Source organism: Hevea brasiliensis, chromosome 12, assembly GCF_030052815.1.
Source record: "Hevea brasiliensis isolate MT/VB/25A 57/8 chromosome 12, ASM3005281v1, whole genome shotgun sequence".
Classification (NCBI taxonomy): domain Eukaryota; kingdom Viridiplantae; phylum Streptophyta; class Magnoliopsida; order Malpighiales; family Euphorbiaceae; genus Hevea; species Hevea brasiliensis.
In genome coordinates, this window is record NC_079504.1 from 90,269,778 (window position 1) to 90,341,866 (window position 72,089).

Genomic DNA, 72,089 nt, shown 5'->3' on the forward strand with positions numbered 1-72,089 from the left:
CATTATGATGTCATTTGAAGTTTCCACCAATCATATGTAAACAACCATTTAATTAACTAATAAAAGAGACAAAAAAACACCAAAGAAATTAAAAAGCAAATAGCCATCTCCTTCCCCATTCCAGCCGCACCATAGCCAAGGAAAAACCCTCCATTTTTCTTCTTCATTCAAGCTTGCTAACCTCTCAAACCTCATCCCAAAACCCTAAGTCACCTTCACTAAAACTTATCTACACACCCTAAGGAAGCTTTAGGCAGCCACAAAGAGGAGAAATTTTAGAGTTTTCACAAGTTCAATAAGTTGAGCAAAGAGGTTAGTGCTTACTTATGCAAATATTTCTTTATTTCCATGTTAGGGACTTGAATTTAGTATGAAATTGTAAATTAAATGGACTAAAACTCATGTGTATGTATACCATGAATTTCGGCAGCCCTAAGGAAGGAATGAATTTGATTGTTTTAATGGACTTAGAATGAATTAGAGATTATGTTTAAAGTATATATATATGTATGTATATATATATATATATATATATATATATATATATATATAAGGAATGAAAGAGTTAACTAAGGTGTGTGGTGTGAACCTTGAATTTGAGCTAGGGTTTGGGAGTGAAATTTAGATTTGGCTTATAAAGTGGTAAGTGAACATTATAATGGTCAATTAGTGACCATTTGAGGTAAGTTGACCATAATTTGAAGAGATTTAGAGTAATACAAACTGAATTGGTGGGCTGCCTAATGAGTGCAGTAGGGAGGCTGGGAGTCCAGCCTGTTTGGACTGCCATATCTTTGGCTATGTAGGTTCAATTGGTATTTGGCTAATTGGACATGAAATTAGACATATAATGGCACAATTTTTCTGAAGAAACCATGCCCAAAAGACCAAAGCAAGTGGACCAAAAGTTGGCCCCAATCCGGATACCCTGCAAGCAGATTCTGCAGAATGACCAAATGAACAGTAACTGTTCATTTGGCCATAACTCACTGTAAAATGATCTATTTGACCTGAAATTTTTACAGCAACAAGATAAGATATAGAAAAACAACTTTCATGAAGAAACCTACCCCAAATTATGACCAGAACCTGTCCAACAAGGCACTTACAGTTACTGTTCATTATACTATAGATTTGGTAAATTCTGCAGTTTTCCAATCCGGCCAGCTGTGGTTTTTGGATCATATCTGGAGCTACAAAACTCCAAATGGAGTGATTCAAAAACCGAAATTCAACTAGACAAAATAAGGAACAACTTTCATGTTTACCATTTCCTCAAATTTCCAATGTAACAGTCCCTAATGAAACAGTAAACTTATGGTACAAAAAACTAAAAATTCTGCCCCTTAGTGCTAAGTTTGGAAATGGATTTGGTGATTAATTCCAACAAGTTTTAAATGCAAAATGTGGTACATTGGGAGTGTTAAAACCAATACACCTATTTTCTATCCAAAAGTTAACATTTTTGTTGACTAATGATGTGAATAGTGACATCAAAACTTGAAATTCACAAATTGAAGAATTTTAAAGTATCAAATGCCCTAGTATACCTAACAAGATTGGTTTGGATAGTTTGGCATGCCAATAGGGTTCGATTAGCGAGATCGCACATGACATTATGCTATTCTGTGATTTTATGGCTTTTAGCCATTTTGATATTGTGTTGAGACTTGGCCTTGTGCCTAATATTATTTACAGCTTGTTAGCTGTTCTGTTGCACACCGGGAGATACATATGTGACCGATGGTGTGACGGCCCGAGGTACTTGATACCCAGTGCCAGTTTACCCGTTTATCCAGTCCAGTCGTCCAGTATAGGTTACTTGGGCAACTAAAAGAATGAAAGTGGACAAAGTTAACGAAATAAATGAATATAACAAACACAAACAAATAAGACGTATACATTCAATACATATTTATTTTCTGCTATTTCCTGTTATTTTATCATTGCACCACTAAGCATTATTGCTTAGCGCATTGCTTTTGCCACGCGTAGGTTCTGGAGATACTGATCGTGAGCCCAGTAAACCGCAGACTGGGTGAGTCCATCCTGCAGCTCTGCATAGTGTCCGTGTCACCTCACCATCTTCAGTGCATTGGTAGGACACTAGGTTTCATTTTGATATTTTGTAACTAATTTTTATTTTCTCCTATGTAATTGAACTTATGAAATGTATTTTGATGTTCATGTAAATAATGAGAATTGTGTTTATGAATGGAAAAGTGAATGTTTATCTGTGATTTATACATGATTATCACATGAGATGAATGATGGAGAAATGAAATTGAAAAATGTTGAGATTTTGATATTGGAGTTTGTGATGATTGAATATGATTATTGGAAGTGTTTTTCACAGGTTCCGAAGAACTGTTTTCTCCATTTTTAGCCGGTACTCTGCCGGATTTTCTATAAAATTTTCGGAACCTCAAATAAATTAAAATTTCAACAAATGACTTAAATAGATTATATTTCACAAATTATGTTCAAAATTATGATGAAAATTAATTAAGATAAAATAGAGTGTTCCGGTATACCGTGTGACATAGCTTACTCAGATATACTGTAGACGGGTAAGGGGTGTCACAGTACCCGGCATTACCTCAATAGCAAACTCGACTTCCCTTTCTGGTGTTAGTAGTATGCCCTAGAGCATATCATTTAGTATGTATCTTGTACACGTTTTTATTAATAAAAGGCATTTTCACTTTTCCATTTACATAAGATATTTATGTGTAATAGAAAATGTCCATTGATATTTTGTTAGAAATTCTATTCTTAAGTTGTTAAGAATATGAGTGACAGTATTTCTAGTACAAAGTATCATAAATAGGTTCACAATCGAGGATACTTCATAATAAGGACATGACTTATCCAGAAAGATTGCATTCATGTTTGTTCCCAAGTTATTTATATGAGATATAAATAAGATGGAATGGTGAGTCTCATGCCATATAACAAACATGATAGGCACTTATAAATGATAAGTAGGCCGAACCAGTGACACTTATGACAAGCACATGGAGTTTACTCTTGTCAATGTTTTGTCATAAATCATATCAGTGCATATAATCTTTAGACCTGAGATAGCACAGTTATCTTGTATATAGGTAGTTTGAGTTTGATACTGCTTTCATACTTGTACTGTGTATGGGTATATGGGCATGTGTTGGCTCCTACTAGTTATATATGGAGGTAGGTGTTGATCAAGATGGAATCTATTCCTCTAAGTAAACAGAGATAAAATCTTATGTTCATTTTATTGTTCTTGATGTTTCAAGTTCCTGGCCAAGATAGATATATTTAATCAGAAAAGAGTTTCTGATGAGAAAATCTTTTTAATCAAGAATTGGAATTAAAAGAGAACATAATATTCATAGCAAATGGAGTTTGACATAAACCATGACTCCAGCTTGAGTTGGGATTTTGTAACAGAGAGATTCCAGTGCATGCTAACATATGATTATAGGTTCATTTAAGGTAAACCTTATTACTAATTGGGTGGCCATGGCATGCTATGCTAGGTGTTAACTATGGTCTATGAGGTGCATAAAATGATTTAGAGAAATCATTTATGGTAAGAAAGAGTTCTCATGATATTATGAGTTGATATCATATCTCATTGCCAATTAGTGATGAACCTAGTAAGTCACACACATACACAAGTTATCACCTAATTAAATATGATTTAATTAATTAATTAAAGAGTTTAATTGATTAATTAAATAGGTTTGGTTTGCAATTAGATTGCAAAGTCCCTAGCATGACTTGAAGCCAAATCTAGATTATTGGATGTATAGTATAAGTTAAATTTATATTTAAAGTGTTTAAATATGAATTTAATTAATGAGAAATTAATTAATAGAGATTAATTAACTGATTTATATTTGATATAAATTGATTAGAAAAAGAGAAATAATTATTTTGTGTTGAGAACTCAAAATTAAGACACAAGGGCATTTTGGTCATTTCACAAGGTGACATGTGGCACCATGAGATGGTGACACATGGCATTACACATAAGCTTGCCAATTCTCTTTTAATCATGTAAGATCATTAAAATTAAGATTAAATATAGGTTTAACACTTGGCACAATGTGATTGGGTCAATTAAACCTAGAACCATTCAAAGGGTGACATGTGGCAAGGGTTTAAGTGGTGACCTAGCTATATAAGTGTTGTTATGAAAAATTAAAACACACAAGCTGCTACCTCCCATTGTGTGCCGCCACCCTTGAGACTCATATTCTCTCTTCCTCTTCATCTCTCATCTATTCCAAGAGATTAGCAAACAATCTCTTGAATTAAAAATACTAGAAATCGTTTCTAGTGTTCTATTTACATCTTTAATCTCTTAAAAGGCAGAACTTGATTTTCTAAATAATAGAAAAAGCTTTAGAAGCTGTTCAAGGGCTGCCATAGGTGTTCTTGGTGTGGACAAGCCAGAGGGACAACATCTGGTGTCCTGAAGACGAATCTCAACGGCGCAAATACACTGCAGTGCATTAAAAGGTTAGCGTGTTTGTTCTTGATTTAATCTAGAGTTTTAAAATTAATCTGATTAATTCTAAAATCTTAAATGGCAAATACAGATCTAAAAACATATTAAAAGAGTTTTAATATGTTGTTTATCATTGAAATCAAATAGATAAAAATAAATCTTACATGATGCATGTGACCCTAGGTAAAAATTTTTGAATTCAATGGTATAAACTTCTGTTTTTCACGCTTCCACTCCTTCATCTGGTGGTAAACTAGGCAACTCTTCAGGAAATACATCTGGGAAGTCTCTGACTATGGGTATATCACACAAGTTTGGCTTAGTCTACCTAGTATCAACCACATGTTCTAGGTAAGCTTCACAGCCTTTTCTCATCAATCTTCTTGCAACTGTGGCTGAGATAACATTGGACAGGAAATCTGTCCTTTCACCCACAACAGTAATCTCATTACCCTCATAAAGTTTTCAGAGAAATCCTCCTCAATTTGCAATCAACTATTGCCTGATGACGTGACAACCAATCCATTCCCAAAATCACGTCAAACTCATGGAAGGGCAATTCAATTAGGTCTGCCGAGAATTCATACCCCTGAATCCTCAACGGGCAACCTTTATACACCTTATTCACTACCACACTATGGCCTAGTGGATTTGTGACCAGAATATCTTGATCACTCTCCTCTACTGGAAATCCCCTCTCTACGGGTAGTTTGATGCAAACGTAGGAATGAGTGAATCCTGGATCCACTAATGCATGCACAGAAGTGTTGTAGAGGGAAAATGTACCCCTGATGACATCCGAGGCATCTTGCTCATCCTGAGCTCTGATGGCATAGGCCCTGGCAGGTACTCTAGTATCTGGCCTCTCAGCTGACTCAGATGTAGGCCTCAGTGATGGACTAGCTGCCTCAGGTTTACCGGGCTTCCTACCCCTTTATGGTTTAGGAGCAGGTCTGTCAGATTGTGTTGGAGTAACTATGGTAGTCCTCTTCGGACAGTTCTTGATCTAATGTTCTGTCGATTCACACCGTAAGCATGCACCGGTCACTTGCCAACATTCCCCCTTATGCCACTTCTGACAGTATTGACAGGCAAAAGATGCTAGGGCTGGTCCCCTAAACACAGTCCCTGGAGAGCTGCCCACTGATAGTGTGGACTAGCCTCTCCTAGGTGTGAACTGTGGTCTGGGTCCCTGAGACTGACCCTGACCCTGTGGTAGTCCTGAACTCTGATCAGGAGGACCCTTACTCTTCTTACTGGGAGCAGAAAATGTACTAGACTGACCTGGACCCCTCTTCTGCTGCCTTTCCCTTCTATTTTGTTCATTTATTCAGACCCTTTCCACTTTTGATGGAGCATCTACTAGCTTAGCAAAATTTGTGATCTCCAATGCTGTGATCATGACTTTGATATTGTCATTAAGTCCTTCTTCAAACCTTTTGCACCTCTCTACCTCTATAGGGACTATCTCCCTTCCATATCGACTCAGTCTGACAAACTCATGCTCATACTCAGCCACTGACATCTGTGTCTGTCTCAGACTAATAAATTCTCTTCTTCGCTCTTTTAAATACACCTTGCTAACATATTTCTTCTTGAACTCTGTGAGGAAGAATTCCCAGGTGATCCATTCCGGTTGCACCTCACTGGTTACTGTGTCCCACCACTGATATGCATCATCTTGAAGTAGGGACACAACACCCACTTGGTTCTGCTCGGGGGTGCAGTTTAGCTGTTTCAGCACTCTGATGGTTCTATCCAACCAATTTTCTGCGGTCATGGGATCATCCTCCCTCTTCCCAAAGAAGTCTACAGCCCCATGCTTTCGCAGTTTCTCCAGATAGGACTTCTGTGGTGCTGGTGGAGGTTGTGGCTGTGGTTGTGGTGGTAGAATTGTCCCCATCATTTGCCGGTAGAATTCAGTCATTTGCTGAAATAGAGCAAACTGAGGTTGGGCAGGTGCCTCAGCTGCTGGTGGAGCAGATTCTCCCCTACCACCAGATTTAGCTCTTGGTGGAGCATGACTCTCCACCTCTTCATCAACTGCTCTTTGCGAAGCAAGATCCATATCCTATTCAAAATAAGAAAACAAACAGATCTGCATCAGTGTCACCTCAACACTTACAAATGCAATGCAATGGTATGCACTCTATCTAGGCCTAGAAACGCCTAAACCGATGCTCTGACACCACTAAATGTGACACCCCTTACTTGTCTATAGTGTAGTCGAGCAAGATATGCCAATCAGTGTGCCAGAGCACCAATTCATGTTTCTACTACAATTTATCCCTTTTAATTCATTTATTTTTAATTTTTGATAAATCTGAATTTTTTCGTAAATTTTATAGAAAATCCGACAGAGTACCGGCTATAAATTGGAAAAACAGTTCTTCTGAACCTGTTTAAAAACACTTCTAATATGATTTCCAAATCCAAACTCCATTATACACATTCTAAGTCAATCTCAAAATCTCAATCTCAAATCACAACACAATTTTCAGAAGTTTTTCTTTTCACTTCATTACTGGAAGCATAATCATAAATATTTCTCAACATAATCTACAGAAAATTTCAATAATATGAAATTTCATATATTTACATCATCAAATAATTTCAAGAGTTTATAATTACAATCCCAAAACTAATACAAAATACAAAATACAAAATGCTACCCAAAATCCTAATGTCCTCCCATATGCACTGCAGAGGTGAGGTGACTCTGGACTCCGAATGCATCTCTGAAGGCTCACCCTATCTGATGTCTGCTGGGCTCCCCAGCTAGGTCTCCAGTACCTGTGCGTGGCAAAAGCGACGTGCTAAGCAATTCTGCTTAGCAGTGACAATACAAAATAAAATAAAATAAAATAAAAATAAGTATGCAGAATGTATGTTTACATTTTTGGGTAGACTTAATTTCTGATATTATTTGCAGTATTATTCGTTTAAAATTTTGTAAGGTTTATTATCATTTCCAGACTAACCTATACTAGTTGACTAGACTGGATAAAAGGGTAAACTAGCACTGGGTACTAAGTACCTCAAACCATCACACCATCGGTCACATAGTGTCTCCGGTGCATGTGTGAGCGACTAATAAGCTGTAACAATTATCAGGGTTAAAACCCAAGTATATCAACTCAAATAACATAGCCAAAGGCTATTATGTCACAGAATGGCATGGAAAGCCATAAAACACAGAATGGCGTGAAGCCATATGCAATACTGCTAACAGAACCCTATTAGCATGCCAACCTATCCAAACTAATCACATTAGGCCTACTAGGGCATTTAACACTTTTACTTTTCACAATTTTTGAAATTTAAGTTTTAGTATTACTATTCCTTTCATTAGTCAACAAAAATGTTGACTTTTGCATAGGCAATAGGTACATTGGTTCTAATACTCCCAACATACCACATTTTGCATTCTAAATTTATTGGTATTGGTTACCAATACCATTTCTAAACTTAATGTTAATTGGACAGAATTTTCAGTTTTCATACTTTGTTTTTACTATTCCATTAGTCATTTTTGTAGTGGGAATTCGACAAAATGATCAACATGAAAGTTGTTTCTTATTTTGTCTAGTTGCATTTCCCTTTTTTGAATCACTCCATTTGGAGTTTTTTAGCTCAAGTGATGGCCCAAAAACCACAACCGGCAGGATTAAAAATTTGTCCAGAATTTCTGGACTGGCCAAATCTACAGTGTTAGAAATAGTGACTGCAACTCACTTTTTGAATATGTTATGGTTATAATTTGGGTTAGATTTCTTCATGAAAGTTGTTGGTGCATATCTCAGCTTGTTGCTGGTAAAATTTCAGGTCAATTGGAGCTTTCTAAACTGAGTTATTGCCAAATGACCAAACACTGTTCATTTGATCATTTTGCCCAGGCAGAATGCAGGTCACCCAGATTAGGGCAAACTTTTGGTCAACTTGGTTTGGTTTTCTGGGCATAGTTTCTTCACCAAAGTTGTGCCATTATGTGTTTTGTTTCATGTCCAATTAGCCTTGCACCAATTGAACCTCTACAATTCAAGTTATTGCTGCCCAAACCTGCTGGACTCATGCCCAGTCTTGCAAGTCACCAAGGGCAGCCACACTAAACTCTAATCCCACTACACAATTCACTTCATTTTTTATTTAAACAGAACCAAATGATCACTAATTGACCATTAAAACCTACTTTCATTATCACATGGTCAAGGTCTCATTTTTCCACCTCAAACCCTAACTCAACATTACAAAACCATGCATTATCATCGCATTTCATCACTTCACTTACAAGATGCATATTATGGGCAGCCATACTACCCTTTTAACTTCATTAAAATCATCAAAATATTGCCCTAACCAAGGCTGCCGAAAATCATGGGTTAACATACAAATGGTATTCAACAAATTTTCCTTATAATTTGCACTCATAAATAGTCCTTAACATGAATTTCAGGTGAAAACTAAGGTTAGGTCACTAACCTCTATGGAGTGAAGTTTCCCCACTTGCTAGGGTTATTGTTTTCCTCTTCTTTTTGCTTCCAAAAGAATCACCAAGATGCAAGAACACTTTTTTGTGTTGGGAGTATAAGGTTTAGTGGGGTAGAAACTAGGGAAAATCAAGCTTTGAAAGCTTGTTTATGGTTAGCTATGGAGGAGGTTCACGGCAAGGAAGAAAGAAGAAGAAAGAGTTCTAATTTTTTTCATTTTTCCAGCCCATATTGTCTCTTTTAAATAAGTTATTCCATGTGTCCACATTGGGTTGGTTGGGAGAATCTTAATGACATCATTACGATGTCATAATGTCATTTTCTTTTATTTTCTCATATTTTCTTGTGTATTTAATTGCAATTAAATTTTTAACAACATTTATTCATATTTTATGTTATATAAACTATTTATTTAACTGGACAAGTTGGCCAAAAATTATCTTTGAAGATGAAATGACCAAAATACCCTCCGTTTGGCTTAACGAGCTAAAATTATCTGTACCGATTGAAAAAAAATTTCTATGTATTTTCTTGGCATTCTAATGCCGTAAGAACCTCAATGACCCTTCTCTGGAGTCCCAATAATTATTTTATAATTTTTCCTCTGGGTCTAGGGCTCCTAATTGCGAGAATCGCAACTTCTCACTAGGTTACCCATCGCTAGGGCACCGGCTCATTTAACTTGGTTGTATTTTATTTTTAAAATTTTTCTTAAATTTTTCTTATTAATATTCGAGTTAATTTTGGTTCCTCACTTTAGTTTAAATATTTTTTCGGATGTTCTAGCTGTCCGGATCGACACTGGTCACGGGAACAGTAGAATGTACGGAGTTGCTACAAGGAGGGTGTTACATTCAACTTCCCTTTCTGGTGGAAAACTAGGCAATTCCTTAGGAAATACCTCAGAGAAATCCCTTACTGTGGGTATATCGGACAAGTTAAGTTTACCCTGCCTAGTATCAACCACGTGTGCCATGTAACACCCCGAAGTTCGATAGTGCGTTCTACTGTTCCGGTGACTAGTTTTGTCCGGACAGCTAGAATGCCTAGAACTACACTTACATATTAATGAGGAGACATAAAATAATGAAATATAAGAAAAGAAAATACAAGAAAAACAAAGGAAAAATAATAGCAAAGAAATGTAACCAAGTTAAGCGAGCCGAGAAACCTAGCGATGGGTGACCGCACCAGGAAGTCACGGCGTGGACCGTTGACTAGCCCTGGACCATGGGGAACCCTGAAAAATATTTTTAGGACTTAGATAGACACCTATTGAAGTATAAATACTATTATAAATATCAAAGAAAAATTAATTAATTAGTACAAAGAAAAGTGAGAAATCAAAAAATGGACAAAACCCAGTGTTACCGAAAAATTGGGAATGCAACCCGAACAGGGGCATTGTGGTCATCTGACACCTTGAGTTGTCTTTTGACCTAAATTTCCATTAAAAATAAATGATATTACACTTGAAAAATGTCATGAAAAATTAAATTAGTGGTACCTAATGTAAATAGCAAAAATGGGGAGCTTAATGTGGGAAAATGAAATCTTATATTAAACTAATATTTAATTTAAGCTTAGTGCTCCACTCACCCATCAAAGTGGACCACTAACTCATCATCTTGGGCAGAATACACATCTTCATCTTCAACCTTAGAACCAGCAGAAATTTGCTCCCAAAAAACTCCATTGACGCATGGTTTGAAGCTCCATGCATGTGAGATTCAAACTTCTTTCCTTCCACTTTCCTTTATTAAAAGTTGTCCATGCACCTTGGGCAGTAGATAGGCAACAAGAAGACCAAGTTTTGGAGAGATTTTGAAGAGTTTCCAAAGTGGTAAGTTTGTATTTTTGATTATTGCTTCATTAAAGTTTGTAAGGATGTTATGGGTACTTTAATTATGGAGAGATTTTTGAGGTTTTATGTTTAAAGGGAAATGTGTATTTTTGGCAGCCATAGAAACTCCTTGAGGACAGTTTATTCTTGCTTGTAAATGGTAGATTAAAGGGTTGATTAAGTGTTTATGTGTGTAGGAATTTATTTGGGTGATGTATATTAAGTATATGTAAATGTGTACTTGAATTTGGAAGCTTGGAAATTAATGGAGTGTAATATTTGAATCGGCAACTTGATTTGTTGAACTATAAAAATGTTATTTCATGTTTGGTTTATGGAATATTAATGTTGAATTGTGGTACTTGTTATGGCAGCTTGTGTATATGTATGATGGTGTGAGGTTGGACATGTAAATGAGCTAGGTTAGGTGATTGAATTGTTGAAATTTGAGCTTGAAAAATTCTGTACTAAATGGTTCATGTTTAGTGTGATTATAAGCTGCCAAAATGACCAAAAATATGTTGTGAAATGTATTTAGGTTAGGGTACAAACCAGAATTGGCATGAATGTATAGTTTGTTAAGTGTTGGAAGTATCCTTTGATGAGTAATGAACAAATGCAATAGGGCAGTTTATGTTATGGGCCTAGAACCTTAAGTGTGTGGTTCCAATTGGTATGAGACCAATTGGAGGTGAAACTAGGTACAAAATTTCCCAACTTTCATTAAGAAAGCTTACCAAAATTCTGCTTGTAAGGTAACTTGAAAAGTGACCAAATCCGGATTAGTGCATTTAATGCCTGAAAATTAATCATTTGGGCAGTAGTTAGTATTTTGGCCATAACTCACTCAAAACAGGTCCAACTGACCTGAAATTTTGACCATGAATAGTTAAGACATATATCTACAAGTCTTATGAAGACACCAAAGCCCAGAAATGACCATGAGCAAGTCAAACAGCTTGCACAAGTTCGGGTCCAAAAACTGGCCGAACCTAAAATGACCTAAAGTGACCAATTTTGGTACATTCTGACCAGCAATAGTAAAATGACCATAACTTAGTCTAGTAAACTCAGAATGACTTGAAATTTTGCCCCGCGTGCAATAAGACATAGATCTACAAGTTTGTAGTTTTGACCGAAAGCCGAGGAGACTAGGTCATCCGGCTAGGTCAAATTAGTATATCGGGATCCGACAAATTGCAATAAAACGCAATATACATAGAAATGAATTTGGTAACATGTACCAATACAAAAAGGCTTTAAAATGTGACATATTGGTAACATTAAAACCTAATTCACCTAGACTGCATCGAGGGTCAACATCTTAGGTTGACTAAGGAAATAATAGAATTCAATAAGTTAATTATTAAGCTTTATTCTTAGAGACAATTTAAATGAGTACTGAAACACTTCAAATTGTGCTTTTCAGTTAGCAAAGACTCAGGGAAGGAGAAGGAAACACTGAGTCAGAGCCAAGAGGCAGTTATCAGAGGTTTATGCACAACTAGTTTTTAACTGATTTTGTTTTGAATATTTCATATGATTAAATGACATATTTTTCTTATGTATTATGTTTAACAAGCATTGGATTTAATTCAATGATTATTGAAATTGTTATAGTATGTATAAATTTAGCTTTGTGAAATTGTATTTCAACAAGTATTAAGCATTGTTATGGATTGAATAAATTATATTTTTGAAAATTGTGATAGAACATGTTTTGAATTGTGATGGTAATTTTCATGGAAAATTGCAAATTTATGATTTGAATTGTGATGAGCATAAAAATTATTGGATATTAGAATTGAATTTGAATTGAATTATATTGTGATTTATGCTCCCTAAAAGGATTGTGATATTGTTTTATATCTCACTATAGATGCTTGACTAGGTTATTACCCGTCTCTCTCATTTGTTGAGAAGACAATGGAGTTAGTTGTGTTTTGATTACCATGGTACGTGCACAAGCTTAGATTTTCCTCTGATTTGAGGTTAGATCTAAGTTTTTTATTGTTATGGCCCTTGCAGAAGATTCATTATTGTGATGTGTACTGTGCACGATGATTCGACCTCCCCGACCATAGGGAGTTAGAATCACTTCGAATATGGCCCTTTCAGATTAGTCTTGCATAGTTAGTGAGATAAAGAATGATTTTTGAGATACAGCACGGTTTTTGAGATACAGTATGATTTTTGAGATACAACATGATTTTTGAGATACAACATGGTTTTTGAGATACATAATGTTTTTGAATTGTAAAGAATTGTGATTTCAGTTATGATTTATGTATAATTGGTTTTATTGGAACTACCTTAAATGGTTAGTCATGATTTGATAAATTGAATTTCGTGATCAAAGTCATTTCATACAAATGATTTATATTATTGGCAATGAATATTTTGAGTTTTGGAATTTGATGAGTATTCAGATTTCCAAATTATTTGCTGTAAATTTTGTCAATGTATATTGTACTATGTTTTAAATTATAGTTGTGCACCACTGAGTTCACCACTCAACGATAGCTTTGTATGTTGTCATAGGTAAGAAGAGCATAGAGCAGTGAGTAAGTTTCTTTGAAGACACATTCATATCAGCTCCAGGTATATCATAGATATACCCATGTACATAAGTTTTGATGTATGCATACAATAATATGTATGTAAATTATTTAAGCAGTTGTATAAAAACTCTTGTAAAATATTTTGGTATGTAATTAAATGTAAATTATTGTAAATGTAAATTTGGGATTTCATTTATCTGAATAGTTTTCTAATATTAATTTTGAGTCTTGTAATCAATGAAATATTTCTTTTATGAGGAGATTGATTTGATTATTGAGATTTGAATTATGGGTTCAAATGAAGTTATTGAAGTTGTTTTTGAGAAAACATATTGGAAGTGTGTTCTTTGCAGGTTTTGAAGAACTGTTTTCTCAAAATACAACTGGCACTTTGCCAAAATTTTGAAAAAAAATTTATAACACCAGATTTTAATCGATGATTTAAATTTCATGAAAATTGTTTTAAAATTCCTTGTAGTATATTTAATAGAATATCAGTAGGCGAAGTACGGTAATTCATTAGGTGTATTACAAGATCATGTTACATCTTACAGGGGAGTAGGGTGTGACATGTTTTGTGGTATCAAAGCAATGGTTTTAAAGTAAATTTCGAACTGTGAATTTGAAATCTTTTTGTTGGTAACTACAACTGCTCAAATGTTTGATATATATAGTACATTTACATCATAAATATGAACTAATGGAGAGGAATCTTCTTATGTTGGTTGTACAGGAATAGAAAATCTTGTGAAAAGATATGGAAGAGAAGAATGAGACAATAGAACAGTCCATGATGGTAGAAGTACAAGTTGAGGCGCTAACTCCGCAAAGTGTCGAAGGCCCGACTGTACCAGTTTTACCAGTACAAATTACTGCACAAATGGCCCAGCAAATGGCTACTTTCTTCCAACAAATGGCTGATAATCTGTCAGCCCAAGCCCAAGTACAGACCTAACCCCCACAAGGGACTTGTGAAATAGAGAAGAGGGAGAAATCTACAGGTCAGAACTCGAGCAGTAATTTGGGGAAGAAAAAAGAATTTGAGAAACCTCGAGCTCAGAGATATGACAGAGGCAGATCATTAGAGCAGAGAACACCAAGATCTAGTCGTTGAACAATCAGAAGTTCCTATTCTGCCCGTTTCTGCCATGTTTGTGGTAAGCTACATGGAGGTATTTGTCGAAGAGCCTCTGGAGCCTACTACAATTGTGGAAAACTTTGACACTTTGCTAAAGATTGTACTAGAGCACCTCGATCTGCTCTTCGGAGTCCACAGACCGTCAGTCAGAGTCGAGATAGAAATAGAGTTGGTACTCCTCACCACTATAACACAGTGAATCAACCCGAATATAGTAGCGCACCAGTCAGAGCGTTCACTATGCGCCAAGGAGAAAGAGCAGAAACTTCGGATGTAGCTGCTGGTAAGTTCTTAATTTTTGAAAGAAACAATGTGTTATTATTTGATCCCAGCACTACTTATTTATATGTTAGTGTTAGAATTCTATGTTCTGTTGCTATTCCTTTACAGGGGAATAAATTTTGATGCGTTAATGACTAGTCTTTTAGGATCAAAACTACAATAACAAGTATGATTGACATTAATTTTGGAAGAATTGTTAGCTAAAAGTATTTTCTAACATACCATAAATTATAAAGCTAATTGCCGAGCCTACTTAATGTAAGGCAAGAGGACCTAAATGTAAGTTACAATAATAGAATTACTCTAGATGAGGGCAAAGATGTTACTGTTAGTAATTATTAATGGATATTGTAATCATAATCGGTTTAGGATATTAGTGGATTCTAGAAAGATAAGATGTTAGAAAACCTAGTCCATGAGGTTATAACGTAGTGACTATGTAATGTTCTCGATGTTTGTATTGTAAGTCGCAGACACGATCGACACGGATTATTGTGTAGAGCTACGTGCTTCCTCGTGATACAATAAATTAAGAATATTTGTAAATAATCTATAAATTGATATAGTTGCGCCCGAATAAAGTACTATTACTGAAAATAAATGTGAAAATTTTAGTCAGAAATTTAAAACTTTAGAACTAGCCTATCAAACGATTACACTTGTAAGGTAGCTAGAGTCAGTGACTCGGTTACATTAATGTGAATTACTTGTACCACAGTAATTGCTATAAGCTTAGCGATATCAGTACGACTTATCATCCTCAGACGGATGGACAGTCAAAACAAGTGATTCAGGTAAATTTTGAAACTCATTGAGTTTCTATAAATAATGAAATGAAATGATAATAATAACTTGAAATATGTGATAAGCCCTTAAGAATATATTGAGAACTTGTGTCATCGAATCTGAGGGGAGATGGGACAAATACATCCAACTAACATAATTTATATACATTAATAAGTGTCAAGCTAGCATACAAGTGGCACCCTATGAAAAATTGTAAGGGAACAGATAACTATGGATTTTGTGATGAGACTTCCAAGGACACAGAATAGTCATGATGTAGTATGGGTTATAGTTAATAGACTATGTAACACCCCTATGTTCGGTAGTGCGTTCTACTGTTCCGGTGACCAGTGTTGTCCGGACAGCTAGAATGCCTAGAACTACACTTCGATATGAGTGAGGAGACATAAAATAATGAAATACAAGAAAAGAAAATACAAGAAAAACAAAGAAAAAATAATAGCAAAGAAATGTAACTAAGTTAAGTGAGCCGAGAACCCTAGCGATGGGTGACCGCACCGGGAAGTCACGGCGTGGACCGTTGACTAGCCCTGGACCGCAGGGAACCCTAAAAAATATTTTTAGAACTTAAATAGACCTCTATTGAAGTATAAATACCATTAGAAATATCAAAGAAAAATTAATTAATTAGTACGAAGAAAAGTGAGAAATCAAAAAATGGACAAAACCCGGTGTTACCAAAAAAATCGGGAATGCAACCCGAACAGGAGTATTGTGGTCATTTGACACCCCGAGTTGTCTTTTGACCTAAATTTCAATTAAAAATACATGATATTACACTTGGAAAATGTCATGAAAAATTAAATTAGTGGTACCTAATGTAAATAGCAAAAATGGGAAGCTTAATGTGGGAAAATGAAACCTTAAGATTAAATTAACATTATCTTTCCACTTAGTGGTCCACTAACACCTAAAGTGGACCATCAATCTGATTTTTGGACAGCAGAAAATCACTTTCTTCTACCTCTCAAATTCCAACCGAGACCAAGGAGGAAGAAAACCTCCATGGCCATTTGTTTCAAGCTTCATGCAAGCTTCATCCCTTCATCTCCAAGCTAATTTTCTTACCTTTTCCTTCACAAAAACTGTTCTACACCACTTGGGCAGTAGATAGGCATCAAGAAGATCAAGTTTAGTCAAGGTTTTGAAGAGTTTCCAAAGTGGTAAGTTTGTATTTTTGGTTATTGCTTCATTAAAGTTTGTGAGGAGGTTATGGGTACTTGAATTGTGGAAAGAATTTTGGAGTTTGATGTTCTATGGGAGATGTTTATTTTTGGCAGCCATGGAAACTCTTTGAGGAGAGTTTATTTTTGCTTGTAAGTGGTAGATTAAAGGATTGATTAAATGTTTATGTGTGTAGGAAATTATTTGGGTGATGTATACTTAGGATATGTGAATGTGTATTGAAATTTGAATGCTTGGAAATTATGGGAATGTAATGCATGAAATGGCAGCCTGGTTTGGTGAATCATAAGGATGTTATTTCATGTTTGGATTATGGAATATTAATGTTGAATTGTGTTGGTTGTTATGGCAGTTTGGGTATATGTGTGATGGTGTGAAGTTGGACATGTAAAACTGTTATGGTTAGGTGATTGAATTGTTGTAAATTAGGTTTGAAAAATTCTGTACTAAATGGAGCACATTGAATGTAATTATAAGTTGCCAAAATGACCTATAATATGTTGTGAATTATGTTTAGGTTATGGTACAACCAGAATTGGTTTGAATGTTGAGTTTGGTAAGTGTTAAAAGTGATCCTTGATGTGTATGAAAGAAATGCAATAAGGCAGTTTGTGTTTTGGGCCTAGAACTTTAAGTGTGTAGCTCCAATTGGTATGAGACCAATTGGAGGTGAAACTAGGCACGAAATGTGCCAACTTTCATGAAGGAAGCTTGCCAAAATTCTGCTTGCAAGGTAGCTTGAAAAATGACCAAATCCGGATTAAGTGCAAATAAGGACTGAAAATTGACCATTTGGGCAGCAGTTAGTGTTTAGGCCATAACTCACTCAAAACAGGTCCAATTGACCTGAAATTTTGACCATTAATAGTTAAGACCTATATCTACAAGTCTTATGAAGACACCAAAGCCCATAAATGACCATAAGCAAGTCAAAAAGCTTGCACAAGTTCGGGTCCAAAAACTGGCCGAACCTAAAATGACCAATTTTAGTGCAATTTGACCAGCAATAGTAAAATGACCATAACTTGGTCTACATAACTCAGAATGACCTGAAATTTTGCCCCGCGTGCAATAAGACATAGATATACAAGTTTGTAGTTTTGACCGAAACCCAAAAACCTAGGGAACTAGGTCATCCGGCTAGGTCAAACTAGTTTCCCGGAATCCAGCAAGTTGCAATAAAACGCAGTACACATGGGAATGAAATTGGTAATATGTACCAACCATAAAAGACTATCGAATGTGACATATTAGTAACATTAAAACCTAATTTACCTAAAATGCATCGAGGGTCAACATATTAGGTTGACTAAGCAAATAATAGAATTCAATGAATTAATTATCAAGCATTATCGTTAGAGACAGTTTAAATGAGTACTGAAACACTTCAAATTTTGTTTCTCAGTTAGCAAAGACTCAGGGAAAGGGAAGGAAACACTGAGTCAAGGCCAGGAGACAATTATCAGAGGTTTGTGCATAATAGTTATTTCTTTTGAGTTTTTCAATTGAAATAAATTATGACTATTTGTATATTATTGTTTTCAATTATGGAAATGTGTTTGAATGGATACTTATTGCTTGAAAAGCATTGTAAATGGTTTGAAACTGTGGAAAAATTGATTTAGTGTGATTTGAAAATTGAAGTTAATTATGAATTGTGTTGCCATTTTGTGAATGAAATTTTGACTTTGGAAATCTATTGGATTCTCACGAATCATTTGAATAAAATGTTTGGAATTGATTTTGTGTTCACACTTAGCATGACAGTATCATATCATTCCTTCTCCATTTATGGGGTTGTGATCGTTTATTTTTCTCCCTCTCTGGTTTACCAGTTGAGGTGATCGGATGAGTACTCATTATATAGCTAGCTTCCTTCCTCATTGATTTAGATTAGTGGGGTTGTGATTGCTTTGTCGTGGTGTACAACGCGGCATTGATTGGAAATTTTGTGTCATGGCTTAAGTTGTGTATGAATTGGCAACACTGTGTTCTTAAATTATTTGATTAAATTGTGTTATTATGAGCTTTGATAATTTGTGAAATGGAGTTTAAATTCTTATTGACATTCATTTTTTGAATTTAACTACGTTTTGATTACTGAGATTTATTGTGATATTGTGTTAAATTCCTTATGACATTCATTGTCTTGAATTTAACTATGGTTTTACATATCCATCATTTATATGATTTATGAATTGTGATTTAAAGTTGTATTTGGTTAATGTTATGCACCACTGAGACATTGTCTCAAATGATAGCTTTTCATTGTCACTGGTGTAGACAGACGACAGGCAAAGCAGACTAGGTCACAAGACATTCAAAGAAGAGTTCATCGGGTATGATGAGTATACCACATTTTTCATTTTGTACTGTAATGTATGTTCACTATATGTATATATTGTTTTTGATTTTGAGCAGTTGTAAATTAAACTTGTACATTGAAGTTGTAAAATAAATTGAGTTATTTTGGCTTGTAAAATTTGTACTATATTTCTTTTATCTCAGCCTTTGAAAAATTATTATGAATTTGAGTTGAAAAATATATTGTGTTATTTAACTGTTGGAGTTGAGATTGGGAAATATATTTGAAGTGTTTTTTATAGGTTTTTCTGAAGAACTATTTTATCCAAAATACAGATGGCACTCTGCCAAAATTTTTACAGAAGTCATTAATAGTCCAAATGTGTTAGCTATTTCACTTCAGTTCAAAAAGGTTTTTAACACCTGTAAATTGTGCTCACCACTATAAAAAGAAGTAAGAAAAGTTTTAAAATCCCTCGTAGTGTATTTAATGGGTTATCAGTACACAAAGTTGGTAATTCATTAGGTATACTACGGGATCATGTTATGCCTTACAGAGGGGTAGGGTGTGACAGACTAACCAAGTCTGCTCACTTTTTGCTAGTCCGGATGGACTATAGCCTGGGAAGATTGGCCAGATTATACATAAATGAGATTGTAAAACTGCATGGAGTGCCAGTATTGATTGTATCAGGCAGAGATCCTAGGTTCACTTCTAGATTCTGGGGTAGTCTTCAGAGAGCCCTAGGAACTAGATTGAACTTCAGCACGGCATTCCACCCACAGATAGATGGCCAGTCTGAGAGGGTAATTCAGATATTGGAGAATATGCTATGGGCTTGTGTGATTGAGTTTGAAGGTAGTTGGGATACACACTTGCCTTTGATTGAGTTTGCTTATAACAACAGCTACCAATCAAGCATTGGGATGCCTCCATATGAAGCTTTGTATGGTAGAAAGTGCAGAACTCCCTTATGTTGGGATGAAGTAGGTGAAAGAAAGATGATTGGGCCAGAAATTGTTCAGCAGACAGAGGAAAAGATCAGATTGATCAGGGATAGACTCAAGGCTGCATCAGACCGTCAGAAGTCCTATGTGGATCTGAAGAGAAGAGATGTTGCATATGCAGTGGGTGATAAAGTATTCCTCAAAGTTTCTCCTTGGAAGAGGATTATGAGATTTGATAGAAAGGAGAAAATGAGTCCTCGCTTTATCGGACCATATGAGGTTTTGGAAAGAGTGGGTCCTTTGGCATATCGGTTGGCATTACCTCCGGAGCTAGAAAGGATTCACAGTGTCTTTCATGTGTCCATGTTAAGGACGTACAGATTTGACCCATATCATGTACTATCAGTTGAAGAGATTGAGGTAAATACAGACCTCTCCTATGAGGAAGAACCCATAGAAATTCTGGCTTATTAGGTGAAGCAGCTGAGGAATAAATAGATACACCTGGTTAAAGTGCTGTGGAACCATCATTCAGGCCAGGAAGCTACTTGGGAACGTGAAGAGGATATGAGGAGCCAACACCCACAGCTGTTCAGAAACTAATGCCAGGTAAAATTTCGAGACGAAATTTATTTTTAGGGGGGGGGGGGGGAACTGTAACACCCCAAAGTTCGGTAGTGCGTTCTACTGTTCTGGTGACTAATGTTGTCCGGACAGCTAGAATGCCTAGAACTACACTTACATATTAATGAGGAGATATAAAATAATGAAATACAAGAAAAGAAAATACAAGAAAAACAAAGGAAAAATAATAGCAAAGAAATGTAACCAAGTTAAGCGAGCCGAGAAACCTAGCGATGGGTGACCGCACCGGGAAGTCACGGCGTGGACTGTTGACTAGTCCTGGACCGCGGGGAACCCTGAAAATTATTTTTAGGACTTAGATAGACACCTATTGAAGTATAAATACCATTATAAATATCAAATAAAATTTAATTAATTAGTACAAAGAAAAGTGAGAAATCAAAAAATGGACAAAACCCGGTGTTACCGAAAAATTAGGAATGCAACCCGAACAGGGGCATTGTGGTCATTTGACACCCTAAGTTGTCTCTTGACCTAAATGTCCATTAAAAATAAATGATATTACACTTGGAAAATGTCATGAAAAATTAAATTAGTGGTACCTAATGTAAATAGCAAAAATGGGAAGCTTAATGTGGGAAAATGAAATCTTATATTAAACTAATATTTCATTTAAGCTTAGTGCTCCACTCACCCATCAAAGTGGACCACTAACTCATCATCTTGGACAGAATACACATCTTCAACTTCAACCTTAGAACCATCAGAAATTTTCTCCTAAAAAACTCCATTGACGCATGGTTTGAAGCTCCATGCATGTGAGATTCAAGCTTCTTTTCTTCCACTTTCCTTTATTAAAAGTTGTCCATACACCTTGGGCAGTAGATAGGCAACAAGAAGACCAAGTTTTGGAGAGATTTTGAAGAGTTTCCAAAGTGGTAAGTTTGTGTTTTTTATTATTGCTTCATTAAAGTTTGTAAGGATGTTATGGGTACTTGAATTATGGAGAGATTTTTGAGGTTTGATGTTTAAAGGGAAATGTGTATATTTGGCAACCATGGAAACTCCTTGAGGACAGTTTATTCTTGCTTGTAAATGGTACATTAAAGGGTTGATTAAGTGTTTATGTGTGTAGGAATTTATTTGGGTGATGTATATTAAGTATATGTAAATGTGTACTTGAATTTGGAAGCTTGGAAATTAATGGAGTGTGATATGTGAATCAGCAGCTTGATTTGGTGAACCATAAAAATGTTATTTCATGTTTGGTTTATGGAATATTAATGTTGAATTGTGGTACTTGTTATGGCAGCTTGTGTATATGTATGATGGTGTGAGGTTGGACATGTAAATGAGCTAGGTTAGGTGATTGAATTGTTGTAATTTGAGCTTGAAAAATTCTGTACTAAATGGTGCATGTTAAGTGTGATTATAAGCTGCCAAAATGACCAACAATATGTTGTGAAATGTATTTAGGTTAGGGTACAAACCAGAATTGGCATGAATGTATAGTTTGGTAAGTGTTGGAAGTATCCTTTGATGAGTAATGAACAAATGCAATAAGGCAGTTTATGTTATGGGCCTAGAACCTTAAGTGTATGGCTCCAATTGGTATGAGACCAATTGGAGGTGAAACTAGGCACAAAATGTGCCAACTTTCATGAAGAAAGCTTACCAAAATTCTACTTGTAAGGTAACTTGAAAAGTGACCAAATCCGGATTAGTGCATTTAAGGCCTGAAAATTGACCATTTGGGCAGCAGTTAGTATTTTGGCCATAACTCACTCAAAACAGGTCCAATTGACCTGAAATTTTGACCATGAATAGTTGAGACATATATCTACAAGTCTTATGAAGATACCAAAGCCCAGAAATGACCATAAGCAAGTCAAACAGCTTGCACAAGTTCGGGTCCAAAAACTGACCGAACCTAAAATGACCTAAAGTGACCAATTTTGGTACATTCTGACCAGCAATAGTAAAATGACCATAACTTGGTCTAGTAAACTCAGAATGACCTGAAATTTTGCCCCACGTGCAATAAGACATAGATCTACAAGTTTTTAGTTTTGACCGAAAGCCGAGGGAACTAGGTCATCCAGCTAGGTCAAATTAGTATACTGGGATCCGACAAATTGCAATAAAACGCAATATACATGAAAATGAATTTGGTAACATGTACCAATACAAAAAGGCTATAAAATGTGACATATTGGTAACATTAAAACCTAATTCACCTAGACCGCATTGAGGGTCAACATCTTAGGTTGACTAAGGAAATAATAGAATTCAATAAATTAATTATTAAGCTTTATTCTTAGAGACAGTTTAAATAAGTACTGAAACACTTCAAATTGTATTTCTCAGTTAGCAAAGACTCAGAGAAGGGGAAGGAAACAGTGAGTTAGAGCCAAGAGACAATTATCAGAGGTTTGTGCACAACTAGTTTTTAACTGATTTTGTTTTGAATATTTCATATGATTAAATGACATATTTTTCTTATGTATTATGTTTAACAAGCATTGGATTTAATTTAATGATTATTGAAATTGTTATAGTATGTATGAATTTAGCTTTGTGAAATGGTATTTCCATAAGTATTAAGCATTGTTATAGATTGAATAAATTATGTTTTGGAAAATTGTGATAGAACATGTTTTGAATTATGATGGTAATTTTCATGGAAAAATGAAATTTATGATTTGAATTGTGATGAGCATAAAAATTATTGGATATTGAAATTGAATTTGAATCGAATTATATTGTGATTTATGCTCCCTAAAAGGATTGTGATATTGTTTTATATCTCACTATAGATGCTTGAATAGGTTATTACCCATCTCTTTCATTTGTTGAGAAGACAATAGAGTTAGTTGTGTTTTGATTACCATGGTACGTGCATAGGCTTAGATTTTCCTCTGATTTGAGTTAGATCTAAGTTTTTAATCGTTATGGCCCTTGCGGAAGATTCATTATTGTGATGTGTACTGTGCACGATGATTCGGCCTCCCTGACCATAGGGAGTTAGAATCACTTCGAATATGGCCCTTTCAGATTAGTCTTGCATAGTTAGTGAGATAAAGAATGATTTTTGAGATACAGCACGGTTTTTGAGATACAACATGGTTTTTGAGATACAACATGGTTTTTGAGATACAACATGGTTTTTGAATAGTAAAGAATTGTGATTTCAGTTATGATTTATGTATAATTGATTTTGTTGGAACTACCTTAAATGGTTAGTCATGATTTGATAAATTGAATTTCGTGATCAAAGTCATTTCATACAAATGATTTACATTATTGGCAATGAATATTTTGAGTTTTGGAATTTGATGAGTATTCAGATTTCCAAATTATTTGCTGTAAATTTTGTCAATGTATATTGTACTATGTTTTAAATTATAGTTGTGCACCACTGAGTTCACCACTCAGCGATAGCTTTATATGTTATCGCAGGTAAGAAGAGCATAGAGCAGTGAGTAAGTTTCTTTGAAGACACATTCAGATCAGCTCCAGGTATATCATAGATATACCTATGTACATAAGTTTTGATGTATGCATGTAATAATATGTATGTAAATTATTTGAGCAGTTGTATAAAAACTCTTGTAAAATATTTTGGTATGTAATTAAATGTAAATTATTGTAAATGTAAATTTGGGATTTCATTTATCTGAATAGTTTTGTAATATTAATTTTGAGTCTTGTAATCAATGAAATGTTTCTTTTATGAGGAGATTGATTTGATTATTGAGATTTGAATTATGGTTTTAAATGAAGTTATTGAAGTTGTATTTGAAAAAACATATTGGAAGTGTGTTCTTTGCAGGTTTTGAAGAACTGTTTTCTCAAAATACAACCAGCACTTTGCCGAAATTTTGAAAAAAATTTTATAGCACCAGATTTTAATTGATGATTTAAATTTCATGAAAGTTTTTTTAAAATTCCTTGTAGTATATTTAATGGATTATCAGTAGGCAAAGTACGATAATTCATTAGGTGTACTACGGGATCATGTTACATCTTACAGGGGAGTAGGGTGTGACATGCCAGATAGGCTTCACACCCTTTTCACAACCATCTCCTTGCAACTGTAGCTGAGATGGTATTGGACAAGAAATCTATCCTTTCACCCACAACTGTTATTTCTTTGTTCTTAGCAGTTTTTAGAGAGATTCTCTTCAATTTACAATCTACTATTACCTGATGATGGGATAACCAGTCCATTCCCAAAATCAAATCAAACTCATGAAAAGGCTATTCGATTAAGTCTGCTGAGAACTCTTTCCCTTGAATCTTCAATGGACAACCCTTATATACTTTGTTTACTACCACACTGTGGCCTAGCGGATTTGTGACCAGGATGTCTTGGTCACTTTCCTCTACTGGTATTCCCTTTTTTACGGGTAGCTTGATATAAATATATGAATGAGTAGATCTAGGATCCACTAATGCATGCACAAAAGTATTATAGAGGAGGAACGTACCTTGATGACATCTGGAGCATCTTGTTCCTCCTGTGCCCTTATAGCATAGGCTCTGGCTGGTTTTCTACCTTTTGCTCTCTCCACAGACTCTGATACAGGTTTCTGTGAAGTACCGGCTGCTTCAGCCTTACTCAGCTTTCTATCCCTTGGAGCTGGAGGGGTAGGCCTAACAGTTGATACCGGAGTGGATGTAGCAGTTCTGCGCGGACATTCTCAGTGTAACACCCTCACTATAGCAATTTCGCACATTCTACTATTCCGATAACTGGTGTCCGTTTGGACAGCTAGAACGTCTGGAAAAATATTTAAACTAAAGTAAGAAACCATAATTAACTCAAATATTAATAAGAAAAATTTAGAAAAAAAATTTTGAAATAAAATACAACCAAGTTAAATGAGCCGATGCTCTCGCGATGGGTAACCCAATGGGAAGTTACAGTTTTCGAAGCTAGAAGCCCTAAACCGAGAGAAAATTCATAAAATAATTTTTGAGACTTCAGAGAAGAGTCATTGAGGTTTCTATGGCATTAGAATGCCAAGAAAAGACTTAGAAAAATTTTTAGATCGGTTTAAATTTTTAGATCGGTACAGACAATTTTAGTCTGTTAAGCCAAACGGAGGGCATTTTGGTCATTTCGTCTTCAGAGATGATTTTTGGCCGACTTGTCCAGTTAAGTAAATAATTATTATGACATAAAATATGAATAAATATTGCTAAAAATTAAATTAAAAATGAGTAGAAAAGAAAAGAAAAAGAAAATGAATTAAATGGGAAATATGACATCACATGATGTCATTAGTTAGGTCTCACCCAATCACCTTGCAACAAGCCACTAAAAACCAATTAAAAAGGAGATAAAGGAGACAAATTAACAAACCAATCTGCATCTTCACCATGGGCAGCCGTAACAAGAGAAAAAAGAGAAAGAGAGAAGAGAGAAACCTCCATTAGAGCACACTTCAAGCTTGAATTCCCACCCTTCCTCACCCTAAAAGCCCTAACCACCTTCACTAAAAATTACACCCACACCAAGGAGAAGTGTTTGGCTGCCAAGAAATTTGAAGAAAGTGAAAAAAATTCTAAGGTTTCAACAAGACAAGAGAGTGGTTGAAGAGGTTAGTGCACTAACCATACCCTTTATCTTTCCTAAGCATGAAAAGCATTCTTGATTAAGTTAAAATGGCATGAAAAGAAAATAAAACTTAGAATATGTTGAAGTTTCAATTTGTGGCAGCCCTAGGAAGTAAATGAATTTGATGATTTTGATGATTTTGTTTTAGTTAGTGAAGTTGATTAATGAAGTTTAAGGCATTAGAAATCAAATTGCATGGATGTATGATTGAGATTGAAATTATAAGTTAGGGTTTTGACCTAATTAGTTTTTGTATTGCTTGGAATTTGATGATGTTGAGATGATTTAATGACCATTATAAGTGCCAAATATGTCAAATGAAGTTTGTGGAGTTGGGAGAATTGAATTTGGGAGTGTTGATTCTTATGCAGGAAATTCGGACCTTTGAGTCCAATGTATTATTTGAGCCATAAATGGAGTTATATAGGTTCAATTGGTGCAAGGCAAATTGGACATGAAACTAGACATATAATAGCACAACTTTAGTGAAGAAACCCTGCTCAGAAAACCAAACCAAGTTGACCTAAAAATTGCCCTAATCCGGGTGACTTGCATTCTGCCTGGGCAAAATGACCAAATGAATAGTATTTATTCATTTGACCAAATGAATAGTATTTATTCATTTGATCATAACTCAGTGTAGAAGGGTTCAATTCACCTGAAATTTTACCAGCAGATAGCTGAGACATAGTTCTACAACTTTCATGAAGAACTCAAATCCAAATTCTGACCATAACCAAGTCAAATTACCAACCAAACTTAGGTCACCAAATCTGGCAGAACCAAATTGACCAGAAAATCTGGGTACAGGTCAATCCGGCCAGTTATGGTGCTTAGGCCATAACTTGAGCTACAAAACTCCTAATGGAGATGATTCAAAAAAAAAAGAAATGTAACTAGATACAATAAGGAACAACTTTCATGAAGACAATGTTGTCAAATTCCTACTGTACAAATGACTAATGGAATAGTAAACTTAGTGCTTGAAATCTGAAAATTGTGAATAACTAACACTAAGCTTTGAAATAGTATTGGCAACCAATACCAACAACTTTAGAATGTAAAATGTGGTATCTTGGTGAATTTAGGTTCAATAAATTTATTATGTATAAAAAAGTCAATAATTTGAATGAATAGTAAGGTGAATAGTAATACAAAGACACAAAGTGTAAGAACTAAATTGGTAGATGAAATTAAGGCATGAAATTTGAAATCCATGAAATGTTTATGGATTACTTGGAATAGGTAATTGAGATTTATACTCCCAACACCAGTGGAATTCATAATATATTAGCAAAACAACTTGAAGTATGAAATGTTCTTTACATGAATGGATTGTTGAATGTATAGATGAGATAAAAGTGCTATTTGGGATTTAAGTTCCCATCAAGAGAGAAAGGAAAAATGTTTTGAATACAATGGTACATGTGAAACCATTGTTTTTAATTATGACCAATATGAATAACATAATGAATGAATAAATGAACCATATTAATGTATGAATGAGACATTAATTTTCATTATTGTAGAAAGGAAAAGTACTTTGAGTACAATGGTATAAAAGGATAATTGATGTGAATTGTGATCGTATAAATGATCAAATGAATGTATAAATTATAATTGAAATCTATCATGAAATAATGAAGTCAAAAAACACAATATATTAATATTTAATGATATTATGTGCCCTTGTATTACCTAGACATGTGTGTCATATTGGATAGTTTGGCATGCCAATAGGGTATTGTTTTAGCAGTACTGCGAAAGCTTTATGCCTGTATTCATGGCTTTATGCCTGCACTCATGGCTTTTATGCCCAATTATGTGTTATCATGGCTTTTTAGCCATACTGACTGCATACGTGGTTGACGTTCTGTGTCCCATGGTATGACGGCCTGAGGCACCACGGTGTCCAGTGCCAACGACCCGTTATCCAGTTTAGTCAGCCTATCATAGGTTACTTGGACAGTTTAATTTATTAAAATAAGTTATGCATATTAGCAATTAAAAATGCTAGAAAGTAAAAAAATGAGAAGAAATTCTAAAATAAATTAGATTAGCTCCAAAAATTTGTTCCTTAGAATAATTTGAAGTAAATTAATCTAGTTCTAAAAATTTTAAATATTACGAAATGATTGTAAACAACTTAGAAAGTATCAAGGAAGTGATAAAAGGACTAGTAGAAGAATTATAACTTAAATAACATTACAAATGTGACTTTCATGAGAATATAAGTATAAGTATAAATTTTAGATTTATTTGTACATTATATAAATGATTATTGTAAACTAATGAAAGAAGTGATTCTAGAGAGCAACATAAATGACAAAAAAAAATGTACTACATAAATGATAAAAAAAAATGTACTGTATGGCAAATTTCATATGAACCCAGTAAAACTCTTGAGTATAGAAAATATGCTCCAATTATTTTTATTTGTATACATTATTTCTTGTTATATTATTGCACCACTAAGCAGCAATGCTTAGCGTGATGGATTTGTTTCCTCTCGCAAGTATTGAAGGTAAAGCCCAGCGAATATTAAATAGAGATTTTGGAGTTCTGATCTGCAAAAGTATCTGAAGTATTCAAGGTTGTCACCTCCTTAGTAATGTATGTAGATAGGGCCCATATAGATCATATTATAGAACTGTAATTAATTAGTTATTATTTGTAATGTAAACTATGAATTGTATGTTGAAATATAGATTATAGAACTGTAATTAATTTATAGATCATATAAATTATGAAATTATGTAATTATTTTGTAAATTATGTAAATTAAGGAAATTTGAAAATTTTGCTTATGTAATTTGAAAATGTTTACATATGAATTGAGTATGAATAGATTGGTACAAATGAGTATGTAAATTACAAGAATTGAATGTGAGATGAATATGATGAGCATGAATGATATTTTTATTGTAAACTATTATTGAAAATTTCAAGCAGGTGAATAATAAAATACGTCAACTGATAATAAAATAGGAGAAAAGTCCGCTGGTTTCTCCATAGAAAAATAATTGATATTAAAATATAACGAGATCAAATTATTAAAGGAATAAAGTAAGATAAGATAGGGTGCTCCAGCACCGAATGTGGCACACTTCACTCGATTACATATAATCGGGTGAGGGGTGTTACACTCGGATTAGGTGGTCTGTAGACCCACACCGTAAAAAAGCACCTATCATCCTCCAACATTCACCCTTATGCCATTTTTGGCAATGTGGGCAAGCAACAGATACTGTTGGGGCTAGTCCCCTGAATCCTGTCCCTGGAGAGCTAGCCATTGAAGGTGTGGACTGGCCTCTCCTCGGTGCAAACTGAGATTTGGGCCTCTCTGACTGACCCTTACTTGGTGCTCTACTGAAACTCTAAGTAGGCGAACCTCTGAATTTCTTACTAGGGGCAGAAGATGTACTGGTCTAATCCTGACCACTTTTCTACTGTTTATCCCTTCTGTTCTGCTCATTCATTCTAACTTTTTCAACCTTCAGTGTGGCTTCCACTAACTTGGTAAACTCTATAATCCCTAAGGCTGTAATCATTACTTTAATGTTATCATTGAGTCCTTCCTCAAATCTCTTACATCTCTCAACCTCATTAGGGACTATTTCCTGCCCATAGCGGCTCAGTCTGACAAATTCTCTTTCATATTCTGCCACTGTCAGTTGTCTCTGGCGTAGGGTAATAAACTCCCTTCTCTTCTCTTCCAAGTATACACTACCCACATACTTCTTTCTGAACTCATTGAGAAAGAAATCCCAAGTTATTTGTTCTGGTGGCACCTCACTAGTTACTGTATCCCACCATTGGTATGCATCATCTTGCAGTAGTGATACAACAGCTTCCAAATTCTGCTGTGGAGTACAATGAAGTTGTTTCAAAACTCTTCTAGTTCTGTCCAACCAGTTTTCAGCTGTGATAGAATCATCTTCCCTTTTGCCCAGAAAAATCCATTGCTCCGAACTTCCTGAGTCTCTCTATATGAGATTTTTGATGTGGAGGTGGTGGTGGTGGTGGCGGTGGCATAACTCTTGCCATCTGTCTAAAGAACTTAGCCATTTAATGAAATGTGGCTGTTGCATCTGGTACTAGCGGAGCAGGTTTGTAACATCCTCCCGGTAGCAACTCCGTACATTCTACTGTTCCGGTGACCGGTGTCGGTCCGGACAGCTAGAACGTCCGGAAAAATATTTAAACTAAAGTCAAGAACCAAAATTAACTCAAATATTAATAAGAAAAATTTAGAAAAAATTTTAGAAATAAAATACAACCAAGTCAAATGAGCCGGTGCCCAAGCGATGGGTAACCCAGAGGGAAGTTGCGGTTCTCGCAACGAGGAGCCCTAGACCCGGGAAAAAATTCATAAAATAATTTTTGGGACTCTAGAGAAGGGTCATTGAGGTTCCTATGGCATTAGAATGCCAAGAAAATATTTAGAAAAATTTTACAATCGGTACAGACAATTTTGACCCGTTAAGCCAAACGGAGGGCATTTTGGTCATTTCGCCTTCAGAGACGATTTTTGGCCGACTTGTCCAGTTGAGTAAATAATTATTATGACATAAAATATGAATTAATGTTGATGAAAAATTAATTTGAAGATAGTAGAAAAGAAAAGAAAGAAAATACAATAAAATGCCAAATATGACATATTATGATGTCACTCACTTTCTCCCAACCAATCACCATTCAACAAGCTTTCTTAAATCACTTAAAAGAGACAAAGAAGACCAAAAAAATTCTGCTCTTCTTCTTCTTCTTCAGCCAAAACGTGAACCTCTCCTCCATAACCCTCCATGAAAACTTTCTTCAATTACTTCCATTTTCCCATTAATTTCCACTACTAAACCCTAGACACCTTTCATTAAAACTTGTCCATACAACTTGGGGAAGTGTTTGGCAGCCTAGAAAAGGAAAGAAAGTGAAGTTTGAGCTTGGAAAAATCTGCCCTAGAAGAGGTTAGTGCACATATACACCTAAAGCTCTTTATTTCTATGTTAGAGACTTGAAATAAGTAAGAATTTATAACTAAAATGAATAAAAACTATGTGTGTGTATGCCATAAATTTCGGCTGCCCTAAGGAAGGAACAAAGGTGGAGTGTTTGTGATGGTTTTAATGGACTTAGAATGAATTAAAGATTATGCTTAAGGTGTATATACACATATATAATGAATGAAAGTGCTTAACTAGGTGTATGGGTGAATTGAAATGGAAACTAGGGTTTTGAGAAGTGAAAATTTGACTTGGCTTAGGAAATTTTTAGAGGACATTTTAATGGTCAATTAGTGACCATTTTAGGTAAGTTGACCATAATTTGGACTGAAATGTAGCATGGCAAAGTGAATGAGTATGCTGCCTTGTGAGTGCAGCAGGGTGACTGAAATTTCAGTCCACTTGGACTGCCATATCTTTGGCTGTGTTGGTCCAATTGGTGTTTGTCCAATTGGACATGAAACTAGGCTTATAATGGCACATTTTTTCTGAAGAAATCATGCCCAAAAGACCAAAGCAAGAGGACCAAAAGTTGGCCCCAATCCGGATACCCTGCAATAGCACCTGCAGAATTGACTAAATGAACAGTAACTGTTCATTTGGCCATAACTCACTGTAGATATGGTCAATTGATCTGTAATTTTTACAACAACAAGTTAAGACATAGACAAACAACTTTCATGAAGAAACATACCCCAAATTATGGCCAGAACTTAATCAAAATGGCAGTCACAGTCACTGTTTATGGTACTGTAGATTTGGTAAATTCTGCAGAATTGAAATCCGGCCAGCTGTGGTTTTTGGAACATATCTGGAGCTACAAAACTCCAAATGGAGTGATTCAAAAAATGAAATTAAACTAGACAAAATAAGGAACAACTTTCATGTTTACCATTTCCTCAAATTTCCACTGTAACAGTCCCTAATAGAACAGTAAACGTATGGTACAAAAATTGAAAATTCTGCCACTTAGTGTTAGGCTTAGAAATGGTAATGGTGATCACTTCCAACAAGTTTTAAATGCAAAATGTGGTATGTTTGGAGTGTCAAAACCAATGTACCTATTTTCTATCCAAAAGTCAACATTTTTGTTGACCAATGAGGTGAATAGTGACACCAAAACTTGAAATTCAAATGTGAAATTAGAAATGCATCTAGGGGACTTTAAATTGCAATTGGTAATTAATACTAGCAAATGTAAAACTCAAAATGTGGGATCCTAGTGTAATTAGAATTAATATATCCATTAAGTATAAAAAGGTCAACATTTGGTTGACTAGTAAGGTGAATAGTAATCAAAATAATTAGTAAATTAAGATGAAGACCTAGAACCAAGTCTAAGCTTAAATGCTTAGAATTGTATGACAAATGTGGACTATGCATCCTAGTCAAAATTGTTAAAAAGAAATGAAGGCCATAAATTTGAAATCCATGAAATATTCATGGATTACTTGAAACATAAAAAATAAGACACCTAATTGATGTGAATAGATAGTTAGGGCTTATATGCCCATCGCAAATGGAATTCATAAAATATTAGTAACTCAACTTGAAATATAAATTTGTGACTACATAAGTAGATTCTTAAATGTATAAATGAGAAAGGAAAAATGTTTTGAATACAATGGTACATGTGAACCATTGTTTAGAAGTGTGATCAATATGAATAACATAATGAATGAATAAATGAACCATATTAATGTATGAATGAGACATTAGTTCTCATTATTATAGAAAGGAGAAGTATTTAGAGTACAATGGTATAAAAGGATAATTGATGTGAATTGTGATCATATAAATGATCAAATGAATGTATGAATTATAATTGAAATTTATCATGAAATAATGAATTCATAAAACACAATATATTAATATTTAATGATATTATGTGCCCTTGTATTGCCTAGACACGTGTGTCAGATTGGATAGATTGGCATGCCAATAGGGTATTGTTTTAGCAGTACTACGAAAGGCTTTATGCCCGTATTTAAGGCTTTATGCCCGTATTCATGGCTTTATGCCCGTATTCATGGCTTTATGCCAACATTCATGGCTTTTATGCCCGATTATGTATTATCATGGCTTTTTAGCCATACTGACTGCATACGTAGTTGACGTTCCGCGTCCCATGGTATGACGGCCCGAGGCACCGCGGTGTCTAGTGCCAACGACCCGTTATCCAGTTTAGTCAGCCTGTCATAGGTTACTTGGGCAATGAAATTTATTGAGATAAGTTAATAATATTAGCAATTAAAAATATTAGAAATTAAATAAAATAAATGAGTAAGATGACCTAAAATAAATTAGGATGGTTATTTATTAGAAAGAATCGAAATGAACTGCACAGATATCAAAATTTACTTATTATGAAATAATCTGAGACAACTTAGCAAGTATAGAGAAAATGCTAAAAGATTAGCAAAGAAAATTATAACATAAATAAATATTGCAAATGTGCTTATATAACAATATAAGCATAAATTTATTATTTCCAAATCATTTTTCTTTGTACATTATTACTGTACATTGGCAAATAAACACTTTCAAAGAAGACTAAATTAGGATATAACACATTAAATTTTAGAAACCGCATGTGAAATATAAATAAATCTTGATTATTTGAATTATGTTTTATGTCTATCTTTATTTGTATATTATTTCCTTGTTATATTATTGCACCACTAAGCAGCAATGCTTAGCGCGATGGAATTGTTTCCTTCAAGCAGTCTGAAAGCTAGAACCCAATGGACGTTTGATCGGAATTTTGGGAGTTTTGATCTGCTAAGTATTCAAGTATTCAAGGTTGTCACCTCATCAGCAATGCATGTAGATAGGGCCTATATAGATCCTATTTTGTATTTTGTATAAAATGCTAGATATTGTATTATGATGTAAATTATGAAATTTTGTAATTATTTTGTAAATTATGTAAATTAAGGAAATTTGAAAATTTGCTTATGTAATTTGAGAATGTTTACATATGAATTGAGTATGCATGTAAATGATTATGAAATTGAAATGTATGAATGAGACTTGAAATATAAGAAAATTATGAGAATGATTGATGAGATAATTATGATTAGCATGGATAAGACATTATTCTGAAAATATTATTGAAACTTTCAAACAGGTAAGTAGTAAAATACGTCAACTGGTAATAAAATAGGGGAAACTCTGCTGGTTTCTCCGTCGAAAAAATAATTAATATTAAAATATAACGAGATCAAAATATGAAAGGGATAAAGTAAGATAAGATAGGGTGCTCCGGCACCGATTGTAGCATGCCTTGCTCGGCTACACTGTAGTCGAGTGAGCGGTGCTACAAGGTTCCCTCCTGTCTCCTAGTTCAGTCATAGATGGAGCATGACTCTCCACCTCCTTATCGACCGCTCTGCAATGTGGAGTCCATATTCTGATCAAAATAACAAATCAAAAGATCTGCATTAGAGTCATCTTAACACTTACAATGCAATGCATGATATGCAATCTATCTGGGTCCAGAAACGCCTAAACCGTGCTCTAATACCACTAAATGTAACATCCATCACCCGTCTACAGTATAGCCGAATAAGGCATGCTACACAGTATGCCGGAGCACCTAGTCTGTGATCATCTCATTTCCTGAACTCAATTTGATTTTAAGAAGTCTTTTATGTAAAATTCATATCATGCTGATTCTATTTTCATAATTTAATAAAATCAGTGTTTCAAAAATGATAATAAAAAAAATCTGACAATGTGCCGTCTGTATTTCGGACAAACTATCCTTCTAAACCTGTTAAAAACAGATCAATATGATAATATTCTCAAAATCTCAACTATTTCATAATTTCAAAATACAATTCATCATAATTTACATTCATCAAAACACTCTCCATATGAGTTTAATATGTACAAATTATTACAAACCTTAAAGTTTTAGAATACACAAAATTACATAACAAAATGTTAAAATACAACTGATAGTCATTACATAAGATCCTAAGTCCTACCATGTATGCAGTATAGTGCAGATGACTCTGGACTCTTGTGCAGATCTGATGTCTCACCCGGTCGTAGGTCTGCTGGGCTTCCCAGCTTTGTCTCCAATACCTACGCGTTATAAAAGCAATGCGCTAAGCAATTTTGCTTAGTGGTGCCAAATATAAAGAAATATACACTAAAATAAAGTAAATGAATTGTTTATGAATTTATGACATTGATATTCTTTGCAGTTGCTGTTTCTACTTTTATTTGATAATATTTCAATTTTTGCTAATTTTGGTGGTGTTGTATGTCAGTAGACTGGATTTAGCTATTTGAATTTAATAGTGCTAAAATTAACTGCCCGTGTAGCCTATATACTGACCAAACTGAATAAAAGGATATACTAGCACTGGGTACCTAGTACCTCGGGTCGTCACACCATCGGTCACAAAGTGTCTCCCGATGTGCAAACAGTGTGGCTAAAAAGCCATATAGTCAATCCAGCGATAAGTCGAGTATAATAACACAATACGTATAGCCGTAGGCTATTAAAGTCACAGTGCAGTATAATATGCCGTAAAAACACAGTATGGCATAAAGACATTTACAGAACAGCTGTCAGAATCCTATTAGCATGCCAACCTATCAAACTAGTCAACTAGGCAAACTAGAGCACATTATAAATTAATTTTTTAATTCTTAAATTTCTAGAGTTTACTAGCTATTATGTAATTTCATAAGTCAATGCATATATTGACCTGTTTAGATAATATAGATAAGTTGTTTCTAGCATCAACATATCACAATTTACAATTCAATATGCTATCAATATAATGCAATTTACCCTTTTCACAAGTTGGCATTCATTGCCAAATTGCCTCAAGTATCATTTTATGTAATTGCCAAATTTTCAGTTTTAGTGTGCTAGATTGGTCTAGCTTATTGTCCTATTTCTCTTGGTTTTTAGCTTCTGGTCAAAGAAGCAAAATTGTAGCTCTATGTCTTATTGATCTCTTGGAAACATTTTAGGTCATTCTGAGTTTTATAGACCAAAATATGGTCAATTTACTAAAGCTGGACAGATTGCACCTTTAGTGCAAATTTTGGTCAATTTTAAGTCACTTTTAGTTCTGGTAGTTTTGGTACCCAAAATTTTGCAAGCTATTTTACTTGGTTTTGACCATTTCTAGGCTTTGCCATCTTCATAAGAATTGTAGCTCTATGTCTAAGCTATCCATGGTAAAAATTTCAGGTCAATTGGACCTGTTTTGAGTGAGTTATGGTCATCCTAATGATTTCTGTTCATATGGTCAAAACTATGGGTTTGCAAGGTTGCCATTCTGGATTTGGTCATTTTTAAGGTCAGTTTCTAGGAAAAATTTTGGCAACATTTCTACATGAAAGTTGGCCTATTTGGTGTCTAGTTTCACCCCCATTGGCCTCATACCAATTGGGTTCACAGTTTTGCACTTATGACCTAATTTAGGTGCTGCCAACATACACAACCTATATTTGAACATTACACTTTCAATTTTGACAATCCTCCTCCTCCCAATACTTCAATATTCAATCATGGCACTTCTATGTATATTGTACACAATTCCAGCAAAGTATTTTGGATAAAACACTTAAGTGCTCAATGCACACAATACACCATTCAAGTTCAACATTTACTTCAACCCAAATTCAATGTACATCAACACTTATATTATACATACACTTCCATGGCAATTACACAAACTGCCCACCATTCAACACCATCATATTTCATTAATAAATTTCATAAACTCACACACAAATTCATGATATTTAAGGCTGCCCAACATGGTAGTTTACTAAATGTCGCAAGATATTTTACAGTCGCCTGGATGAAAGCTCTTCACTAAAGTGGGAAAGAGTGAGGAGTCGCCACTTTAATTTTGAGGGAAATTAAAGAAAACCATTCATGAAAATTAATTTAAAAGAAATCACTTTGAAAACAGAGATTCTAGGTTCGGGGTCTATATACGGGCAGGGAAGGTGTTAGGCACCCCGCCTTGTCCCTCAGTAAAGGTAAACAGATTTAATGTTATGCTCTTTTATAAATTAAAAGGGGTAATTAGGGGGTTGGGATAGTGATAATGTTAATCCTTTGTGCAAAATAAAGGGATTTTGATATTTCACTTATCTTGGGTTGCCCAAGAACATAAGTTCACGAGATGGCCCTTTAGTGAATAAGTGTTTGAGTGAAATTGTCTTGTGTATTGGGGTCATGTCATTTAGTTTGAATTTTGTTAAGAGAGCTCGGACAGGGAACTTCTCCTGATCTTTAGATATATTTTATTAAGAGTTTTGAGTGGGAGATTTCGGATAAGAAATCTCCTCCGATCTCCCTGTTTTAATTTAGGCGAGAATCAGGTAAGAACTCTCCTCCGATCTCTTAGGGTGTTTGGTTTAAAATTTGATGAAAGATCTCGGATAAGAACTCTCCTCTGATCTCCACATTTTTATTTGAATGAGCATCAGGTAAGAACTCTCCCCCAACCTCTTAAAGTATTCGGCTTGAAGTTTTAATGAAGGATTTCGGATAAGAACTCTCCTCCGATCTCCGCGTTTTTGTTTGAATGAGGATCGGGTAAAAACTCTCCCCCGACCTCTTAAAGTATTTGGTTTAAGGTTTTAATGAAGGATCTCGGATAAGAACTCTCTTTCGATCTCCGTGTTTTTTACTTGAATGAGGATCAGGTAAGAACTCTCCCCTGACCTCTTAAAGTATTCGGTTTAAGGTTTTAATGAAGGATCTCGGATAAGACTCTCATATGATCTCCGTGTTTTTATTTGAATGAGGATCGGGTAAGAACTCTCCCCCGACCTCTTAAAGTATTCGGTTTAAGACCGAGTCTTTCACTGGTCTCATATATGACTAACTTGTCTAAACTCTTTGGCTGGCTACATCCGATCTCTCTCGGTTACTAATTTGAGGCCCAACCTTATTTTGGTTCCCGCTCTATTATGCTATTTCCTAGACTTGCTTAATAGCCCGACCTCATGACTTTTCTCCTGATTCCCCATTCATTCTTTGATTATTTTACTTATTTCAAAAGACACTATCACGTTAGGATATTGCTACCAACACTTTGCTAAATTACCTAGAAGCTACTTGTAACCGAAACACCTATATTTGAAGGAAATAAAAACTAAGAACAAATAAATAATGTGAACTGGAGAATAGAAAAAGTAAACTCAATAAAGTAATTATTGGCCTGAAGGATCCGTATGGAGATTTTTAGTATAACTGAACTTAATGAGAATTTTGAGAATAAAAGCAGAGAACGTAAAACGAGAGCGTTCGAAAAGGTGACAGTCTAGATACTTACCTGTGTGAGGTCGAGGTTATCAAACTAACTTTGGAGATCACAAATATTGGTACGTTGAAGATTGATGGTTCCGAGACCAATGCTTACTTTGAGATTGCGATAACCAAGTTGAAATGCAGTTAAGTCGAAACTACGGCTACCTGGTCAGAATGAGGTCAAGCTGAGAGAAGAATATGTAAGTGATGGGGTGACGAAGACAAGACTGAACGAAAATGGTATGGCAGAGTGATGAACAAACTGAAAATGAAGGATTTCAGTATTTGAAAACTCTCTATCAATGGAGATACTCGAGAAAACTTGTTTCTGAAGTTTCTCAATTTTCATGCAAGCTTAGAATGGCAAAGCAGCAAGGCTGAATTATATTTAAGAGCCTTTCCACTATAATCACCACCACCTTTTTTTGTCCGTCCCTCTACAGTATTGCATGCAGGTATTTATAGAGAACGAGTGCTCCTAATGAAAGGTCAGGATCTCTCCTATGGAGATGGAAGGTCTGGATTTCAAAGGACATAATCTGATGTCTGAGAATTAAAGAGATTCAAAATGGATGGCCGGGATCCTATCCAGAATATCCGTCCTTTCTCTTCCTAATCCAACGGCTCAGGATCCTGCCTTACAAGATGGATCTAAGGGCTGGGAATAAAACGCGCCGGACTTGCCGTCTATTTTTGATCCAAGGGCTCCGAGTTCATCCTTGCAAGTATAATCAATGATGGGGATTGTGATGCGCAGAACTGTCATAACTGTTTTTGGCGTCTGTCAGCAATGTGGGCGATTCTGCAAATGAGGCGTTCAGTGAAGATTTGATCCCGCCTGCAATGCTTTAACTACCTCAGCTCTGATTATGTAGAGAGTTATTGGAAGTTATCTCATCCTCTTCGTGCTTTCCGATCTCTTATTTCTTCCGATCTCTCTATTATGACCCTTTTCCGATCTCTCATATCGGGCCCCTCTCCCGATCTCTCCCATTCTAGAACCTTCCCCTCTATCCGAGCTGCCTCAGTCAAAGCATTTAATTCTTCAATTACCAATGCATTCGCTTCGGTTTCCGTATGTAATAAATGCTCAGGCCCCCTATATATATGCCTCAGCGGGGAATCTCTCCCACATTTCATTTCTCCTCTTTCCATTTTCCACTTCTCCTGTTCTAGTTTCTCCGATAACAATTCCGACCATGGTGACCGCTTTTGATCTTTTTTCGATTGTTCTCTTTGCTCCTCGACTGAAAATTTATGATCCTGGTGATTGGAGAATCATGATAACCACATCTGATGATAGTGAGATAACCGGACTAATTTACCGATCAAGATCGAAAATATCGATCGTGTTGATCTCGAGTCAATCTACCGATATAATCGATGAATCGATTTCGGACGAGAGGACTGCTAATTTCCCTCTTAATATCGATGACCGCCTTTTGAAGTTCATTTGGCTCCTCACCACATCGGGCGTCCCTACTGCAGCTCGGTTCTGGTCGATGACATCGACGATGACTCCACTCACCATCATGAGAGTCATAGTCACTCCATCTGAGTTGCACATCTATCCAATGCCTATGGCTGGCTTTCTGATCAAACACATCTTTTGATTCAACCACAAGACTAGGCTTTGACATAGGTCCTTACTAGGTAGGATGTAGTGCCGATCTTTAGAGATCGCCCAAATGATGTAATCTGACCTTTAAAGGTTCTTAATAATGTAATTCGATCTCTTGAGATCGCCCAAATGATGTAATCTGACCTTTTGGAAATGAAATAAAATTTTATTTAACGGTTATTATTTAATTATTGCATTGGTTATTTTTCGATCTCTGATGTGCTTATCCGATCTGGTTCCTAACTAAATCATCCTTAGCCGACATCCACCTTAATCCGACGACTTTAGCCAGCCGATCTCCTTTTATTTTATTTACGGTGTTTCTGGAATCTTTCTGCGACATGTCAGGAAAATGGGTGGATTTCGCTAACCGATGCGTCACTTAGGACACTGTGAGCATTGAATGCTCATACGGGTATAAATAGGGGAAGGGTCAGTCAATTGCTCCCTTATGTCATTTTCAGCACTTTGCGAGCGATTCCAAAATTCTCTCATTTCTTCAAGTTTTTTCGACACCAATCACATTCTGGTAAGGGCTTTGATCTTTTCTTAGTTAAACTTCTTTGGTTTCTTTTGAAAATGAGCGGTGCCGAGGGTCAGAGAGATGCGAGTCCATCTTCTATCCTCCTTTCGTGGACCTCAGAAGAGGGTGACGTGATTAGATCGGGTGGTCAAGCCAGCAGAGCCCTCGTCCCAGTAACTAGTTCGGGTGCTAGACCGAGGCAAGGGGCTTCTTTAAGAATAGACAACTTGCCAATCAATGAGTTGCCTTCAGTCTTGAGAGAAACCGATCTCCAATCTATAAGCCAGGAGTACAATCTGCAGATCGACTCCTTTGAACTGATCAAATGCCATGGTGATCATCGGGCCGACCATTTCTTTGATGAGGGCGATCTCATCATGGTGTATGAAGAGCAACTGAAGGCCGGGCTCCATTTGCCCTTGGATGAATTTTACAAGGCTGTCCTAAAATTCCACCATGTCTCGATAGCCCAAGTGCATCCGAACTCTTGGCGGACTCTAATAGCCTTTCGGGGAATCTGCCGAGCTAAGGGACTAGAACCCACGGCCAAAGTCTTTGCCGAGCTACATAGGCTAGCCCGAAGGAAGGATGATGAGTTCTAGTTCTTCCAAGCTAAGCCCCATTATTCTCTTTTTACCAATCTTCCTTCTTCATTGAAGAATTGGAAGAACCAGTTCTTCATTTTGAGGAGTGAGATTCGGAATGGCTTTGAGGGCATCCCAAGGAGTTGGTAACACCTGGTCGCTCCAATCCCAAAAAAGATCACCTTAAATAAGGACGAAGATGCCGTGGTGAAAGAGTTGAAGTCTCTGGCATCCACTCAGAAATTCTCTTGCTTAGATGCAGTGATGGCAGAATTGCAGTATTGGATGATGCAGCTGATCACTGGCGAAGAATACGAGCTTCAGCTCTCTGACCTTGGCCCTAGTACTACCCATATCTCTAGTCTCTGAATCTTAGCAAACTCACTGACTTTCTTTTTCGTGCAAGTATGGCAGGCGGTGCTGCTTCCAAGGAGAGCCACAAACGAAAGAGAGAGCTCTCTAGAAAAGTGAGGGCGATGAAGGGGGCCGCCATTGTCGATGCTCAAACCTCTCTTCGTGAATTGATACTCAAACCCCTCTTCGTGAATTGATAGAGGTGCCAAGCTATCCTCCCCGACCTCAAGAGCAACTGATCCCTGAGATAGAAGTCATCCCCCCAACTCCTCAACAAATCGAGCTTCCACCTCCCCCTCCTCCTCCGAGCTCTTCCAACGTAGAAGGGGAGTCATCTAGTCCCACGGTCAGGACACTTTCTCAGGGCGCACAACTTCTAATCCAATCATTGGAAAGGAACCGCTCTACTAGGGGGAATCCTGACTTGGCCAAAGTTATGGGATCCTTTATTTGCTTCCAAGAAGACTGGAACCGGTTGCCAGAGGAGAGCTTGGATGATATCTTGGCTCAGACAATTAGCTTAGGCTTAGAGGCCATCGCAAACCAGCATATTCTCAGAGAGAAAGCCCACGGCTTGAAGAAAGAGATCCTTAAGGCGATCCAAGATGCCTCTGCTGCACAAGCTCAGCTCTCCTCTACTAACGAGTACATCGTCAGAATGGAGATCAGATGAAGCGTTATGAGGAAAGGATCATTGAAGTGGAACGGGAACTTGAAGACTCTCGAGCTGTTGGTCTGCCGATCTCGCTCGTTATGCTGAAGACGTTCGAGCAAAGGAGGAAGAGCTCCAAGCCAAAAATGAGGAGCTTCAAGCTAAGGAAGAGGAGAGCACTATGAAGGAGGCTGGGGCTTATGTGAACACCCATAATGACCTTATAACTGAGTTGAAGAAACGATATCCTGAAGAGGACTTCTCCTGGATGAATGGGATCGCCCTAAAGGCCGAAGACGAGAGCGAGGAGGAGCCCGAGGGAGATAGAGAGGGTGAGTGAAATGTTGATGTAGAACAGGCTGGGGGTGATCCTCCAGCCGAATGACTTATACTTTTATTTTGAAATGAAATGGAATCCCTTTTGCTCAATTTCTTGATGAGATAGGAAAGTATCCAAATTGTATGAGTGCTTAATTGTTTGAACATATTAGAACATCAAACTTAAAAGCGATTATTAATCTAAGTATAAGAGATCAGAAAAATATTGTAAGCATGAGATCAGCCTCAGGCGGGACCAAACACCGGGTAGAACTTTAGATCATTAAAATTGGAAACTTGATTTGAATACTTTAGATCAGAAACACCATTAAGTTGGACTGAAACCTTAACTTTACTAAATGATTTTCCACTATATTTATAAAGGAGATATCGAAAATAAGACTGGATGGCACGGAGACCTGATATTGGTTTGATTTCCTTTGACGAGAGATCGGAAATGAGATTGGATGGCATGGGGACCTAATATTGGTGTGATCTCCTTTGTTGAGAGATCGGAAAGCATTCGATTAGATGCAGGATCGGTTTATTTCCTAATCAAGTTACTTGTAACCGAAGAATGTCAGTTGGGGGTCGACTTTCAAAGTTCATTGACTTTGGTGATCGGCCAAAATATGGTGTCGACAATTGCCCCTCTTTACATAATTTCTATTGAAGGGAATAAAATTTTCTCATATAGGAATTATGTAAAGATTCAGACCCATATTTTGGGCGATTGGGTATCAAAAATTAAAATGTTGAGACTCAAAATTTGACTTAGAAGTTAACAAGCTTTGTCTATTGATGAAAATCTAAAAGAAGCATTAACTAAAATACTCTTAAATTAGTCTGAACCTGAAGATTTAGAAATAAATGCAGTAGATTATACTTCAGAAGAATCTTCTACTGAGCCTGATAAAAAATCAGAATGTGATGGAAAATGTGATTATTACAAATCCTTATATACCTTAAATGGTCTATGTGTCTTAACAAAAGAAGAAAATCTAATCCTAGATCTTATAGATAAAATTGAAGATCAAGAAGAAAGAAGAAAAAGATTAGAGCAATACTTAAATGTATTCAGAGAAAAAAGTTCTTTAGAAAAAAGAATAGAAGAAAAGAAAAATCCGTATGATCTTAAAGAAATAATGGATAGAATTAAAATGGCTAAAATGCCAAGAGAACCAACCATAAAGGAATTAAGAAAAGAGATTAATTCAGTAAAAACTGAATTACAATTTATAAAAGAAAGAATAACATTGCTTGAAGTAAAAAATGAGTCTCTATTAATTATGGAAACAGCAAAAAAGGAAGACGAAGAAGTCCTAGTAGAAATCAATAGTCTCCAGTATGTCAACAGAATAGACAGAGTTATAACTCATAAGTGGTATACAAAGGTTACTATTATTGTTCATAAAGAGTACTTATTTAGTACTATAGCCTTAATAGACTCAGGCGCTGATCTTTGTTGTATAAATGAATGATTAGTACCATCAAAAAATACTTCTCTAAAACAGTAGAAGAACTACATACGGCAGACAGCAGTAAAATGAGTATAAATACAAATTGTCAGATACAGTTGTCTGTAACCAAGGAATATGTTTTGAAATTCCGTTTATCTTGGTTAAAGGTTTATCTCATCCGGTCATTCTAGGAAACCCATTCCTACATATGTTATATCCGATTAAATCGATAACAGAAAAAGGAATTACTTCAGAAATAGAGGGTAGAGAGATTATTTTTGAATTTATCTCTTTGCCTATAGAGAGAGAAATTGATGTACTTAAAAGTAACATCAAGAATAAAGAAAAATTCATAAATTCTCTTAAACGAGAAATAGAGCACAAAACAATTCAAGAAAAGGTTAATGAACCTTTAATACAAAGAAAAATAAAAGAATTATTCAATGAGATGGCTAATAGCATCTGTGCAGAAATTCCTAATGCATTTTGGAATAGAAAGGCCCATGTTGTTAATTTACCTTATGAGCCTAATTTTGAGGAAAGTTCGATTCCAACAAAAGCCCGGCCCATTGCTATGGGACCAAGGTATTTAGAAATCTGTAAAAAAGAAATAGCAGATTTGGAATCAAAAGGGCTTATTAGAAAAAGTCAAAGCCCATGGAGTTGTCTAGCCTTTTATGTTGAAAATGCTGCTGAAATAAAAAGAGGAGTCCCAAGATTAGTTATCAATTACAAGCCTTTAAACAAGGCCCTTAGATGGATAAGATATCCACTGCCTAATAAAAGAGATCTATTAAATAGACTCTATGAGGCCCAAATCTTTTCTAAGTTCGATATGAAGTCCGGATATTGGCAAATCCAGATAGCTGAAGAAGATACGTATAAAACTGCCTTTACTGTACCATTTGGACATTATGAATGGAATGTAATGCCATTTGGGCTTAAAAATGCCCAATCAGAATTTCAAAAAATTATGAATGAAATATTTAATGCTTATTCAGCATTTTCAATAGTTTACATTGATGATGTCCTTATTTTTTCCAGGACAATAGATAAACATTTTAAGCACTTAAATGTGTTTATAAAAACTATAAAGAAAAATGGATTAGTTGTCTCTGTCAAAAAGATTAAACTCTTTAAGACTAAAATTAGATTTTTAGGACACCATATAAAAGAAGGATCTATTATTCCTACAGATCGAGCTATTGAATTTGCAAACAAATTCCCTGATGAAATAAAAGAGAAAACCCAACTGCAAAGATTTTTAGGAAGTCTTAATTATGTAGCAGACTTTTACAAAAGCCTAGCACAAGACGCCAAAATACTTTTCCAAAGATTAAAAAAGAATCCACCACCATAGACCCCAGAGCATACCCTGGCAGTCAGAAAAATAAAACAAAGAGTCAAATCACTTCCCTGTCTGGCTATTCCTCATCCACAATCTTATAAGAAAGTGGAGACTGACGCATCTAACATAGGGTATGGTGGCATCCTAAAACAACGGATAGCTGACAAAGAAACCCTAGTTAGATTTACCAGTGGAATATGGACAGGACCTAGAGTTAATTACTCTACGGTTAAAAAATAGATCTTATCTATAGTTCTCTGTGTACAAAAGTTTGAATCTGACTTATTGAATCAAAAATTTCTTATAAGGGTTGACTGTAAAAGTGCAAAAGAAATATTACTAAAAGATGATAAAAACATCGCATCTAAACAGATCTTTGCTAGATGGCAAGCTATCTTGTCTGTATTCGATTTTGATATTGAATTTATCAAAGGAGAAACTAACTAGTTGCCTGATTTTTTAACTCGTGAATTTCTTATAGGAGATAAGTTCAAAAGCATCAATAACTCCTTCAAAGCGAACCCATGAGGTCTCGCCACCACCGCCTAAAATGGTGGACAAACTTCGAGAAGATGCTTATGCTATCAGCATTGAGGCTAATAACGCCAAGGAGGTTAATTACCCCTATATTCCAATAAGTTACTATTTCCTTATGCCAATGGATAAAAAACACAAGGAACTTAAGCCTTATGAGGTGGCAAATTTCTACACGGAGCATCACACAATGAATCCTTATTTACCCAAGGACTACACTTATTATCAAGCCATCCTTGCAGAAACTGACTCGGTGATTTTCTCTCCTACAGAAAGATCTGCTAATGAGTGGGCATTCAGTAAATTCATTATTAAAAGGACAATATCCTATGATAAGTGGGGAGATTCACTTTTCAAACAAAAAGAATTAAATTTCAAAAAACCCAGGTATTTTAATTGCTTTGACTATATGCAAGCCTAGACTGGTGCCTTAATTTATGAAAACAGGCAAAGAAAATTTAACTGGTTCATACAGTTCCAGTTAGATAAAGAATCATGGGAATTCCCCTCCTGGTTTTACGAATGGTTCTTTAACTGGGGATTATTTCCTATAGCTCTACCTAATAAGGTAAGAACTATTTATGAACAGTTTTCAGATTCCAATAAATCCTTAAAGGATTCAAGGCTATTATTTACTATCCTGTATAAAATTCCTTGGATAGTAAGATGGGATTATATTATCTCAAAAAAGAAAATGAAAAAATTTGTCGAGTTTTCCACAGATCATGTTCCCTGGTTAACTCGGCGAGTTCTAATAAAATGGTGGGATAAATGTGACTTCTTTGAGTCACCCTCAATTTACTCCTCCAAAGGACTGATCCACTTGGCTAAAAAGCCATCAGTATCCAATTCTTCTATCTCATCAAATCTATCAGAGTTATTTAAAGATCTTTTCAAGTCAGTACCAAAAGATGAGCTTTGCCGACAGCTTTTTGATGCATTATCAGAAGACGACAAAGAAGCCAGCTCAAAAGTCACCAGCTCAAAAGCAAAAGATTCTGCAGAGTGCTCTAAAGCAAGACAAAAGGATGACAGCGACAGCGATACTGACATGGAAGGATAATATTTTAAAGACAGCCAAGACCCTTATATCCTGTAAAGGGTAAAAGATTCCCATCAGTCTTAAAAGACAAATCTCCACTATCCTCCACTATCTCCTCCCTGCCACTAATAGTGACGAATGCAATGATGCCCGAAGATTCCTTCTAACTTCTATAAGAAGGCCTCCCGACTTGCTAAACAAGCAGACTGAAATAGAAAGTGTAATATAGACTAAGTTTTAGCTTTCTCTGTAAGTTTTCAAGGTGTTCTAATTGTTCTAAGTATTGTAAGAGTGTACTATTTTCAAATCAATAAAATATATGGTATTTTCATCATCTTAATCTGCTTTTACAAATTTTAGTAATGAAATAGATGTTTTAATCAATCAAGCAAGAGAGTTAAACCAATAACTTGAAACACTGTCCCTAAACACTGTGGATCTTCTTGGACAACCCTCTGGTAAGTACAATTATTGGGTCTACTATTCACCTCCACCTTTAGCTAAAATTCCATTAGCATCCATCAAGCTTACAGGTTGGAATAGTGACTATAGCACTGTAAGTATCTCTATTCATACAGCTTTTACTATTTGTTATTACTATTTAGGTATGCTATGCACTTGCCCTAAAAGGGATCCTGTGCATCAGAAAATTGCTAATGTCTACTTATATTAATTGTCTTTCATTTTATCTATGTTGTCTTGATTTGACTAATAGAACAAAAGTAGAACAATTAAGAGCTGCATTAATACAAAACAGTAATTATTTTTGTGAACAACATTTAGAAAGTCATAACGAATTCTGTGACTGCAGAGAGCATGAAAGGTTATTAATATTATTTAGGGTTATAATTAATGTCTTAGATATCTGGTTAAGAAATAATAATTTCTAGTCTCATATTAAGTTTCTCATCATGTCTTCTCTGTTTTCTGCCATCTTCTTTCTCATCTAAATAGTATATCGGCTGGAAACCAGTAACCGCTTGAGCCCTTCATTGGTAGAAGGTAAAGCAAATTCTGGACACAACGCCACGTACTATTTGGTCTCTCTTTCTCTTTTCGATCTTGTAGTTCGAGTGGTATTAGAGCCAAGTTAGGTAATAGTTTAGTCATTAGTTCTAGTGAAACCCCAAGTCGCATATCCTTCAGCCATTGAAGCCGTGAGAAAGGCGTTTAGACATCAGGAGTAACATCATTGACAGTGATCTAGAACCAATGGATAGACTATTTTCTAGTTTGTCTGGTAGCTCTAGAAGTGCTAGATTTGAAGAGAAAAAAAATAAAAAATAAAAAAATAAAAATAAAGAAGTACTTTTATTAGCTAATATAGAGAATAATTTAAATAACTGGAAGCTGCCTCCTATTTCATCAAATATTATATATAAATCAAATAATAGTTTTAAGTTTAGGTCTGATTATGTCATAAAAACCGTCGAGCAAGCTACTCCTATCCATGAAGGATTAAGCTCTAGGAGTTTGTTTTCAGAAGAACTTCTAAAGAAACATCAGAAAGAATATTCTTTCCTACATATAGGAATGATTCAAATTGCTCTTAAACTGGCAATTAGACTAGGTTTAAATACCTCAGCCTTAATATGCGTCAGAGACAAAAGACACAATAATTTTAATGATTCCTTATTAGGAATAGTTGAATCATCTCTTTGTGATGGCCCGATTTATTTTTCGTGCTATCCCAATTTTCCTATCTCAGTACGAGATCCACATGTCATGAAAGCTTTATCCTTAGATATAAAAATCTCAAGATATGATATGTTACCAGGATTTGAAAATATAATCCTTATTTATAGGATTCATTACAAAGCAATGAATACGGTAGTACCTAATCTCAGGGAAGAAACCACTAAACTTATATCTCCAAAAGGAACCACAACTTTTTTTGTCATAGACTTAGAAAAAGGAAATCTGGTAGTCCCCAAGTCCATTGAATGGGAATAGGTTAAGTTACCTGAAAATTGGATATTCGAAGAAGTAATTCCTCCTAAAAAGGAAGAATCAACAGATCTTGAATCCATTATAGAAACTAATAATGGAATCGTAGCAATATCATTTACTAGGACAATGTCAAGAAATTCGTTCTCAGGAAGGTCGGTTGCCTCTGAACCGATTCTACCTAGGTCATCCTTATCAGGATTAGAACCGTTAGAAAAAATGAGTTCCATGAGAAGATTAAATTCTATAGGAACCCATAGAATCGAAGAACAAGTGGCCCAACCATTATATGAGAACTTAACTAGTGCCTCATTAAGCCCAAGAGAAACAGTAAGCCTAAAAAGGTCTGAAAGCCCAATACCATCTGATATGGGTTACGAAAAAGAGAGCCTTAAACAGCCCAGAAAAATCATGGTCCTAACAAAGGACGAAACCCCATTTGAGAAATGGTTTCAAATAACTTTCTCGGTAGAAAAGCAAAACTCTTATCTTAGAGACTATGCTTGGTATCAGGAAAGAGGTGGAATTAAAAAATTTCTAGAATTTGTAAAATACATAATGGCCTGCAGAAAGAAGACATTCCCAAATTTTGAAGATAGGACGTTCTTAACAACCTTAGAATCATCTTATAGAGACTTTATTACCTCAAAGGGAAAACTCCTAAAAGGAGTACATCCACCATTAACAGAGTTATCTTATAAGGTTACTGAAAATCAAGAAATAGAATGTTCTCCATTCTCCATAATAGATAAACAAGGAAATTTTGCCAACCTTAGCCTATATACTATAGGGCAACAACTAAACAGGGTAGAAAATCAAATTCAAAATTTTAAATCAAGAGATTATCACCCTGAAAAAGGAGAAAACTCAAAGCTCAGTGTTGAGAAAAGGTTTTATTTAAACCAATAGAAAGAGAAAAATTAAGCCTAAAATTGGCAAAAGAAGATCAGTTAGAAATGATTGAAGAATTAACTAAAAGGTTAACAGAATTAGGCTCAGCAAACCACAGACTGGGTGAGGTCACGGATCTGCCTAGCGTCAGAGTTACCTCTCATCTACAGTGCATCAGTGATAGGACCTTTAGGTCCCTTTTGAAATTATGTTTTTGTATTTTGTATTAGGTAGTAGTTTGTGATTTGTAAATTATGAACTCATGTAAATAGTAAATTTATGTAATCATATGTTGATGTACATATTTTGAAGAATTTTGTTAATTAATATAATTTGAGAATATCTTCATTAAATTTAGTTGATTTTGAATTTGAATGAAATTGTGGATTAATATAAAGAACTTGAAATGATTTCTAATGTTGAGACCATGTTGATGGTTATTGGAAGTGTTTTTCACAGGTTTTGAAGAACTGTTTTCTCCATTTTTAGCCGGTATTCTGCCAGATTTTCTATAAAATTTGGGGAACCTCAAATAAATTTATGATTTCAATAAATGACTGAAATGAATTATATTTCACAAATTGTACTCCATAACTATGAAAAAAAATAAATTAGGAAGAATAAAAATGATTGAATTAAAATAGGGTGTTCCGGTACACTATGTGGCATATCTTACTTGGCTACACTGTAGATGGGTAAGGGGTGTCACAGCTCGGTATCTGCCTTTTGTAGAGAGTCGACCAAACGAGCGTTAGCTTCTTCTGAAAGGATGTTCAGATGGGGGATGTTACCTTCGAGTTCCGTTGGCTCGGCAGCTGGGTGTCCTTGATCCCTGCTGGCCCTCCATTTAAGATAATCTTTCGTGGCACCCAGACCTTTAGGCGATTTCTCCATCATTGTGATGCTCTCCTAGGATTTGCGGGCTACTTACAATTCCTCCTCACTACCGTGCTCATGATAGAAGTGATCTTGATGGTATTCTTCAATATTGAGTGCGGACTGAGTTGAGTCGAACTGCCTCATTACCAATGCTGGGACGTAACTCGTATATCCGGTTACTCCGATTAAAGATACTGAATAATTATTCCCCGTGCTGAACAAAATAGGTAGACCTGGCGCACACAATTTCCTCCAGCAGTAGTTGTGACTGTTGAAGCTTAGAATCCGCTCTTGCCACTGCAACTCGTCCTTTGGGCTGATTACTAATCTGGTCATTTTTTCAATAAGAGGCTAGTCTGGGTACCAAGTTAACCCCTTTGTCTCTATAGGGCACATGTGACTGATGATCCAGAGGTGCAACAATTGAGAATAGCACTTAATGGATCCCCTACCTTGTTGTCTATAGTAAGTAAGAGTCAACAGAGTCTCTGCAAGGATTGCCAGTATTGGGTTGACCTTCTACTTTTCTACTACCCAGAACAGCTCCGTGACATTGCAGGTTATAATTCCCAAAGGCCCAGGGAATAAGATCAGGCCTTAGATCCCCAAAGCTAGTGCTAATGAAGCTTGCTCCCATTGTTCATCTCGGATGTACAGGTCCAACTGCTTCTTAAGGTAGGTCCAACACCACCCGTGTGTGTTCCCTTTGATAGTTTCTCTTGCCTTCGCTTCCTCTAGGGGAATTCCCAACATATGCACGAACCGTTTCCAAGTCTGCCTATGCTCGAGGTGTTAGTAGATCCTATTCTGTGCCACATAAGGAATTTCCAACAGTGCTTGATATTCTTCCATAGTGGGGGTCGTATCGATGTCGTTGAAGGAGAACACTCCATACTTGGGGTTCCAAACTGACAGCATGGCCTTTAGTGCTGGAACTTGAACTTTGACCCGTATCAAGGTCGCGATCCTTTCATATTTTTCCTCGAACTTTGCCTTGACATGATCAGGAAGCGACCTCCAACTACTAGATAGACCCTCGAGATCGGTCATTCTGACCTCGACTTTGCTTAGGTCTAATGGAGGTAACAAGCTAGTATCTGCCCTGTTGACATCACTTTGCTGGGGCACTGAACTATGAAGCGATCCGGACCACGATGTAGCATTATGTTCTAGTCTAGGAACTTCTTCAGCCGACTGACTCAAGGATGCCATGTTAAAATTGATATTTATTTTTTTATAGATCCTAATTCTGTGATGCCTGTGGAGAAAACTTGTCAGTAGGACAAATTCAGGTAATTTTGAATTATATTGTTGGCAGGGTGACACCCACACATTTGTCAAAGTAGGAAAATGTGTAGATCCTCCTAATAGTATGATCCAAAATTACCCTAAAAAATAAAAAAAAAAAGAAAACAAAAAGAAAACAAAAATAGAGTAGGGTGAGAGCAAGTATGTCCCTTTTGTCCTAAAATAGGGAAAATCCTAGTACCACTTTAATTTTGAGAGAAATTAAAGAAAACCATTCGTAAAAATAAATTTAAAAGAAACCACTTCGAAAATAGAGATTCTAGGTTCGGGGTCCATATACAGGCGGGGAAGGTGTTAGGCACCCCGCCTCGTCCCTTAGTGAAGGTAAACAGATTTAATGTTATGTTCTTTTATAAATTAAAAGGGGCAATTAGGGGGTTGGGATAGTGATAATGTTAATCCTTTGTGCAAAATAAAGGAATGTTTGATATTTCACTTATCTTGGGTTGCCCAGGAACACAAGTTCATGAGATGGCCCTTTAGTGAATAAGTGTTTGAGTAAAAATTGTCTTGTGTATTGGGGTCATGTCATTTTGTTTGAATTTTGTTATGAGAGCTCAGACAGGGAACTTCTCCCGATCTCTAGATATATTTTATTAAGAGTTTTGAGTGGGAGATTTCGGATAAGAGCTCTCCTCCGATCTCCCTGTTTTAATTTAAGCGAGAATCAGGTAAGAACTCTCCCCCGATCTCTTAGGGTGTTTGGTTTAAAATTTGATGAAGGATCTCGGATAAGAACTCTCCTCCGATCTCCACGTTTTTATTTGAATGAAGATCAGGTAAGAACTCTCCCCCAACCTCTTAAAGTATTCGGCTTGAAGTTTTAATGAAGGATCTCGGATAAGAACTCTCCTCTAATCTCTGTATTTTTGTTTGAATGAAAATCAGGTAAGAACTCTCCCCCGACCTCTTAAAGTATTTGGTTTAAGGTTTTAATGAAGGATCTTGGATAAGAACTCTCCTCCGATGTCCGTATTTTTTATTTGAATAAGGATCAGGTAAGAACTCTCCCCTGACCTCTTAAAGTATTCGGTTTAAGGTTTTAATAAAGGATCTTGGATAAGAACTCTCTTCTGATCTCTGTGTTTTTATTTAAATGAGGATCAGGTAAGAACTCTCCCCCAACCTCTTAAAGTATTCAGTTTAAGACCGAGTCTTTCACCGATCTCGTATATGACTACCTTGTCCGAACTCTTTGGCTGGCTACATCTGATCTCTCTCAGTTACTAATCTAAGATCCAACCTTATTTCGGTTCCCGCTCTATTATGCTATTTTCTAGACTTGCTTAATAGCCCAACCTCATGACTTTTCTCCTGATTCCCTATTCATTCTTTTATTATTTTACTTATTTCAAAAGACACTATCACGTTAGGATATTGCTACCAATAGTTTGCTAAATTACCTAGAAGCTACTTGTAACCGGAACACCTATATTCGAAGGAAATAAAAACTAAGAACAAATAAATAACGTGAACTGGAGAATAGAAAAAGTAAACTCAAGAGAGTAATTATTGGCCTGAAGGATCCGCATGGAGATTTTTAATATAACTGAACTTAATGAGAATTTTGAGAATAAAAGCAGAGAACATAAAACGAGAGCGTTCGGAAAGGTGACAGTCTAGATACTTACCTGTGTGAGGTCGAGGTTATCAAACTGACTTTGGAGATCACAAATATTGTTACGTTAAAGGCTGATGGTTCCAGGACCAATGCTTACTTTGAGATTGCGAGAACCAAGTTGAAATACAGTTAAGTCAAAGCTACGGCTACCAGGTCAGAATGAGGTCAAGCTGAGAGAAGAATATGTAAGTGATGGGGTGATGAAGATAAGACTGAACGGAAATGTTATGGCAGAGTGATGAACAAACTGAAAATGAAGGATTTCAGGGTTCGAAAACTCTCTATAAATGGAGATACTCGAGAAAACTAGTTTCTGAAGTTTCTCAATTTTCATGCAAGCTTAGAATGGCAAAGTAGCAAGGCTGAATTAAATTTCAGAGCCTTTCCACTATAATCACCACCACCTTTTTTTGTCCGTCCCCTCTACAGTATTGCATGCAGGTATTTATAGGGAACGGGTGCTCCTAATGAAAGGTCAGGATCTCTCCTATGGAGATGGAAGGTCTAGATTTCAAAGGACATAATCTGATGTCTAAGAATTAAAGAGAATCAAAATGGATGGCCGGGATCCTATCCAGAATATCCGTCCTTTCTCTTCCTAATCCAACGGCTCAGGATCCTACCTTACAAGATGGATCTGAGGGCTGGGAATAAAAGGCGTCGGACCTATCGTCTGTTTTTGATCCAAGGGCTCCGAGTTCGTCCTTGTAAGTATAATCAACGGTGGGAATTGTGATGGACAGAACTGTCATAACTGTTTTTGGCATCTGTCAGCAATGTGGACGATTCTACAAATGAAGCGTGCAGTGAAGATTTGATCCCGCCTGCAACACTTTAACTACCTCGGCTCTGATTATGTAGAGAGTTATTGGAAGTTATCTCATCCTCTTCGTGCTTTCCGATCTCTTATTTCCTCCAATCTGTCTATTATGACCCTTTTTCGATCTCTCATATCGGGCCCCTCTCCCGATCTCTCCCATTCTAGAACCTTCCCCTCTATCCGAGCTGCCTCAGTCAAAGCATTTAATTCTTCGATTACTGATGCATCCGCTTCGGTTTCCGTATGTAATAAATGCTCAGGCCCCCTATATATATGCCTCAACGGGGAATCTCTCCCACATTTCATTTCTCCTCTTTCTATTTTCCACTTCTCCTGTTCTAGTTTCTCCGGTAATAATTCCGGCCATGGTGACCGCTTTTGGTCTTTTTTCGACTGTTCTCTTTGCTCCTCGACTGAAAATTTATGATCCTAGTGATCAGAGAATCATGATAACCACATTTGATGATAATGAGAGAATCAGACTAATTTATCGATCAAGATTGAAAATATCAATCTTGTCGATCTTGAGTTGGTCTACCGATATAATCGGTGAATCGATTTCGGGCGAGAGTACTGCTAATTTCCCTCTTAATATCGATGATCGCCTTTTAAAGTTCATTTGGCTGCTCACCACATTAGGCGTCCCGACTGCAGCTCAGTTCTGGTCGATGACATCGACGATGACTCCACTCACCATCATGAGAGTCATAGTCACTCCATCTGAGCTGCACATCTATCCAATGCCTATGGCTAGCTTTCTGATCAAACACATCTTTTGATTCAGCCACAAGACTAGGCTTTGACATAGGTCCTTATTAGGTAGGATGTAGTGCCGATCTTCAGAGATCACCCAAATGATGTAATCTGACCTTTAAAGGTTCTTAATGATGTAATCCGATCTCTTGAGATGGCCCAAATGATGTAATCTGAACTTTTGGAAATGAAATGAAATTTTATTTGACGGTTATCATTTAATTATTGCATTGGTTATTTTCCGATCTCTGATGTACGTATCCGATCTGGTTCCTAACTCAATCATCCTTAGCCGATCTGTGACTCTGAACATCCGCCTTAATCCGACGACCTTAGCCAGCCGATCTCCTTTTATTTTATTTATGGTGTTTCTGGAATCTTCCTACGATGTTTCAGGAAAGTGGGCGGATTTTGCTAATCGATGCGTCGCTTGGTACACTGTGAACATTGAATGCTCAGACAGGTATAAATAGGGGAAGAGTCAATCAGTTGCTCCCTTATGTCATTTTCATCACTTTGCGAGTGGTTCTAAAATTCTCTCGTTTCTTCAAGTTTTTTCGACACCAATCACATTCTGGTAAGGGCTTTGATATTTTCTTAGTTAAACTTCTTTGGTTTCTTTTGAAAATGAGCGGCACCGAGGGTCAGAGAGCTATGAGTCCATCTTCTGTCCACATTTCGTGGACCTCGGAAGAGGGTGACGTGATTAGATCGGGTAGTCAAGCCAGCAGAGCCCTCGTCCTGGTAACTAGTTCTGGTGTTAGACCGAGGCGAGGGGCATCTTTAAGAAGAGACAACTTGCCAATGATGAGTTGCCTTTAGTCTTGAGAGAAACCGATCTCCAATCTATAAGCCAGGAGTATAACTTGCGGATTGACTCCTTTGAACTGATCAAATGCCATGGTGATCATCGAGCAGACCATTTCTTTGATGAGGGCGATCTCATCATGGTGTATGAAGAGCAACTGAAGGCCTAGCTCCATTTTCCCTTGGGTGAATTTTACAAGGCTGTCCTAAAATTCCACCATGTCTTGGTAGCCCAAGTGCATCCGAACTCCTGGACGACTCTAATAGCCTTCTGGGGCCTCTGCCGAGCTAAGGGACTAGAACCCATGGCCAAAGTCTTTGCCGAGCTGCATAAGCTCGCCCAAAGGAAGGATGATGAGTTCTGGTTCTTCCAAGCTAAACCCCATTGTTCTTTTTTTATTGATCTTCCTTCTTCATTGAAGAATTGGAAGAACCGGTTCTTCATTTTAAGGAGCAAGATTCGGAACGACTTTGAGGGCATCCCACGGAGTTGGCAACACCTGGTCACTCCTATCCCAAAAAAGATCACCTTAAATAAGGATAAAGATGCCGTGGTGAAAGAGTTGAAGTCTCAGGAGTCCACTCAGAAATTCTCTTGCTTAGACACAGTGATGGCCGAACTGCAGTATTGGATGATGCGACTGATCACTGGTGAAGAATATGAGCTTCAGCTCTTTGACCTCGGCCCTGGTACTACCCATATCTCTGGTCTCTGAATCTTAGAGAACTCACTGACTTTATTTTTTGTGCATGTATGGCAGGCGGTGATGCTTCCAAGGAGAGCCGCAAATGAAAGAGAGAGGTCTTTAGAAAAGTGAGGGCGATGAAGGGGGCTGCCACTGCCGATGCTCAGACCCCTCATCGTGAATCGATAGAGGTGCCGAGCTCTCCTCCCTGACCTCAAGAGCAACTGATTCCTAAGACAGAAGTTATCCTCCCAGCTCTTCAACAAATCGAGCTTACACCTCCCCCTCCTCCTTTGAGCTCTTCCAACGTAGAAGGGGAGTCATCTGGTCCCATGGTCAGGACACTTTCCCAGGGCGCACAACTTCTGATCCAATCATTGGAAAGGAACCACTCTACTAAGGGGAATCCCGACTTGGCCAAAGTCATTGGAGCTTCTATTTGCTTCCAAGAAGACTGGAACCGGTTGCCAGAGGAGAGCTTGGATGATATCTTGGCTCAGACAATGAGCTTAGGCTTAGAGGCCATCTCAAACCAGCATATTCTCAGAGAGAAAGCCCACGGCTTGAAGAAAGAGATCCTTAAGGCAGTCCAAGATGCCTGTGCTGCACAAGCTCAGCTCTCCTCTGCTAACGAGTACATCGCTAGAATGGAGGATCAGATGAAGCGTTATGAGGAGAGGATCATTGAAGTGGAACGGGAACTTGAAGACTCTCGAGTTGGTTGGTCTGCCGATCTCGCTTGTTATGCTGAAGACCTTCGATCGAAGGAGGAAGAGCTCCAAGCCAAAGATGAGGAGTTTCAAGCTAAGGAAGAGGAGAGCACTACGAAGGAGGCTGGGGCTTATGTAAACGCCCATAATGACCTTATGGCCGAGCTGAAGAAATGATATCCTGAAGAGGACTTCTCCTGGATGAACGAGCTCACCCCAGAGGCTGAAGACGAGAGCGAGGAGGAGCCCGAGGGAGATAGAAAGGGTGAGCGAAACGTTGATTTAGAATAGGCTGGGGGTGATCCTCCAGCTGAATGACTTGTACTTTTATTTTGAAATGAAATGGAATCCCTTTTGCTCAATTTCTTAATGAGATCGAAAAGTATCCAAATTGTATGAGTGCTTAATTGTTTGAACATATTAGAACATCAAACTTAAAAGCGATTATTAATCTAAGTATAAGGGATCGGAAAAATATTGTAAGCATGAGATCAGCCTTAGGAGGGACCAAACACCGGGTAGAACTTTAAATCATTAAAATTGGAAACTTGATTTGATTACTTTAGATCGGAAACACCATTAAGTCGGACTGAAACCTTAACTTTATTAAATGATTTTCCATAATATTTATAAAGGAGAGATCGAAAATAAGACTAGATGGCATGGAGACCTGATATTGGTTTGATTTCCTTTGACGAGAGATCGTAAATGAGATTGGATTGCATAGGGACCTGATATTGGTGTGATCTCCTTTGTTGAGAGATCGGAAAGCATTCGATTAGATGCAAGATCGATTTATTTCCTGATCAAGTTACTTGTAACCGAAGTATCGGCTAAAATATGGTGTCGATACTAAAGCATCAAAGTCCCACTTTTAAACCCTTAATTCAAGCACTAACATACACATACTTGGATATTAACTTACTACAACTTCCATTTGAGTTAATCAACCTTTAATCCCATCCATTAGAGGTAAGAAAAACTCAACCACAACAAACTTTCATGGCTGCCGAAAATGAACAAGTTCATATCTCAATATTTTCTTCCTTTCTCTTCACCAAATTACTCACCTCAACCTAAATACAAGGTTTACTAAAGCAAGAGAGAGGATTTGGACACTTACAACTTTTGGAGCTTGTTAAAACTTTCCCTATAATCTGCCTAGGAGGTGTGGACCAAGTTTAATGAAAGAAATTATAAGGATTATGGTATGAAAATGGAAGAATGGAGCTTTACATGTGGGGCGGTAATGGAGCTTTCATGGAGGATTCATTTCGGCAAGTGAGAGTGAGGTTGAAGAAGAAGATGACAATGAATGGAATCTGCTATCCCAAGGTCCAATATGTCTCCTAAGTTAGGAGTTAGTGGAGCACTAATCTTATTTTTAATGTTTAATATTTCCAAGTTTCCTTATTTGCTCATTTATCTCAATTCTTTCACTATTTACATAATGTATCACAATTTAATTTTTCATGACATTTTGAAAGTGAAATATCATTTATTTTTAATGAAAATTGAGGTCAAAAGGCAACTCTAGGTGTCAAATGACCAAAATACCCTTCTTCGGGTTGTATTCCCGATTTTTCAGTAACACCGATTTTTGTCTGTTTCTCGATTTTTCATTTTTCTTTGTACTAATTTATTAATTTTTCTTTGATATTTCTAGTGTCAATTACATTTCAATAAACCTTTACTTATGTCCTAAAATTTAATTCTGAGGGTTCCCCGCAGTCCTAGTGTCGGCAATTGCCTTCGCCGTAACATCCCAGTGCGGTTACCCATTGCTATGGTGCCGACTCGTTTAACCTAGTTTCATTTTCTCTCTTTAATTTTTCTTTAATTTTTCTTATATTTTCTTTTTATTTATTTTATCATTATATGTCTATTCACTATCATCGAAGTGTAGTTCCAGACATCCTGACTTGCCTGGACTGATATTAGGCCACTGGAGCAGAGCGTCTGAGAATATGTCGGGGATGATGTTACACCTACATTCCATCACTGATTCTATTTTCTTAGGATCCAGTCTAATCCCATCAGCTAACACTATGTGTCCAAGGAATGCAATCTCATTTTACCAGAAGTCACACTTGGACAACTTAGCATACAGCTTCTTTTCTCTCAGGGTTTGCAGAACAATCCTCAAATGCTCATCATGTTCTTCCCTAGTCTTGGAATACACCAAAATATCATCAATAAAGACCACTACGAACCGATCTAGCTATGGATGGAAGATATGGTTCATAAGATCCATGAATGCCACTGGTGTATTTGTTAGGCCAAAGGGCATCACTAGGAACTCATAATGCCCATATCGGGTCCTGAATACAGTCTTTGGCACATCTACATCCTTCACCCTCAACTGATGATACCCTGATATGAGATCAATTTTGGAAAATACTCCTACTCCCTTCAACTGATCAAACAGATCATCAATTCTAGGCAACAAATACTTGTTCTTCACAGTCACTTTATTCAACTGCCGGTAATCAATGCGTAACCTCAAAGTCCCATCTTTCTTCTTCACAAATAGCACTGGAGCTCCCCATGGTGACACACTGGGGCATATGAACCCCTTATCTAGCAACTCCTACAACTAGATTTTTAGTTCTTTCAATTCTATGGGTGCCATCCTATAAGGAGCAATAGAGATTGGTGCTGTACCCAGCAGTATCTCAATAGCAAATTCGACTTCCCTTGCTAGTAGCAAGCCAGGTAATTCTTTAGGGAACACATCTGAGAGGTCTCTTACTGTGGGTATGTCACATAGATCTGGCTTAGCCTGCCTAGTATCCACCACATGTGCTAGGTAGGCTTCACAGCCTTTTCTCATTAGTTTTCTTGTAACTGTGGCTCAGATGACATTGGATAAGAAATCTGTCCTTTCCCCCACAACTGTGATCTCATTACCCTCAGAAGTTTTCAAAGAAATCCTCTTCAGTATACAATCAACCATTGCTTGATGACGTGGCAACTAGTTCATTCCCAAAATCACGTCAAACTCATGGAAAGGCAACTCAATCAGGTCTGCCAAGAATTCATACCCCTGAATCCTTAACGGGTAACCCATGTATACTTTGTTTGCCACTACACTGTGGCCCAATGGATTAGTGACCAAAATGTCTTGGTCACTCTCCCCTATTAATATCCCCTTTCTCTGGTAGGTTGATGCGGATGAATGAATGAGTGGATCTGGATCCACCAATGCATGCAGATGTATTATAGAGGAGAAACGTACTCGATGACATCCGGGGCATCTTACTCAGCCTGAGCTCTTATGGCATAGGCTTTGGCAGGTGCTCTGACCTCTGGCCTTTCTGTTGGCTTAGATGCAGGTCTCTGTGATGGTCCCCGCCTCAGTTGCAGTTCCTACCCCTTTGAGGTGCGAGGCGGTGCATGCGCTTGTCTTTGGAGCGATTGTAGTATTTCTGCGTGGACAATTCCTTAACTGATGTTTTGTCGACCCACACCTTAAGTAGGCACCCGTCACTCTCCAACACTCCCCCTTATGCCACTTCAAGCAATGCAGACATGCAGAAGATGCTGAGGCTAGTCCCTGAACCCCGTCCACGGAGGCGCCCACGATGGTGTGGACTAACCTCTCCTAGGGGTGAACTATGGCCTGGGCCCCTGGGATTGACCTTGACCTTGAGGTTGACCTGAACTCTGTGTAGGTGGACCTTTGAACTTCTTCAGTGCAGGGAGATGAGCTAGGTGACCGGACCCCTCTTACGCTATCTATCTCTTCTGGTCTACTCACTTATTCTAACCTTTTCAATTTTTATTGTATCTTCCACTAACTTGGTGAAGTCTGTGATTCCCAATGCAGTAATCATGATCTTTATGTTATCATTTAATCCCTCTTCAAATCTCTTACAGCTTTCAGCCTTATTAAGGACTATCTTCCTTCCATAGCTGCTCAGTCTGACAAATTCCTTTCATACTCTGCCACTATCAGCTATCTCTGCCTTAGGTTAATGAATTATCTTCTTCTCTCTTCTAGGTATACACTACCCATATATTTCTTCTTGAATTCTGAGAGGAAGAAGTCCCAAGTTATTACTTCCATTGCACTTTACTAGACCTTTGTATCCCACCATTGGTAGGCATCATCTTGCATGAGAGATACTGACTTCTAGGTTTCACTCTGGAGTGCAGTGGAGTTGCTTTAAAACCCTTCCTGTTTTGTTCAACCAGTTTTTGGTTGCAAAAGAATCATCTTCTCTCTTGCCAAAGAAATCCACTGCTCCAAATTTTCTTAATCTTTCCAGATGTGATTTCTGCTGTGGAGGTGGTGGTAGTGGTGGCATTACCGTAGCCATTTGTCTGAAGAACTCGGCCATTTGCTGGAACATGGCCTGTGGAGGCTGAGCAGGCTCTGCTGGAACTGGCAAAGCAGGTTCTCCCCTACCCCCAGTCTCAGCTGCTGCAGGTGGAGCATGACTCTCCACTTTCTCCTCAACTGCCCTCTGAGATATAGGGTCCATATCCTATTTAACAAAGACAAACAGATCAGCATTAGTGTTACCTCGACTCTTACAAATGCAATGCATGGTATGGACTCGATCTAGGCCCAGAAACACCTAAACCGTGCTCTGATACCATTAAATGTGACACCCCATGCCCGTCTACAGTATAGCCGAGTAAGATATGTCTCACAGTGTACCGGAACACCCTATTTTATTTCAATCATTTTTATTCTTCCTAATTTATTTCTTTCATAGTTCTGAAGTAAAGTATAATTCATTTAAGTCATTTATTGAAATCATAAATTTGTTTGAGTTTCCGCAAATTTTATAGAAAATCAAATGATGCAGGCTAAAAATGGAGAAAACAGTTCTTCGGAACCTGTAAAAAAAACAATTCCAATATGCTTTCAATCATTCCCAAACTTCATTTCATCAACAATGTCTCAATGTTTTTCAACAATATTTCCATTTCTCATTCATTCATTTCACATAATATTCATATACAAGTCATAAATAAATACTCAATGATCCATTCATAAACACAATTTCCACTATTTACATTAATATCAAAATACATTACATAAGTCTTAATTATGCATGAGAAAATAAAAATTTGATTACATAATATTAAAATGAAATCTAGTGTCCTACCAATGCACTGAAGACGGTGAGGTGACACGGATACTATGCAGAGCTGCAAATGGTCTCACCTAGATTATGGTCTACTGGGCTCTCTATCGGTCTCTCCCGAACCTATGCATGGCAAAAAGAAACGCGCTAAGTAATAATGCTTAGTGGTGCCAATAATAGAGATCAAAGAAATAACCGAAAATAAATATACAATAAATGTTCTCATGTCTTATGTAGACCATTTTTCGATAATTATTTATAGTCTTATTTATTTTGTACTTGTTATATTCATTATTTCATTAAATTTATCCTCTTTCATTTTTGGTTGCCCAAGTAACCTATACTGGATGACTGGACTGGATAAACAGGAAAACTGGCACTGAGTATCAAGTACCTCAGGCCGTCATACCATTGGTTACATATGTATCTCCCGGTGTGCAACAGAACATCTAATGAGCTGTAATAAATATTAGGCACAAGGCCAAGTATCATCACAATGTCAGAATGGCTAAAAGCCATGAAATCATAGAATGGCATAATGCCATGTGCAGTACTACTAACTGAACCCTATTGGCATGCCAACCTATCCAAACCAATCTTGCTAGGTGTACTAGGGCATGTTACAATTTTAAATTTCACAATTCTTGAAATTAAAGTTTAAGTGTTACTATTCATTTCATTAGTCAACTAAAATGTTGACTTTTGCATAGACAATAGGTACATTGGTTCTAATATTCCCAACATACCACATTTTGCATTCTAAAATTATTGGTATTGGTTGCCAATACCATTTCTAAGCTTAGTGTTAGTTATTCACAATTTTCAGATTGCAAGTACTAAGTTTACTATTCTATTAGTCATTTGTATAGTAAGAATTTGGCAAAATTGTCTTCATGAAAGTTGTTCCTTATTGTGTATAGTTACATTTTCTTTTTTAAATCACTCCATTTGGAGTTTTGTACCTCAAGTTATGGCCTAAACACCATAACTGGCCAGATCGGACAGAATCCAAAATTACAGGCAAGCGGTTCTGCGATTGGTAACCTAAGTTTGGTTGGCAATTTGACTAGGTTATGGTTAGAATTTGGATTTGTGTTCTTTATGAAAGTTTTAGGTCTATTCTCTGCTTTCTGCTGGTAAACTTTCAGGTCAATTGAACCTTTCTACACTGAGTTATGACCAAATGAATAAACACTGTTCATTTGGTTATTTTGCCCAGGCAGAATGCAAGTCACCTGGATTAGGGTAATTTTTAGGTCAACTTGGTTTGGTTTTCTCGGCAGAGTTTCTTCACTAAAGTTGTGCCATTATATGTCTAGTTTCATGTCCAATTAACCTTGCACCAATTGAACCTATAAAACTCCATTTATAGTTGCCCAAACCTGCTAGACTCACATCCAGTCCTGCAGGTCACCAAGGGCAACATGCCTAAGCTTAACTCCAACATCCTTACTCACTTCAATTCCTCCTCACACACATTCAAATGGTCACTAATTGACCATTACAATATTAATATATTATTACATGAGCAAACCCTAATGTTGTTCAAATGTCCAAGTTTTCAAGTTCCATTTATGCATTACACTTGCCTTACACTTGCACTTAAACGTTCAATCACTCATCTCATGTCAAGGGCAGCTCATAAACCCTTTGCATCAAGAAAATTCATCAAACCCTAACCATCCCTAAGCTTCCAAAATTGTAGGGATGAATATACATAAATTTTATTTTGTTTTTCTTACAATTTCCACTTATCTCATGGCATTAAACATGAATTAAACAAGAAAGGGAGGAGATTGGTCACTAACCTCAATTGATCTCTCTTCCAAGTTCCCAAATCTCCCTTTTTCCTTCTTCTTTTTGCTAGCTAGATGTTGTTTAGGGTGTGAGGAAGAGGTTTTGTGAAGCAAGATTAAAATCTTATGGTGGTTTATCAAGGAATTCTAGTGAGAAGTTTTGCTCAACAAAGGTGGAAGGAGTGAGAGGAAAGGAGCTAAAATGGGAAGAGAATTATAGAATTTGTGTTTTTTTTTTACTTCATTTTAGTTGTATTTATCTCATTTTAATTGGTTTGTCAATTTCTAATTGGTGGGAAGCTTTTTAATGATGTCATCCTATGTTATAAATCTAATTTAATTCCATTTTCTTTTCACTTTGTTTTCTTATTTTTATTTCTCATTTTTAATTACACTTCTAGAAATATTTATTCATATTTTAGATCATAATAATTATTTACTTAACTAGACAAGTTGGCCAAAAATCATCTTTGAAGATGAAATGACCAAAATGCCCTCCGTTTAGCTTAACAGACTAAAATTGTCTGTACTGATTGAAAAACTTTTCTAAGTATTTTCTTGGCATTCTAATGCCTTAGAAACCTCAATGACTCTTCTCTAGAGTCCCAAAAATTATTTTATGAATTTTCTCCAGGGTTTAGGGCTTCTAGTTGTGAGGACTGCAACTTCCCACTGGGTTACCCATCGCTAGGGTACCGGCTCATTTAACTTGGTTGTATATTATTTCTACAATTTTCCCTAAATTTTTCTTGTTGATATTTGAGTTAATTATGGTTCCTCACTTTAGTTTAAATATTTTTCCAGACGTTCTAGCTGTCTGGATCGACACCGGTCACCGAAACAATAGAATGTACGGAATTGCAACAGGAAGGGTGTTACATCACACCCCTTCCGAATCATTCTTCTAGCAAGTTCAGCCAAAATGAGATTTGATAGCAATAACTGCCTCTCCCCATGTATTACCACATTACCATGCGAGGAGACCAAAAGTATTTGTCTTGATCTCTGATCCAATCATAGCATGATGCCTGGCTAACCAATCCATGCCCAAGACGATATCGTAATCTCTAAAGGGCATTTCAATCAGATCAGATAAAAAAGTATCTCCTTGGATCACCAAATGATAATTCTTATATAATCAGTTCACCCTAACCTCCTAGCCTAATGGACTAGTCACTAGCACATCAAAGTCTATTTTTAAGTAAGGAATAGTGGCGAAACAAATAATCTTAGCACTAACATAGAAATGGGTGGAGCCAGGATTAAACAACACATAAACATCTTGATCAAGGATGGAGAATGTGACACCCCATACAGTGTCTGATATGCAGGAGTAAGCAATGTCACACGGTGTATCAGCACACTTTAATATACCTTAATTAATTTTTATCATGCTTTTGAATATAACTTGTGAAATATAATATATTTGAGCCATTTATCGAAATTATAAATTATTTGAGGTTTCGAAAATTTTAAAGAAAATACAGTCTGGCTAAAAATGGAGAAAACAGTTCTTCGGAACCTGTTAAAAACACTTCCAATCTTCATATCTCATCACTCTCAAACTCTAATATCAAAATCTCAACATTTTTCAATCATTCATCTCATGTAATAATCAAGTATAAATCACAAATAAACATTCTCTTTTCCATTCATAAACACAATTCTCATTATTTACATGATCATCAAAATACATTTCATAAGTTCAACTACATATGAGAAAATGAAAATTTAATTACAAAATACCAAAATGACACCTAGTGTCCTACCAATGCTTGTAGAAGTTGAGGTGACCGGACAGCGTGCGGAGCTGCAAGATGGACTCACCCGATCTGCGGTCTCTTTGGGCTCACGATCGTATCTCGGAACCTACACGTGGCAAAAGCAGCGCTAAGCAATAATGCTTAGTGGTGCAATAATAAAATAAAAGAAAGTAGCAGAAAATAAATATGTATGTCTTATTTGTTTTGTATCTGTTATATTCATTTATTTCTTTAACTTTGTCCATTTTCATTCATTTGGTTGCCCAAGTAACCTATAGTAGATATTGGATGGATAAACAGATGGCAGCCGGGTATCTAGTACCTTGGGCCGTCACACCATCGGTCACATATGCATCTCCCGGTGTGCAACAGAACAGCTAACAAGCTGTAAATAGTATTAGGCACGAGGCCAAGTCTCAACACAATATCAAAATGGCTAAAAGCCATAAAATCACAGAATGGCATAATGCCATGTGCGATCGCTAATGAACCCTATTGGCATGCCAAACTATCCAAACCAATCTTGTTAGGTATACTAGGGCATTAGATACTTTTGAATTCTTCAATTTTTGAATTTCAAGTTTTTGGTGTCACTATTTACCTCATTGGTCAACAAAAATGTTGACTTTTGGATAGAAAATAGGTACATTGGTTTTAACACTCCCAATGTACCACATTTTACATTTAAAACTTGTTGGAATTGAGCACCCATACCATTTCTAAACTTAAAACCAAGAGGGCAGAATTTTTAGTTTTTGTAGCCCAAATTTACTGTTCTATTGGGCATTGTTGCAGTGGGAATTTGAGGAAATGGTAAACATGAAAGTTGTTCCTTATTTTGTCTAGTTGAATTTCTTTTTTTGAATGACTCCATTTGGAGTTTTGTAGCTCTAGATATGGTCCAAAAACCACAGCTGACCGGATTGGAAAAACTACAGAATTACCAAATCTACAGTACCATGAATAGTGACTGTGACTGCCATTTGGGTTAGGTTATGGTCATAATATGGGGTAGGTTTCTTCATGAAAGTTGTTTTTCTATGTCTTAACTTATTGCTGTAAAAATTTTAGGTCAATTAACCATTTCTACAGTGAGTTATGGCCAAATGAACAGCTACTGTTCATTTGGTCATTCTGCAGAATTGGCTTGCAGGGTACCCGGATTGGGGCCAACTTTTGGTCCTCTTGCTTTGGTCTTTTGGGCATGGTTTCTTCAGAAAAAATGTGCCATCATAAGTCTAGTTTCACGTCCAATTAGCCAAACACCAATTGAACCTACACAGCCAAAGTTATGGCTGTCCAAGTGGGCTGGAATCACGACCTCATTCTTTCTTATCACTAGGCGACCTACACATTTCACTTTGCCATGTTATATTCTAGTCCAAATTATGGTCAACTAACCTCAAATGGTCACTAATTGACCATTAGAATGTTCTTTAACAATTTCATAAGCCAAGTCAAATTTTCACCCCCAAACCCTAGCTCAAAGTCAAGGTTTTCACAAATTTCCTTAGTTAACTCTTTCATTCCTTATATATATATATATATATATATATATATATATATATATATATATATATATATATATATATATATATATATATATATATATATTTTAAAAATAATCTCTAAATATCTCTAAGTCGCTTAAAACAATAAAACTCATTCCTTCCTTAGAAATCATGAAATTCATGGTATACATACACATGGATTCTTTTCATTTAATTTACAAATTCTTGTTCACTTTAAGTCCTTAACATGGAATGAAAGGGATTTAGGTATAATTATGCACTAACCTCTTGTAGGGCAGAATTTTCCCAAGCTTAACTTCACTTTCTTTCTTCTTCTTGGCTGCCAAAAGGTTATGCAAGGTGTAAGGATGAATTTTTGTGAGAAGAGTAGGAGGATTTATGGTGAAAAGATGAGAGAAATGAAGCTTTGGTTGAAATCAATGGAGGGAGATGGGGAGAAGGGTTTCGGCTGGTTGGTCCAAGGGAAGAAGATGAATTTTTTTCTTCTATTTTCAGCCTCTTTTATTGGTCTTAAGTGTATTGGTTGTATGGTGATTGGTGGACAATTTTAAATGACATCACAATGATGTCATAAATTGCATATATTGTATTTTTCTTTTCTTTTCTTTTCTACTAACTTTAAATTAATTTTTCATCAATATTAATTCATATTTTATGTTATAATAATTATTTACTCAACTGGACAAGTCGGCCAAAAATTACCTCTGAAGGCAAAATGACCAAAATGCCCTCCATTTGGCTTAACGGGTCAAAATTGTCTGTACCAATTGAAAAATTTTTCTAAATATTTTCTTGGCATTCTAATGCCATAGGAACCTCAATGACCCTTCTCTGGAGTCCCAAAAATTATTTTATGAATTTTTACCCGGGTCTAGGGCTCCTAGTTGCGAGAACCGCAACTTCCCTCTGGGTTACCCATAGCTTGGGCACCGTCTCATTTAACTTGGTTGTATTTTATTTCTAAAATTTTTACTAAATTTTTCTATTTAATATTTGAGTTAATTATGGTTCCTCACTTTAGCTTAAATATTTTTTCAAACGTTCTAGCTGTCCGGACCGACAGGCAGGTCAGGACGATAGGAATGTCTGAGTTACTACCGAGAGGGTGTTACAACTCTTCCTCTAATTTAAATTTCGTCCTCGAAATTTACGTCTAACTTGATTGAGGAACTATTGCCTCATCGTCTCTTCACTTTCCCAAGTTGCCTCCTCGGTGTTGTGGTGCCTCCAAAGCACTTTCACGATGGAATCGCTTGTTCCTCAATTCTTTTACTTCCCGAGCTAGGATCCGTATGGGTTCTTCTTCATATGTCAAATCCGGTTGTATTTCAATTTCTTCCCTGGAGATGACATGTGAAGGATCTGAGCGGTATCTTCTTAACATAGATACGTGAAACACATTATGGATCTTGTCCAGCTCTGGAGGTAAAGCTAGCCTATAGGCCACTGGACCCACACGTTCAATGACTTCATATGGGCCAATGAACCTAGGGCTTAACTTACCTTTCCTTCCAAACCTCAATACATTCTTCCACGGTGATACCTTGAGGAACACTTTGTCGCCAACCGCATATTCTATTTCTTTTCTCTTTAGGTCGGAATAAGATTTACATGCATGCGAGGCAACCTTGATTAGCTTTGATTAGTTTCACTTTCTCCTCGATCTGTTTCACAGTGCAGCCCCACCAGTTTGTCTTCGCCCAATTCAGTCCAGCACACTGGAGTTCTACATTTCCTCCCATACAGTGCTTCATACGGGCCATTTGGATGCTAGCTTGGTAGCTATTGTTGTATGCAAATTCTGCCAGTGGAAGGTATCTATCCCAGCTTCCCTCAAACTCAATGACACAACTCCTCAGCATATCCTCAAGGACCTGACATATATTTCATGTTATTTTTATCATTTCAATTCAATATTTGTATCAATTCCATTGGTTTCAATTATTTACCTGGATTACTCTTTCGGATTGCCCATCCGTCTGAGGATGGAAAGCTATGCTGAAGTGGAGTTGTGTACCCAAGGACTCATGCAACTTCTTCCAAAATCTTGATGTAAACCTTGGGTCTCGATCAGATATGATGGAAAGTGGAATTCCATGCAGTCTAACTATCTCACTGATATACAATTCTACCAACTTTTCCAGTGAGTAGTTAGTCCTAACTGGCAGAAAGTGTGCTGACTTAGTCAATCTATCAACTATCACCCATACTGCATCGTGTTTCTTCCGGGTGAGAGGTAGACCACTTACAAAATCCATGGTGACCCGATCCCATTTCCATTCAGGTATGTGTATAGGCTGTAGCAAACCCGATGGAACTTGATGTTCTGCCTTGACTTGCTGACATGTTAAGCATTTAGTCACATAGTCAGCTATGTCCTTCTTCATACCAGGCCACCAATACTGAAGCTTCAGATCATGATACATCTTTGTACTTCCTGGGTGCATAGCATATACACTGGTGTGTGCCTCTTTCAGAATACTGGCCTTCAATTCCCCATTATAGTACACAGTCTTCCTTTATGTCTGAGACACCCATCTGCTTTCACCCCATAGTCAGTTGCTTCTCCCTCTGAGATTTTGCTCATAATAGCCATTAACTTTTCATCTATCTTTTGCCCATCTAAAATCTGCTGTGGCAGGCTTGGCCTCACTTGCAACTCAGCCAAAATAGCTCCATCTCGAATCAAAGTTAGACGGGCATTCAATGATCTCAAAGCTGTGATGGACTTTCTGCTCAAAGCATCAGCAACTACATTTGCCTTCCCAGGATGGTAGTCAATTACACAATCATAATCCTTCAGGAACTCAATCCATCATCTCTGTCTAAGGTTGAGCTCCTTCTGGGTTGGCAAGTATTTTAGACTCTTGTGGTCTGTGTAAATGTAGCACTTTTCACCATACAAGTAATGCCTCCATATCTTCATTGCGAAGATAATTGCTGCAAGCTCTAGATCATGGGTAGGGTAATTCTGTTCATGTGGCCTTAGCTGCCTGGAAGCATAAGCGACCACCTTCCCCTCTTGCATCAATACACAACCTAGCCCATTATGTGAGGCATCACTGTAGACCACAAAGTCCTTTCACGACCTTTGTGTTAACACTGGTGCCTCTGTCAACATAGCCTTCAACTTCTCAAAACTGGTCTGACATTTATCATTCTAGTCAAATCTGACATTCTTGTGTAACAACTTGGTCATTGGAAATCCCTTCACAAATCTTCTGTAATACCCAGCTAGCCCCAAGAAACTCCTGACCTCAGTTGTATTCCTGGGAGGCTTCCATTCCATCACTGCTTTTATTTTCTTGGGATCCACCCTAATCCCATCGGTGACACTAAGTGTCCTGGAATGCAATCTCATTCAACCAAAAGTCACACTTGGACAACTTAGCATACAGCTTCTTTTCTCTCAGGGTTTGCAGAACAATCCTCAAATGCTCATCATGTTCTTCCCTGGTCTTGGAATACACCAAAATATCATCAATAAAGACCACTACGAACCGATCTAAGTGTGGATGAAAGATACGGTTCATAAGGTCCATGAATGCCGCTGGTGCATTTGTTAGGCCAAAGGGCATTACCAGGAACTCATAATGCCCATATCGGGTCCTGAATGCAGTCTTGGGCACATCTACATCCTTCACCCTCAGCGATGATACGATGCGAGATCAATCTTAGAAAATACTCCTGCTCCCTTTAGCTGATCAAACAGATCATCAATTCTAGGCAATGGATATTTGTTCTTCACAGTCACTTTATTCAACTGCCGGTAATCAATGCATAGCCTCAAAGTCCCATCCTTCTTTTTCACAAACAGTACTGGAGCTCCCCATGGTGACACACTGGGGTGTATGAACCCCTTATCAAGCAACTCTTGCAACTGAGTTTTTAACTCCCTCAATTCAATGGGTGCCATCCTATAAGGAGCAATGGAAATGGGTGTTGTACCCGGCAGTGTCTCAATAGCAAATTCAACTTCCCTTTCTGGTGGTAAACCAGGCAACTCTTCAGGAAATACATCTGGGAAGTCTCTTACTGTGGGTATATCACTCAGGTTTGGCTTAGCCTGCCTAGTATCCACCACATGTGCTAGGTAGGCTTCACAGCCTTTTCTCATCATTCTTCTTGCAACTGTGGCTGAGATAACATTGGACAAGAAATCAGTCCTTTCACCCACAATAGTGATCTCATTACCCTCAGAAGTTTTCAGAGAAATTCTCTTCAATTTGCAATCAATTATTGCCTGATGGCGTGACAACGGTCCATTCCCAAAATCACGTCAAACTCATGGAAGGGCAACTCAATCAGGTCTGCCAAGAATTCATACCCCTGAATCCTTAACGGGCAACCCTTGTATACTTTGTTCACTACCACACTGTGGCCCAATGGATTAGTGACCAAAATGTCTTAGTCACTCTCCCCTACTAGTATCCCCCTTTCTACGGGTAGGTTGATGCAGATGTATGAATGAGTGGATCCT